Here is a 70,074-nt window from a genome sequence, read left to right as displayed (position 1 = left end):
ACTATGTGATCCTTTAACTATAGCTGTCTTGCGCCATCTTAATTTCAGCGTAGTCGCATTATATTTCTACCACGTTTCAAGTCACCTGAAGCCACGTGCGCGTCACCTGTCCTGTCCAATACCGGAAACAGGAACAGCGTAGCATCCGCGTGCATTAGTTTTTTTTGATGGCCGTCACTTGATTTCCGTTTCTTAATGCTCAAGTGTATTTGAAATAATCATAATTAATAATTATTAACTGAATTATTGGGATATATGAATAAACCAAATATATTTTTCAAAATTGATAATTTTAAAAGACAAAAATATTTAAATTAATTGGGTTTAAGTAATTTATATTAAATGGGGAATATAAAAACTGGTATTTGGTGTGAAACACCAACGTTTGCAGCTCCGGCCGCTCTTGTCTTTGGCTTTAAAAATGTTTGGCGCCACTGTACTGGAAAAATTGGAGCATGGTTTTGCATAAAGATAGCTTTGCGGGTTATTTTCCCTTTAATGACCGTACCAATATTGTGTTATTCTTTGCAAGTTGACTAGAAACAGCAGAGTTAATATATTTCCACGTGCTTCCTTGCATGGTGCAATATTGGTTATTGGAGAAACCATTAATTTCTCGCCATAATCTAATCGGATAGAAGAAAATGGAATGTCTTGACGTCAGAGCCCAAAGGCGAGAGCAACGACAATTTTTTCAACGAAATTGAAGTCGGTACGAAATCCACGTAAGTCGGAACTGCAGGTCGTCAGCACCAGCGCCATTTTTCGTTACATTGTCGTTGGTACCAGCAACGTGGGCGGTACCAGCAACAGTTGCTAAGACGCAAAACCGTCTTACGAAACTAAAAGTCAACTACACTGAAGCTTGGAATAGTGCGAGGGTTGTTCAAAATGCATTTTGAGTTAGAAAAAGAATTTTGCATATTACATTTTGCATTGAGTTTCTAGGAAACTTTTGCATTTTGCAATTTTAACTTTTTGGTCTTTATACGTGAAAAAACATTTTCAAAATGCTTTTTCATAATGTTGTTACCTTCATCGCAGCTCTTGTAAAGAAAGTTCATCTGCTTTTTTTTTCAAGTATTCATAGATGGCTAAAAACTATATACAGTTGTTAATTTTCCGGAAAAATAAAATGCGGAAAAATTTCAAAATGTTCCGGAAACTTTTCTGCAAATCGGAAAAATAAAAAATGTAACATAAATTACGTTTTCAGGGTTTTTAATGTTTTCTTCTTTTTATCGATCTAAAATTTCTAATAACAGTAAACATACTACAAAACATTAATAGTGTAAGTTTTTAAATTTCTTCAAATTTGTTTAGGGTTTAGCTTTTTTATGCCTCTTCATAATGGACTAATCTACTTATTCGCGAATTATATAATCCTTTGATCAGCTTAAACTAGTCTAGAGGTTTAGTTTTACTTTTAGATTCAAAAAAATGAGGCGAAAATGCCGCTTTATTTAAATTTGCAATTAATATATTAGACTAATCATGGAATGAAAACTTTTTTATTTTTTTCGGAAAAATACGGAAAGTTTTCTGGAAAAAACAACTTACAATACTACGAAAAACCATTATCATTTTGCATTTTACAATATGCATTTTGAGTTATGGAGAAAGTATTTTGCATTTTACAATTTGCATTTTGAGTTATGGAGAAAGTATTTTGCATTTCACAATTTGCATTTTGAGTTATGGAGAAAGTATTTTGCATTTTACAATTTGTATTTTGAGTTATGGAGAAAGTATTTTTCCATTTTACAACTTGTAGTAAGATTTATGTAGAAGGTATTTTACATTTTTGATATTGAAAAAAAAAAGCATTTTGAACAACCCTTCTGTCAACCAACCTTGGCTCGGAACATCAGCTGCTGTAAAATACATTTGGTCCCAAGAAGAACCTACCAGTGATGGAGGATGACTTTGATGATACCAGGCCTGATACTCATTTACACAGTAGAATTTAGTGAGTTAAGTGATTAAATTTTTTTAGAAAGTGACCGAAATGAAAAAAAAATTATGTTTTATTGCGGTTTTTTGACTAGTTACACAACCAAAAAAATAACTATATAACCATAGGAAGTTAAATCACTTCTTTTTTTAGAAAAAAAACAAATTATACTAGATTCTTTATTTGGCTAGCTATACGGAATACCCGCGAAATCAAACGAGCAGACGTAGTTTTTATTACACCCTCCTCTCTCGGAGCTTCTCAAGTACAGCAGCGCCAAAATGAGCAAATTATTAAAGTAACTGGCATACTTTTCGAAAATTAAAACAAAATTAAAAGCGAAAGGAGTTTGATTTTGTTTTATTATTTGTAAAAAAACGAATTATAAGACAGTTATCTCATGTTCAATGCAAAGGAAATCTAAAAATTCTAAAAAAGTGATAAATAGTAACTAATTTTAACAGATTTAAAAAAAAGTGATTTTAGGAGCAATAAACACAAGGATAACGCAGTCAGCCTTTAAACACGCTAACGAAGGGTTGTGTACGAATTTCATTGGACGAGCGTCACGAGCCTTTACGCTGAACGTTTTACGGGCGGGGGGAAGACAATTTCGAAATTTTCCCCTTCCGACGGCAGCAGGCGCTAAAGCGTCTAGCCAATGAAAAATGTACGCAAGAAAATCCACGACTTTTGACGGGTTGCGTTCTCCTTGTGTGGGGTGTTGACCGTGTTGTGTTTGTTGCTCCTAGGTGATACGATGGGTGGGCATCATGATCCATTTTCAATGGGGGGGGGGAGGAAAATCGTCACTGGCGTGCGCTTCAATCACCTCGGACAATGACAGTTTTTGGGAACCAAAGAGATAACGGCCGTATTTTGGGTTTTGTTTTGAAACTAGCTTATTCTTCGAGCGTGGGAGGATTGGAAGCAACGCTTTAAACAAAGAATATAAAGCCCCAGGAATGGAAAGTGTAGCTCCGTCTAGTGGATCTTTTACGCCTCTCGTTTTTAAAGAGAGACCGAGTTGCGTTAACCGTTTCCGGTTGCTCTGATTTGCTTTGCCGGAAGTTTCTAACGCAACCAAATCACGCGGCCAATAATATCAATCCTTCCATTCCTGGGGCTTTATATTCTTTGCTTTAAGTAGTCATTTACTTTAAATTGTTTTTAAAGCGTGATAAATAAGCGAGTATATTTATACATCAACCAATTACTTTTCCACACTTGAAATCTATATACCTAATTTAATTGAAATTAATTTTAATTGTACGTTATATAATTATCGGTGTTTGCACTGGGGCCCAAAATATAGTTGATATTTACATTGTGTGTTTCGAAAAACAAATAAATGTAACTTTATAAAATAAAATTAATACGTTTACCGTCTAATGACCGAGGTTTAGCGTCCAAATAGATTGAACCAAAGGAACTAAAAACACAAAAAGATACCACACATACATTATGTATATCAACAGTTTTTGTAGTAGATTTAGTATTTTCAAAGAGTTCATAGTAAACTTTTTTCGCCGGTGAAAGTAGATATCGCAACAACTTTTAATTCAGTGATAAAATTAAAAACGTTCTCTATGCAGCTACGATCAGTGGCGATGTTTTACGGGGTGTTTTGGTGTAATACCGAGTAGTATTTCAGGGAGTTTCTTTTTGGCTGCCACCGTTGTAAACAACATTCATAGTCTTTGCTGCCACTTGCATTAGATCCCTTTATTTTGACCAAAATTTGTGAGAGGTGCAATTTCAGACCGTTCTATAAAATCAGCTACAAGTGTTTTATCCCTCTGAAGTAGGAGGGGTGTGAAAGTTTGGCCAGAGATAAAATTATTTATCTGTCAAACCGGTTCTCGGTTTCGAAAAAAATGTCACTTTTTTTTAACAAAATTAAAAATTAATTAAAATTTTAATTTTAATTATCTCGTAACGTGAGTATCATTTGTGTGCTTCTTTTAGGAAAAGAAAATATAAATTATTCTCCCTTTAAAGATTTAATTTTCTAGAAATTAATTATAATTTTCAAAATAGTAATCAGGTGTACAAATCGTAGGTAATCACTGAAAATTAAAATGATATTGTTAGAAATCACTAGAAATCAAAATGATATTGTTAGAAATCACTAGAAATCAAAATGATATTGTTAGAAATCACTAGAAATCAAAATGATATTGTTAGAAATCACTAGAAATCAAAATGATATTGTTAGAAATCACTAGAAATCAAAATGATATTGTTAGAAATCACTAGAAATCAAAATGATATTGTTAGAAATCACTAGAAATCAAAATGATATTGTTAGAAATCACTAGAAATCAAAATGATATTGTTAGAAATCACTAGAAATCAAAATGATATTGTTAGAAATCACTAGAAATCAAAATGATATTGTTAGAAATCACTAGAAATCAAAATGATATTGTTAGAAATCACTAGAAATCAAAATGATATTGTTAGAAATCACTAGAAATCAAAATGATATTGTTAGAAATCACTAGAAATCAAAATGATATTGTTAGAAATCACTAGAAATCAAAATGATATTGTTAGAAATCACTAGAAATCAAAATGATATTGTTAGAAATCACTAGAAATCAAAATGATATTGTTAGAAATCACTAGAAATCAAAATGATATTGTTAGAAATCACTAGAAATCAAAATGATATTGTTAGAAATCACTAGAAATCAAAATGATATTGTTAGAAATCACTAGAAATCAAAATGATATTGTTAGAAATCACTAGAAATCAAAATGAAATTGTGAGAAACCCCTGAAAATCAAAATTAAATTGTGATAAATCACTGTAAATCAACGAATTATTTGAGAAAAATCAAAGTTAGGTGATCAGAGATTTTACAAGTGAATACACCCTCGTTTTACACTGTGATCAATGGTTTTTATCCAATTTTTAAATGAATATAACCTGGACAATGGCACAATGCTGTGCCGATTCTGCCGAACCTAGTTGGTTTTTAATAAACCACGCAATTAAAACGTGTTTTGTATGGAATTTTTCTATTATATGAGAGTAAGGCATTTCATTTAATTTAAATTAAACTTAAGCGAACAACTGAAAAAAAATTAGTTCACTTTATTTTTACTACACCAATCGAGAGAAAGTTAATTAAAAGAAGTGGGTTTTTTTTTATTGTTACTAAATGTTAAAATCTACGATTGGTAATAGTAAGTCCAGCTTATTTAAATACGAATGGCAATATTCGAATTTCTTTTCTACTCACCAATGTTCCAAATGGTAACAACGAACAAATCCAAATGAGTAAAACCCGTTAAATTAAATAGTTTAAATAATAACCCACAAAATCACTGCTGACTTGCTAAGGTATGTAAAAAAAATTACTTTTTAAACCAAAAGAAAAACAACCCTTATTGTAGCAGACGACTCTACTGGTGTCATTTGAAAAAAACGAGATAGAAATAAGCAAACGAAACTAGTCTAAACCTGATTATAATTTACCCATAGAGATAGAAAAGAAATACAGGGAAGATTACCGCGTTAAGGCACCCCTGTTTTTTAACGGGAAAATTCATCCCTCCCCCACGCATGTATGAAAGCGGAGATGGGCAGAATTTGCAACGCCATCTATCCTTCCTTTGTTTACATCATATGGCAGCTGATTTTCCCAAAGGCATTATGTATTTCATTTCACCGCGCGTCGATGGCGCCACGTCATCTGCCCATCTCATGGCTTCCTACATTGGCGAAAAGGGGGTCGGCACTCGCGGTCAACTTCGCCAGATACAATAGTGCCTCTATTTCTTTTCTATATCTATGAATTTACCAGTGTACAAGCACAATCTTCTGTTAGCGTTGCCAACCGTACTATAATTATAGTACATTTCGATAATTTTACCTTAAAAATTTTTCCGTACTATAATTTCAATCGCGTACTACATAGTACGCTTTTTGCGATAATTGTACTATATTTCCGATATGTGTGCGATAATTTAAGAAATTTTAGAAAGTTCCTTTCTGTTAACATAAGAACGGCGTTTCCTGTTTCTTATGTTACTCCTAGTAGGCTAAGAATTGAAATATTATACTACTTGGAGTGTTTGGTTTGTACTCGAAAATACGGCCGACTTGACTAATCAAGCGTGTTGTAGCCTAACGACAACGAAATATGTTAGTAACGGCCAACTATGATAAAGTGCTACCACGCTATAGGGAGTAATCAAAGTTGGCCGTACTTGTGTACTATAATATTCTAGAAAATTCGATAATTTTGGGGCTTCGATACTATAATTTCAGTTTTGGGACCTGACAACGGTAATCTGTAAGTTGTGTTGGAAACATAATTGAAATTTCAACGTCATTTCAGCGAACAAAGATTTAAAGGGGCAAATTAACACTAGAGAAGGGGCAGAGGATAATTTTAAGGGGGTAACTAGGGGCAAATCGATATTTAATTTGACGGGGCAGGATTTATTATTGAGGGGGCAATGCCTCCTAGTGTCCCCCGTGGCTACGTTACTGTTACGTATGATTTTAGAGATAAAATAAAATTTTTGTGATTTAATATCTTATAATTCCTTTATTCAAATAAGAGAAAATAAAACAGTTTTTTATAGGCTCCTTATACTGAAATTTCTAAATAGTAATCGCAACCAAGTAAATCATCAACCATTTAATTCTTGATATATTTGTATACAAACGTACATTGTAACTTAACCTTTTGAAATAATACTCACAAATATACAAACTTGTGTTAATGTTTTAATAGACTAAGTATTAGATTAACAATTTCGTAATTTCACTTAACATTAATGTCATTTACATTTAACAATTTTAAATTTTTACCGGCTTTCACGTTTCAACTGTCAGATATATTTACACTTTTTTTCATAAGATTTACAAGATTTTGGAAGCGGTGTATACGACTTTGAACTTTCCTGTAATCACAACCTGAATTTTTGGTTAAATAATATCGGTGTTTTTAAAATATTTTTTTAGTTGATAATGACATATGAGGTTTAAATCTGAAACAAATTAGAAAACATTTTGAGGAACAACACCCCTAAACAACAGTTTTGTTGTTCCGTTTTTTGTTAACAATACCGAATTGATATAACGTATTTCCACAAAGTTTCAAATATGTTGGAATTTGTTCAAAAGGTCAAATTGGACACCAGCTGTACATTGTTTTCATCGACATTATTCCTTCATTAATTAGTGGTGGGTTTGGGTTTGGGTTTGGGTTCAAAGCGTTCAGTCAATAAAGCCGCGTTCACACCAGACACTTTGGAAACGGAGTCAACTGTTTTAAAGGCATACTCTAAATACATTCGACACAACAATTTTACAAATTGATCATTCGAAAACGTTTTTAAAGTGTCTATTGTGAACGCGGCTTAATAGTAAATTTAGCAATCAGTAGATTAGCACATAAAACAATTGTTATAGAGGTTAAATTTACTTTTAATAATTACAAATTATTCTCCATGTAAGGTTAAATAAAAATTTATAACATTAGAAAAACAAAGGTTTCAACAAATTGGGTAACTATAAAAAATTCTTATTAATAATTATATAACACGGTGTACAAAGGGTCCATCCTTCACAAATATATTTCCTGAACATGAAAATGTCAATTTTAACCAGCAAAAAAGTGATTTCGACCCTCAAATTCTTAAATATAGAAATTTACAAACATTTTATAAAACATAGCGAGTAGAACTAAAATTTAAAATTCCATAACATAACGGGGACCAGATAAATTTTCGATATTGGTTTCATCACCGGCTCTTATTAAGCAGCAACATAAGATAAATCATCGAGAAATGATTACTTAGATAAAACTTCACTTTATACACATAAATACGATGTCCTCAGTTTCCGACCTTTTGATTTCTAACTACATAACTTATTGAGAAGAAAATATATATTTATACTCATGTAGAATGACAATGTCATAGTCATTCTTCATATATTGAAAATAATCCATTCTTGGTATTACTGAGGGAATAGAGTAAACAGTTATTTAGCAACCATGAAAACGCAGATAGTGATTCGCACAACTATTATAAATATAAAATTATTAAAAACATACAAAATTTAAATTTTAGGGAGAAACGTAGTTTTTTTTATAAATATATATGTATATATAAATAGTTTTTAAAATAATTATATTTCAATCATTTAATTTATAAGGTTCCTAAAAATAAAGATTGTAAACTCTACCACTGACTAAGAAATGTTCCACCCGGAGATATTCCTCGGTGCAGCCCACTAAGAACTGCGCCATTACCTATATAGAGTAGTAGCACTCCGTAACTTTTGCCATGGCCACCATTGTGGGCGCGAATTTTTTATAAATAGGAAAAAGCATGGGTGACGTCGTGTGACGTAGCACTGCCATTACTCTATATTATGAGTGGTTGCTGGAGCGATCTAACGTCCACCCAGCGGATCATGTGAGATCGTGTCGATGTTTTTTTTTATAAGAAGGCTTAAGATTTAAAAGGTATGAGAATACTTGTACCAAAGAATTGTACGGATTTTTCGAAGATTTTAAATGATTTTATCTCAAACACTGGTTATGTCAATGTATAGATAATTACCTCTGTAAAAGCTAATTTTAAAATGTAGAACTTACTTAAAATAGTAGGTTAATTCATGTGATTTCGAATAACGATTTAGAATAAGTGATATTGTAAAATTAGGCTTAAAAAGAACTTGCTTGCCGCTATGGTATTTTTTTTTTTGTTCTTTACGAAATTTTGTAACAAGTGGCGCCATCTAGTTGTGAGCCATACCACGGACCAAATTTTGTACCCCGGGATATCCTTGCGGAATATTTTTTAGTCTAGGTTTCTACTAATTAAAAAGTACCTATTTCGTAACTTGAAGGTTATTAAAATAATCTATCTAAGCACCGATTTAACGTAAAATTCGGTTAAACTTGTAATAGCAATTACAATCAATGTTAACCAATAATATAATTTTACATGTTAATAAAAACCTTATGGGTAAAATGGGTTTATAAATTTTCCAACTCACATTTTAGAAACTTAATACCATGACTTTGACTTGTACCATTTTATCACAAATAATTTAATAAGTAAGCTTTTATAACTTTATTTCAAAAACTGTTTTGTAAACATTTTCGGAAACTTTCCATTCTATAAAATTAATGGGTTAATGTTTCGTTTTATAAGACCAAAATTAGCGTTCGCCTCAAATTAATTTAAATCAAATTAGTTTTATATTTATCTTTGAGTATTATAACTGTTTGCCTTCTTAATTCAACTAATTTTGTAGAGCTAAGAAGTACACAAAATAATACGTTAAAAATATATGTAAACTGGGAAAATTAAACCATAACTATAGAAAACAAAAGAAAATAAATGTTTTAAATTAATTATGGTTTTAAAATTAGTATTTAAAGGTTATACCAATTTGCAGCAAGTTTTTGAACAATACGCTTACGCCGTCTCGAAAACTTCAAACTCTGATATAGATAAATTTAATCCCACTAGTAAATTGACCTAGCATAAAAAAACCAATATTACCATTACTTAAATAGGAACAAATTTTTTACACGTATCTAATTAGGAACGTAAATATTGAGCTATAGATTAGGAAAGATTAAACGTCCACTTCAATCTACAAGCTAAAAACAATTGAGCTAAAAATAGTAGCTATAAAAAACACACATAGGATTAAAATACTATCGGTTTTAAATTAGTTGTGAACTGAATTTTAAATGAGCGATATTATGAATAAGCATAGCGTAGAGCTACCATAGTTTTTAAGCAAATGTTTTTTGCGATAAAATGTTCTGTCACTTACAAATTGGTTTTATTAAAAATTTTAAAATGGCATCTTAAAATTACCTGTATCATAAAATGACTGATACAAAAACAAACAAATATTTAGGAAACTATTTCAGCAAAAAATTGGGATATTTCGTTTTCTAAGGGCATGTAAGTATTTTCTAAAACTTGTATATTTGAAAATTCTTTACAAGTATCGGACAAAATACGTTTGTAGATAATGACGGTTTTGATTCTGAAAATTTAGAAAGAATAAGATTTATAACTGATTTAAAAACCAATTTTATAAGAGCGTACAGAAACAACACTTGGATTAATTTCATTAAAAGTAACGAATAATGCTGTAATTCATAGTATAATATGTTCAAACGGGCGTGATAATGCCTCCTTTGGGATCTTAGTAGAGCCCGGCGAAACAGATAAATTAACCGCTAAAGTTTTGATTAACCATAAAAATTACGATTAACTGTTTATCCATGGATATTATCCACGACTATATAGCAATTTAACATGTAAAATAATCGTTTTTTCCCGGATAATTTTCGTTTGTGGATAAAAATAAATAAAGTGATTATTTCTTATCCAAACGCCGAGCTCTAGATCTTAGCGTGTTGAAAGGGGTTGTGCCTGCGCGGTTTAGCCCGAAAAGAGTGACGCTTCGATTTAGAGAAGAAAGAGTATGCGTGACTAATCTAGCTGGTGCCACATTGCGATCGACTTCCTCGGATTCGCCAGCATATCTTTCCAATGCGAAGCTTCCTTGGGTTTGTCTCTCCTCATGGCCAGAATCGAAGATCCCTGTTGGTTGTAGCTGCCGTGGCTGCCGGCCATAATGAACACGGAGAGCTGCCCATTACGGAGATCCTCCTCCGAAACATCGAAACTCAACGCTTCGTTCCAAACTGGGTTTTTTGTTCCTTTCTTCGTTGTGGTCTTTTTCTTCTTCGCCTTCTTCGATTCGTTTGTGCTCAAGGCGACTTTCACGTAAGAGTCTAGAAAATGGAGTTTCATTTAATGGGGGAAAAGTGTTAATAGCCGAACACGCGCTAGCTACTAATTCGAAGCGAGAATAAACGTGGCATTGATTTTCTCTTTTGTAGTTAATTGATTTACAAGTTGAAATTAACAATTTGGCGCTCTCTACTTATGTAGTGCATTTGTTAATTACCAGATAAAAGGTACTATTTTTAAGTAGTGGGGTGGTGGAGTTGTTAGCACTTTCGCCTCCCAGCAAGTGAAGCCCGGTTCGATCCGTGCTTAGGGCACTGGATAAAAACTCGGAACTACACCCGCGTAGAGCTTACAAGTTATATCCGCCATAACGCTTTCCCAATCCCATAAAAACGTCTAGAGATTGACGGTAATAGTGAGTGTAGGGAGCGTGACAGGGAGGGCCGGCCACCACCATCCCACTCAAATTAACCCAGTCACCTAATTTAAAGATTGATTGCCATGGCTAAAATTGTTGATGCAAAAGATTTGAACTGCCCGATTAAGACGTCACTTTCTTGAAGACCACTATTATCCTGTCACTCGATTTTCTGACTCACTGATATTCGATATGTATTTTCTATTCAAGAACAGTCTGTCAGTTAAGCTGTACACACTATCACTCCTCAAAAACTCGAGAAGTGCAGAAATTTAATATTAATAATAATAATAATCAGCTAGGCTAATACCCAAGGCCCCACCTTAGGCCCAAGTCATCTAGCGACTTATAAAGCCTTTAAACAGGTGGCCGGGTTACAATACGTAGGAGGGTGGTGGCAAGCCCTTCATGCCACGTGAGCCAACAGCTCCCTACACTCACTATTTTGGGGTAGTAACTGCTTTAAACGGAGATGTCATATCTAGGAATAATTTCTTTTTGCTATATAAAAGTCAAAAGTGCTCTACAAATACATAAATCAGATAGCCAAAGTCCATTTTGAGAAAGTAAACTTATTTATATTTCGAGTTATTTCTAATTGCAATCACAATCTTATAATAGAAATACTCTAAAAATAATCTTAAAATAATTTTTAAGTGATATTATAATATTTAGTGATAAGTCAGTATTATGTTAAAACACCCCAGAAATCTTATTCTGAATCACGACTTGATTGACTTTTGCTGTCAGGAAGCGATTACTTATATATGCGATATTGATTTAAAAATGTTATGGTTAAAATTAAATAAACAAAGAAAAAATAGACTATAATTCCAATATCCTGTTCAACGGAACAAGGGTAGCTTTAACTGCAGAAACTCGATTAGGAATTGCCGTCAACGTCTATTATGTTTAAACATGTTTTTAATATTCGTAAATAAAGAACCACATCCAGAGATTCTGGCATTTTAAATCCAATTAAAAAAGAAAGGCGAATAAAGTTAATATTAACCTCATTATTTGGAGAACATTAAGTACTGTAAAATTCGCTTTGAAAATCTATTTATCATTAAATTTAGTCCGTCCAGATATTGACTTATGTATGACTATACTATTCCTGCGTAAAATTTTAGTTAATCATTTGGACCCACACTTTTGGTTCTTCCGAAAGATCAAAGAAAAATGCGAATGACACAAACAGTCAGATTTATTCGCGCTTAACAACCAATGAGCATAAATCAATATTACAACATACAAACCTGGACAATCTTTTTCGTGAATTAGTGGCAAATTGGAGGCTTTCAAAACAACAACAGTCAGTCGACCCGCTGATGGCAAGTAACTTAAGGACAGCAGAATTTCCGGTTGATCTTGCCGTTTCTAAAACGATAAATATTTAAAAATCTGTAAGTACAGGTGCATGGAAGCCTCAGCCGTGGTCCAGCCTCGAAAGTTCTCCTAGTACACCAGAGTGCTGCGGATGGAACACTTCTACAGGCGCTGGTAGGCCAAAAATAGACCAATGGGAGAATTGGATGTCTCAGCCGTGGTCCAGCGTCGGTACTTTTCCTAGTATAAAAATATACCAATGGAAGAATTAGAAGCGCATCTTCAAATGCTTTTTCGGGTGATTGGACAAAGATGCGCTTCTAATTATGCCATTGGTCTATTTTTGGCCTACCAACGCCTGTAGAAGTGTTCGACCCGCAGCACTCTGGTGTACTAGGAGAAGTACCGAGGCTGGACCACGGCTGAAGCTTCCACCCTGTATATAGAGAAATGATGAATGAAAACCACTTTAATTTTTCACGCAACCCTTTTTTCGAATACACTTATTACGGCCAATTTTAACGTACACATGACACAGATAACGGCAAAGCTTTGAGAGTTTTTCTTTGTACCTTGTCAAGTTTGGTTATTTCACTCCATATTTCCAAGTCACTCGAAACGTCAATTTCGGATAAATTCACTCTCACTTCACCAATAACGTCATTTCTGGAAAATCTGTCGTATTCGTAAATTTGGAAGAGGAGATTTCTTTCTGATAGTTCTTCGAAACAGATGGGGAATTTGAACACTTCGTCGTAGAGAGGGTTAATAGAGTTCCTTCTGATTTCCGTTTGTCTCTGTTTCGCGTCCACTTCTGGAAGTAACGTCACTTTGACGTACGGGTCGTTTAGGTCGTTTTCCGCTTCACCCGCTCTGTTCAGTTCAACCGCTAAAATACAATATTACATCCTTATTTAAAGCCTTTATTTTAATCAGTTACTTAATTATTTAAAACAAATCTTTAGTATTAAGTAGAGCAGGGTTGTCTTATTAAAGGATATCGACTTACAAATGATAAACTCGAGAATAAAAAGTTTTGTCTAGAAAATATGCATACCCTTTTAATAAAAAATAACAATCTTGACAATCCAATTGATGATATTTTAAATTGGAAATATAGGAAACCCTGAAGTACGTTTTGTTATTTCTATTAAAATTCAATTCAATTTAGAGCTAGGGGAAACGGATAAATAAACCACAAAAATTTCCATTAATCATAAAATATTCGATTAACTGTTTATTTATGGATAATATTCACGATTATTATACGATTTAATATGCAACAAATACGTTTTTATTCTTATAATTTTCGGATATAGATATAAAAGAAATGAACGGATAATTTTCTATCCGGACGCCGAGCCCTAATGCGATTAAACACTGTGAAATATAAAAAATTACCTTCAATGACATGCACGACGAGGTCAGATCGGTTAAAATCATATTTGAGCCGAAAATGAAGTCGTCCTCCTTTAAGGTCGTTGCTCTTAGAAACATTTGACTGTAGGTACAACAACTCTTGCTTCTTGTAGAGATCTGGCTGTAATGCACCTAAATTGTTTAAAATAATGAAACCAAAAATAATATAGTACTCGGTACCCTGGATTCGAATTTTGAGAATTTTCTGATTGACGGTTTGGTAACGAAGCGGTTACCGACTTACAGCACGTGACCACAGAAAAATCGGCCTCTATCGGTCAATGTATTGTCCTATCACGGCCAACTTTGACTAAGCGCTGTTGCGCGAACAGCACGTCATCAAAGCTGGCCGTAGTCTTTTCTATATAGTTGGTTACCATGTTTACAATGGAGCTAATATTTTTGAAGTTACGACAAGAAGTGGGTTAACGGTATTGACAATGCGTGAGGCAGTTAATTCGTATCTAGGGTACGAGGTTACTATTAACTTTGATGAACATGAGGTTTAGGTTTTCAACATGGGCACCAAACGGAGTGGTAAAGGGATAGGTACTAATCCCCCATTGGATACGCTTATTCTATTGGAGTTGGCCTCACCTTAGATTTTGGTTCCCATTTCTATCATGTTATCTAGGGCCAAGTTAGTTTTGGACCACCTATAACGATGAGGTTAACGGTAATAGTTAGTGTAGGGAGCTGTATGGCTTGGTACCACCCTCTTAAGCATTGTAACTTAGCCACCAAGGTATTATCGTGGCACCTAGGAGCAAACAAACACAGCGCCCCACACAAGGAGAACGCAACCCGTCAAAAGTCATGCGTTTTGTTGTGTACATTTTTCCTTGTTTAGACGCATTGTCGCCCACTGCCGTCGGAAGGGGAAAATTCCGAAATAGTCTTCCCCCGCCCGTAAATCGTTCAGCGTAAATGCTCATCCAATGAAATTGGTACACAACCCTCCGTTAACGTTTTTACTGGCTAGCTGCTTTCTCCTTATGTTTGTTGCTCCTAGCTAGCACAAAGTCTTCGTTTTATAATTTTTTTAGTGTTTCATTTAGTCCTCTCGTTCAACAGATTAATCAGAGGTGAGTAAGGTGTCAAGGTCACGCCAACAGGATACTTAAGGACAGGGACTGGACACCTGTTGGTAGATTGGTGGTCGTCATCACTTTTCCCGTCACATTATCTGCCCCCCTATCCGACACATGGTATTACGCGACGAAGCCACTAGCCCCGGCCGCCAGATAAATTTACAACATATTTTACCGTCTGAGTTTTCTAATTGTTTTTTTATCATTTGCACCTAGAATTCCATATTTCTCTTTACCGAATACCTTATTAGTGTCATGCTTTAATTTTTAAAAGCCCTGAATGAATATCACTTTAACGACCCTATTAATTACAGCAAGTGGCGGCATGACGTGAAGTAGCTCATTTTTCAATAGATGTCACTAGCGTCGAAATCAAAAGGTGGTACTTATAGTTACATGTACCCCTCGCGTTCATTGGACCGTTGTAAATTGGTAAATAACATAGGTTACAGCAATTATAAAAAATATTTTTACATGGGATATGTAATTTATGTTAAAGCCCACCCATTAAATAGAGTATAACTATAATAACTATAATACTCTACCATGGTTCTCTGACGAAGTTATCATTTGGCTATTTTAAATTTTAGCTTCCTTTAAATAGATGGCACCACGCTCTCCTGTAAAGTCGCGTTTTTCGAGAAATCGGATAGGTTCATGGCCATCTCTAATAACAGAGGCCTTTTCATAATACAGGTTACAATGATAGAGCCGCCACTTGCTTAAACGATTATTTTTTGCTTACTGGAAAACTATAAAATGGACAGTTTCAGCAACTTTTTATCACCAAACGTTGGTTAGAGAGATATACGTTCTCATTTATTCATAATCATGAGTCTAATGATTCATCTATTTATATTCATGTAGAGAGAGACATACTTATGTGTTATACAATCTTTTGGAACAATAGATAGAAATCTCAAATATGTTGAAAACGTCCAGGGTAGATGTAAGTAGAATATCGTGAAACAATAGATAGAAGTCATAAATAATAAATATGTTATACACTTCCATGGTAGATATATATCGAGTAAAATGACATGGGGACCATGCCATGCCGGATTATTTTTTTAGATTGTAAATATGTATTTTAAAAAATGTTCCAAATGTAATAGTTGGTAAATGTTTAAAATTTACTTAAAAGGTTTTAAAATTTAAATTAAAAAATCTAAAATTCGATCTTTATTACAGTTCGGTAAAAGGTGAGGTTAAGGTTCAGTATGGTTACTGAAACTGAGGTTATATCGTGTCGTATTATTCTTAAACTCGAAAGTTTCTTTCAGTCGCGAGAGGAATTTTAGCCAATGAATATTGGGAGCCGTTGGTGTGTGCGTATGGGACATGCCACCATGTCGAATATGACCATAGTAAAGCTACATCTTAGACGCTACCTCGCCTCGGAAGAGCGTGGTTCCCCAGCGCCATCTAGAGTCGTTTCGGTCGCGAATGAACAGTCGATCGATGACTTAAGCCTAAAGCGGTTCTTAACGCATTAGCAAGTAGCAGATCCCTTGATTATTAGGACCCACTTGTATGATTTAATCATTATTAAATCTGAATCAAATCAACTCTGTATAAAGATGAAAAATCCTTCAATCACGAATAATAATTATTATAAAGACACCTTCTAAAAGAGTGACCTGCCCCTCGGATATAAGCCAATAATTATAAATTTAATTATTTTACAATTATTAATATTTACAAATAATTAAATCAATTAGCCTACATTTATTTACTTCATTTTAATGAAAAAATAATTATAATGAAAATAATAATTATAATGAAAAAATAATTAAAATGAAAAAAATAATTATTATGAAAAAATAATTATAATGAAAAAAATAATTAAAATGAAAAATAATTAAAATGAAAAAAATAATTATTATGAAAAAATAATTATAATGAAAAAAATAATTAAAATGATAAAAATAATTATAATAAAAAATAATTAAAATGAAAAAATAATTATAATGAAAAAAATTTTAATGAAAAAATAATTGTAATGAAAAAATAATTGTAATGAAAAATAATTGTAATGAAAATAATTATTAGAATGAAAATAATTATTAGAATTAACATAATTATTGGAATGAAAATAATTATTAGAATTAAAATAATTATTAGAATGAAAATAATTATTAGATCGAAAATAATTATTAGATCGAAATTAATTATTAGAACGCAAATAATTATTAATAATAATTATTAATAGTAATTAATTAAAATAATTTTAATGGAAAAAGTTTTAATAAAAGTAATAATTATAATGAAATAAAAATAATAACATTGAGATATCGGCCTAATTGGATTTTTTCGAGAGTGAGAGGGATTTGGAGAGACGCCAAAAATATTCTTAAAATTCACTCAAAGTAGAAAAAAAGAGATTCTTGGTATTATTATTGTTATTTCTCGAGAAAAAAAATCTTAATTAAACTTCAATTTCGTTTGGAATATTAAATGGGAAACTTCCTTAATACCTCCTGTTACTGACTGTATTGAGGGATTCGAGCGCTCTTCGTAATCAATAAGGAAAATGAGAATAGCTTACCAAAAGGACTTAGCGATCCTCCGTAATTGGAAACTGGTGGCCCGGTCGTGGACTCGCTGGATGACTGGTTGGAGTAGGCGGGGGAGAGGAGCGGCGAGAGCGACTTGGGCCGGCCAGTTCCGGGGGAAGTAGGACGCGCAGAACCATTCGAATCCAGGAAAAAAGGCGACAATGCTTCCGGCGAAGGTGTTCTACAATCATTATTATAGAATTGAATTTAATTATACACTATTATGTAACCGAAGTGAAGCGAACTCAAATAATTGTAGGTATAGTAGTAAACCGTTAAATTACGCGAAAAAGTAGAAAAGTACAAAATTAAAAGGGGTTAAAAAGCTAAACCCTTAAAATTTAAAGTGAAGATAAATACTCAAACCAATAGGTCTTCAGGAAGAATGGCACTCGGACCAAATAGATCTTCGAGTCAAAAATAAATTAAAATGGAATTATAAATAACCAGAATTTATAAATAGGGCGAAACCGATCTACCGCTGGAAATTCTTGATAATTAATTTGTTGTTTACTCAAAGATCTATTTGGTCCGAATTTTGCGTTTTAATTTTATCCTCGAAGGCCTATTGGTCCGAATATTTTGTAAGTTTTGCGTTATCTTTAAAATTGTTAGGATTTAGCTTTATTGCCGACTTTTTATTATGGACTTTTCTAATTTTTCGCGTTATTTAACTGCATTTTAGTCCATAGCTAGTTTTTATAAACTTTAACTTCTAGTAAATCACCCATTTGAATGAGATTTTCAAATGTAATTAGATCGAGCAGTCCGACATACAAAAATGATTTTAGACAGTTCAAATCAACTTGAAATACTTGTAATCTGGACGAGAATCAATTACAAAATCTCAAAATCCACCTTATAATCAGAACATAATAAAAAATATATAAAATCATAAAATCTCTATCTAATTTTTTTAATAACTTTCAGACTCAAAATCCCCCACGAAAAATATTTAAAAGGTAGACCCCTCGAACTAGATTAATCAGGAAATTATTTAGTCAATGGCCGCGTCCTGTGATAGACCATGTCCAACCTATTAATTTTAAAGGGAACACCAAATTCTTGCAAGAAAGTCCAAAAAAATGGTTACATAAGCGAAACCTTTTGAGAGGTTATATTTCTTAAAATTCAACCAAAAGGTTTACATTGAGCAAATAAATTTATCTTTTGACTATGTATCGTCATGATTTTCTACCTTTTGGAAATTATAAATGAGTAACTGACACAGATATTCTAGCACCAACACCGTGTATCTCCCAATTTTTACATTTCCGTCTGTGGTGTGAAATATTCGCCGTTGAAATTAATAACTTATAAAATAAACTGGAAAATAAAGGAAAATTTCTAGGGAATTTATATAAATACTTAAAGCGCGCTGATGAAAGAACTAAATTTTTAATTAAGGTTTAATGTGAAGCACATTTTAAATAAATAAAATAGATATATAACTAATTAATTAAAAACTTTCTAGAATTTTCACATTTCAGGGTTCATACAGCTATTGGCAAAACAATTTATCTGATATTTCCAGATGCAAGATATTGTCAATAAAAACTAGGTGTTTATCTTACTACGGTGCAATGTAATGTAACTCGACGTTATTGGTAAGTTGATTGATTGTTAAATTAAATTGGTTCCATATTTTAAAATTTAAGAGAAGTAATAATGAAAAATTATTAATACGAAAACGTATTTTTGAGAGCAAACATTTTGAACCTTTATAAATTTCCCGGATATCCCGGAATTTTCTGTCGACCATCTAACGCCCTGATATTTCTAGTTTTCGTATGTTTTCCAGGTATCTATAAACCCTGCATTTAAGTAAAAGTAGAATAAAATTTACAATGATAATCTGACCGATTTCGAGATTCTTACTTAGCCTTTCATCATAAGCGGATCTATATTCTATTAAAAGTAAAAATATAACAAGTTTTTATCAAATATTCCAAATAACCTTTGTCTATAATGATGAATATCAACAAAAATGGAAACACAAAAACTTGATCAATTTACTTCCGAGAAAAGACGCCAAAAATAAATAACGTTTACTCATTTTCAGGTTAAGAAAGGCAAAATATCTAGAACATTTTAACGTTACATTTCGTATATACTATTCTCCACCACCCTCCCCTTTTTGGTTTTCCGTTGCTATGCAACGCAACTCGTTTTGAAATTTTTAATATTTAGGCTTAGTTTCTCTATTCGGTGTTATAGTCGCGAGCCAGATTTCCCACACGGTACTGACGAGTCCCAAATAGGACGAAACCGGTCTACCGTTGGAATTTCTGGCTAATTTATTTAATTTAATTTAGTTTTGCACTCGAAGATCTATTTGGTCCGAGTCTCGCGTCTTTTGGTTTGCTCGAAGACCTATCGGTACGAGCTATTTGTAAGTTTTTAAATTTCTTCAAATTTGTTTAGGCTTAAGCTTTTTTAACCCTTTTCTTAATGGACTTATCTACTTATTCGCTAATTTTTTCATCCTTTGGAAAGAAACTAGGACGAATTTCCGGTGAATCGGCGATGGAATATTTCGAATTTCGACTGCTTACGCGTTATATAATTTTGGAAAATACTGTCTATCGCGTTATATTTCAAAGTGATTATTCATTAATTAACACAGATAAGAAAATAAATTACCTAGGAGTGTTACATGATATGTTTCCGTAGTTTTCAGCACTGGCGTTACTTTCGGATCTGTCTGATATTGAAAGTCTCGGTAAAGGCATAGCTCTGGCATCAACGGACCTTGATTTTAGAAAGAAAAGTTTTCATTAGATTAAATCCAAGGCTTTAATATATTTAATTTCCCTGACTAGTGTAATCGCGATTAAAATTGCCTGGCTTTTTTCCAAACTGAATATTGTATTAATCTTTATATTTCATGTTAACATAGTTTTACCTCTCCGAGGGGACTTTGTACCCTACGAGGGGTTATACAACCACCGTGTCAGTCTGTCTGTCTGTGGGTCTGTCTGTCAGGCCTGCGAACGCGTTCGTATTTTCGCGGCGTAAGCAGTTTCTTGGTTCACTGCGTTCGCAGTTTCTCGAAGGGTTGGCAAAACCACCGTGTGACGGTGAGCCTTAACGGATTGCTTTGCGGTCAACGCTCACCGTCGCGACAGTTGCAACTCAGTTTGATTGGATATTTCGTTATTGTAATGTTTATGTGTAGGTTGTGAATGATGAGTTCGTGTTGTGATGGTTGTGGGTGTTGAGTTTGTTGAGTTCGTGTTGTGAATGTTGTGGGTGTGGAGTTGGTTGTGTTATGAAGGTTGTGGATGTTGAATCTGTTGTGTTTGTATGGGCGTTTTCTCTCCAACTTCTTCTTAATAACTTTGGGACGGACCGAGTGCTGAGTGTTACGCAACCTCTCAACGTCCAATGGCAGGGTTTCGTCTTAGTATCAAGTTGCGATTTTTTGGTGCCAGCCGTGAATTGAACCCGGGTCTGCCTCGTGCGAGAGATGTACTCTAACCACTCAGCCACCAACGCTTGTTAATTTACGGTGTTTTTCTAAAAAACAGCTTTGGCGAATGTCCTTTACAAAGTTATAACGTTAGGTACTATAATTTATTCGACATCATTTTAAATATTTATAAATTAAATTAATCTTATATTTAATTAAATATTTATAAATTAAATTAATCTTATATTTAATTAAATATTTATAAATTATATTAATCTTATATTTAATTAAATATTTATAAATTATATTAATCTTATATTTAATTAAATATTTATAGATTATATTAATCTTATATTTAATTAAATATTTATAGATTATATTAATCTTTTATTTAATTAAATATTTATAGATTATATTAATCTTATATTTAATTAAATATTTTAGTATTTTAATGTAAAATTTGATCGTGATCAGGAATTGAACTCGGGTCGCATTGAAACAATGCGGATAGTTCACCGCCGAGCCATTGACTTCCTTAGGGAAAATATTAAAGTAAAGGAACAATTTTGATAAGGCGGGTTTTTTCTAAACGGATTAATACAATATCTGTATATATTGTTTATTGAACTTTATTTGTTTATTCTTTGGTACGGTTTTTTGTTTTGTTTTAAATTTTTGTTAAATTCTTAACAAAATTTTGTTAAAACACAAAAAGTAGTTCATTGTTACCTTTTAATATCGCTTAGAAAAAGGATAATTATTCAAAACTCCCGCGGAAACTATATCAAAGTAATAATATAGCATCACCGTGTGGAGAACTATCAATCAAACCGGGTAAAAAATACAATCTCTTCAATTTTTCGAACTTTAGTCAAATCTCGACGGGTAAAAAAACACAAAATAACAGTATATTAGGCCGTTGCCGTCAATATAGAAGATTTAGTCTTTCTTAGTTCTTGGCTGTCAGACGAACTACTTCAGGATGGGGTCCTGGTGTCGGTCAAAAGTTATGAGGTAACTTTGCGGTTTTAATTAGTTTGTTTGGTCTTCGGTCAAGAAAAGAGATAAATTGTGTTTCGCGTTTGGAACGTGAGTGAATGGACTTCAGTGTAAGAACAGTGCGTGTTTAAGACTGAAAGTGTTAAAGTAATTGTGAACTAACTCAAGTCAGCTGTAAGATAAAATTGATTGTTATTATTTTTTGAATTGGAATAACCTAATTATACCCTTGAAATTATCAATTCAACCTGAGAGGGTAATTAAGTAGATTGGAAGTAATTAGTAGCGAACAGCTCTCGGCTGTTAATTAAGACAGAGTTTATAGTTATGTAGTTTGAATTTAGTTAAAACTACTCAGTATAATTTATGATATTTACTTAAGAGTAAGTGTGTTTTGGTTTAATTTTCAATCACGATGAACTAAGACAAATCTAGTCTTAGACACTTGAGTACCAGTTCTGTACAATTACGTAGAAGGGATATATATTTTTGGGTTATTGATGAAAGTTAAATCTAGAACGTTCCATAGACTGTTCTGAATAAAAATAAACATTTATAATTTTGCATAATTCTGGTTGCCATTTTATTTTCTAATCACTCGCCCACAACATTACAGTTCTAGCAAAACCCGAATCAAATAAATTTTCGATATAACGGCGACGGGAAATTATTCTCGTAAATTTATCGAACAAAATTTCGATAATCTATCGTTTAATTAAAATCGGCCCGATTCCGTTAAAATTATAAACCAAAAAGCGAACGGTCGTTATAATACCCTCTGTAGATATTTCTTTCATTAAAATTGGCTGCGTATTATATTTAACTGATAAACTTGTTCTGTAAAAAGGGTTTAATTCAATTGTGCATTGTTATAGTACGTCTAACTCACGGTTGTAACTACTTAACTTATGATATTCTGAATAAATTAAATTTGGTCGTTTCGTCTCAATTATTTTAAATGAAATAAAATTTTTATACCGGGCGGGATTGAACCGGGATTAAGTTTTTAGTAAATAACTTTGAAATGCGGAAATATCTTTAAGGGTCGTCTCGAGAAATTAATACCACTAGGGACAATTCTTCCGAGGAGAGGTATATTTTTGCTTGCCAACTTGTTAACCTTACTATATAACTTTAGGCTTTATAAAAAGACCAGGCTATCAAATATTTTTATTTAGTCTTCTTTTAAAGGAAAAGGGTTAGCTTTAATTAAGCAACGAAATAACGTGGAATTCTGGTTTTAAATTACCTCTTACATCACCTTATTTCTTTATATTCTACGAACGAGAATGGCGTGTGCTAAGACTACTCTTTCTCATGAGGTAAGATAAACATATTACGTTTGGTTAATTCAGTTTAAAAAATCTTACCTTCGCTTACATAAAAGCCCGAGTAACGACATTTTAAAACTAAGGTAACGAATTTAACGATCTATACTTTTTTTTAAATTATTTTATATAAAAATATTATATTATTATTATATTGGTTAAATAAATTTTGTTTTGAATTAGAATATTCAATTTAAGCAGATTAAAAACAATTTAACTTTCATTTACCAAATTGTATCGAGTTAAAGTATTCCGTATTTTTCCTAAAAATCTTGTCTCATTATCAGTGTTGGCTTATTTAATACCAATTGATTTAAATCAACTGATTATGTTTGGGATCATCGATTTAATTAACAAAATATATGTAAATGTAGGAGTAACAATATATCACGGAAATTTTAGTACACACCAATTTAAATATACTTTAAATATTAAATTTAAATTTCATTTGTACATAAACTTAATAAACCAGGAGGAATTTTAGCGAAAATAATTTTTTGAGTTACCTGATTTTGGAAATAACGTAGTGAAACACTAACGTCTAAGTTTAAATAATTTTACCTCAAATTCAAATATCACAATAGTGCGTACGCGGGTTGTGGGTTTTCGTTTATTGGTCAGAAATCACCCTTCAAGTTAAAATTTCTTGCAACCCAAGTCGCAGTTCAGAAATGATCAGTACTAACTAAAACTATAAATTTCCACCAAGACCCTCTTAATTAAATAAAGCTTGTAGATTTTAAGGTGAAAATCGTGAAAAACCAGTAAATTGGGCCAAAACCGAACTTCTTAGGCATTATATGCTTTCGATTGACATATCACTGACACTTTTGCAAATCTAACAAGTTAGTACCCCGAAATTCCGTAGGGATTGTGTCTAAAAACAATTATAATATAAAGCAAATCTAAACTATTAAATAGTAATTAGACTAAATTAAAATTTAATTTTAGATTAAATATCTTATAGAAGATATTTCATCAATTTGACTTAAAAAGAACCAGTAATTGTTTAAAGATCAATAAGTTTAATAAAATTAAAAATTAAAATGAAATTTTTATAATGTTTAAAAAAAATATTGATTTGATTTTTATGAAAAAATTGTAAGAAAATCGAAAAATGATAGTCTTTCGAGGATTTAATTATAATTATTATTTATTGCGTACATTAAAGTTATACATAATTTATACAGGGTGTTTCCAAAAGTATGCCTGTTTTTTCCCCCTTTTTCCTACGATGAGTTAAAAGAGCGTCAGAGTAGGCTGCAACAAGCACAAAACCAAGCAACTGGGACTTTAAATATTGTTTAAGTTTATCTTTTTACGCTGGTTACCCCGATTTGTTTACTAAGTCTTTTTTACCTATTACACGAACCCAAACCTTAATGTTCGCATTTCCCTGCTGCTTGTTTTAGTGCTTGTTGCAGCCTACTTCCAGGAGCTAATAGGCCACACTTTGAAGCTCTCTGGCGCTCTTTTAGCTCATCGTAGGAAAATGAAAAAAAAACAGGCATACTTTTCAACTCCTACAACTCCTAATATTTGCATAACCTTTTGAAAGACCCTAATAATTATAATTAAATCCTTGAAAGACTATCATTTCTCGGTTCTCTTATATTTTTTTAATAAAAGTCAAATCAATATTTTTTTATTAAAATTTTATTAAAATTTCATTAGATTTTTTTTAATTTTATTGAACTTATTGATCCCTAAACATTAACTGGTTCGTTTCAAGTCAAATTGATGAACACGTTTCTTCTATGAGTTATTTAATATAAAATTAAATTTTAATCTAGTCTAATTACTATTTAATAGTTTAGTTTGCTTAGATTGGTTTTATATTCAAATTGTTTTTACACGGAATCACTATGGAATACCTTAATTTATATATATATAAATATATTTAAATGAATGTATTGAGTAGAGGGAACAATACCTGGCCCTGGTGACCGTCGGCGACCTACGTCTCACTCCGGGCAATGAGTAGCTCGATTGCGAAGGCGAAACCTTTTCTTCCGTGATATGAACATCCGGTAAAGACAGTCGAACGTGGACGGTGGTGTCCATGTTCGCGACGGTGACATTCGGAAGCGGGTTGTTGTTGTAGGGGGTAGCACCAGTTGACAGGACATTGGTGAGGGCGGAGTGGTGTTTCGTCGGTGGATCGCTTTGAGTTGGGAGGGAACTGGTTCGATGCGGTTGTTCTCGAAATATACTAAAATTCTAAAAATACATTTCAGGCAATAAAATATAAATAGGACAAAAGTGAAATTCATATTGGAATATGATCAAAAATCAGTTAATGTTTGAGGGATATTTTTCAATAAGAACAATGGTTTTACTAATACCATAAGTAACATAAGACCTTTAAGTATGACATAAGGATTTTTTTTACTACATTCTTTATTCACAGTGACGCCAAAACGATTTCTAAATACCGCCCCTCAGTAGCGGCGCCATGATCTAATCTAACCCAACTTCCGTTAACGTTAAATTCCGGGAATTTAGCGCACGGTTTTGAATACCGCCATTTTTACTCTAAATGCGTATTTAGCCACACTAAAGTCACGAAAGCTATGCATTTTCTAGAGAATATATGATTGGCTGCATTTAAACTCTGACTCGTTTTGGATAATCAATAGAAAAATTGAAATCACAAAGAGGGTTAAACCTAGGAGCAGCAAACACTGCACCCCACACAAGGAGAACGCAACCCGTCAGAAGTCGTTCATTTTCTTGTGTACAGTTTTTATTGGCTAAACGCTTTAGCGCCTGCTGCCGTCGGAAGGGGAAAAATCGGAAATTGTCTTCCCCCTTTCCTTAAAACATGCAGCGTACAGGTTCGTCCAATGAAATTTGTACACAACACCGCGTTAGCGTGTTTAAAGGCTAGCTGCGGTCTCCTTGTAACAAAAACTAACCAAAAAGAAAGAAGAAATGCGAGTTGGCACTCGAACTTCCCAATGGTCTAACCATCCGACATCGTCTCGGATACTTTTAGGTGTGGTCGTAACAAAACTTGACAATTGATATTAATTTCCCCTTAATATAATTATATAGATTCAAAGCATTCAAAGTCATGTTTGCAAAATTAGGAATTAAATTTTATTATTTTATACAGATATACTACATGACTGAAGATTTTAAAACGTTAACATGTGGCCTGAAAGCCGCCTGATGAAGAGCTACGGTTCAAAAGCTATAGCTGTAAAAAATTTAATAAGTTTTAATTAAACGTTTTTAAAACTTCAATCAGGTTGTACCGTGTCTATGCAAAAAAATAATTACCCTTAGAATAATTGGCCATCGACCGAAAATCCAATTGTTATACCAATTACATATTCAACTTTGAATAAAAACGTTACACCTTAAATATAATTATTTTTAAATAAGTTCGATAATAGCAAGGAAGTACTAAATCAAGTGTATGCCTTAGTCATCTTATTGGCTGATTTCATGTACAATCGTAGCGTTGCATTTCGTCACGTGGTCCCGGCTATCAAGTCATTTCCGTTCTTTGACTATTGATTTATATTTTACGTGTTCCATTTCGTGTTAAGCCGCTGACTATACTCAGTTGCAGGTTAAGAAAGGTGAAATATCTAGTAGAATTGGCGAAAGGAAACTAGGACTAATACCCAAGTCATCGAGCGACTATTAATGCCTTTAAACAATGCGCAGGAGGGTGGTGGCAAGCGTGTGATTTAAATAATCAAGTGGAATAATAATCAGCTAGTACCAAAAACACCACCTTAGGCCCAAGTCACCAAGCGACTTTTAAAGCCATTATTTCAGGTGGCCGGGTTAAAATGCGTAGGATGGTGGTGGCAAGCCCTTCATGCCACGCGAGCCAACAGCTCCTATACACTTACTATTAGGGGAAAACTCGCGTTACATAATTTTGGAAAATACCGCCTGTTGCGTTGTATTTCAAAGCGATAGTTAAATAATCAAATAATTAAATAATAGATAAAAATAAGATTTAAAAATAGTCGTAATATTATAAACATTTTCTTTTATGACCATGGTTGACTAAATTAATAATTCTTAAAAACAAAAAATCTGTTACTTCATGGTTTATTTTTATTAAAATCACTCGGGAGCTTTCGGACCGAGGTCCTTCTTCAGCCGCGTCTTAAAATTGATTAATTACAATTTTCAATTTCCTAACATTCCAAATAAGATTAACATTTTTTAAATTAATAATAATAAACAACCATTAAAAAACAACAATAAAAAGACAATAATAAGTACAACCAACGAACCCCTTTAAACCATAATGCTTCCATTCCCTAATCTCAAAATCTCCCCACCCTTTTACGTCTATTACACCCTTATCTAAATTCGAATGTCCCATTTTTTTATATACATAGCTTCTTTAAAAACTCTGTTAATCCAATTTGGTTGTAATAAATTATATTTAGTACAAGTGAAGCATATCGAAAAAAAACCGTTTGGTGAGTCCAGGGTAAGTATAGAACCGGTAATGCCTAGATTACCGCGTTAACTTACACAAACGTGTGATTTGATGATTGTTCCATAGTATAATACTAAAAATACACTATAATAAAGTTTAAAAATAATAATCTACATTAAATTTTTATTGATCATTTTGAAATTTACGCGATAGACATTCCTAAATTCAACATAAATTAGGTGACATTCGAAATTCCCGCCCCCGATTTACCGGATATCTACTAGATATTTTTTGAAAACTGAATATAATTGTGGTTTTTAATGTCGTAGACACTAAAAATTAAAACTTGGACCACGTGTCAATATGAGTCGATGTGATTGGGTCGTAAGATAACTTATTACAAGCTGTAGCTACATATATTTTCACAGAAGTGGTACTGGAATAGAGCATTGTATAAAATCGGTGTGGTGTGCTTTCCCCCTTTTGAGTTCGGAGGAGGTGATTGGTGAAGGTTTGGCCGGTTTTTTCGTGTTAGAGAAAAATATTTATCTGGAAGACCAGTAAGAAATCGAGAGCAGTCGATTTTTAGGAGTAGCGTAGTTGCTAGCCTAGGCGTCACTAATTTCCGGCTTTCCGCGCCCTTTTTCTTATTTTAAATGATTTTTGTAATAAATGTATGATAGTAAATAAGCAAAATATTAGTCCCAAATCCACGGGTTTAAAAAGAAACTTAGATCAAGAAAATATCCTTAACCCCAAACATACTTTAACACCTAGGGTGCCTCCTACAACTCCTTAAAGGTTCGTCTTAAAAATATTCATATAAAGACAGGACATTAGACGAATTCTCTTAAACCAAAGAATAACAAAAGTTGTTAGTCCTGCTGAACTAGCTCTATAGTCTGTATGAAACGTTTGTTTGGTTTTGGGTCGATTTTATAGAACACTCTATTTCACCATCCACGAAGTTTTTTTATCTCTCATTTTCAAGTCATAAATAAATGAATTCTTGGTGGAAGTCTGTTTTTAATTAGGAATAAACCATTTGTTAAAAAAGCGAGTCTGTAGTTGACAAATAGCAATTTTAAAACGAAAAACAAAATAGCTTTCGGTTTTCATCGAAATCACCACTCCCATTGCAATATATCAGACCATTATTTTTTACGCCAATTATAAAAAGCTTCGTTTAAGCGATTATCTGGTGGAAGGCACATTTTCCGGTGTAGGAATGTCGAGAAAATGTTATTCGTCGTCGAACTGTGAAATCGATTTAAGATTAGGTTACTATGACAACGCTCCGGAAATTTTCTATTATTAGAACTCCCGAAGCAGCTTCTCTGAGCAAACAATTTCCGAATATGCTCAGGAAGCAGAAGCCAAATTAAACTCCGAAACCATTTTTTGTACGCTTTTGCGAAACTTTTAACCATGCACCGAGACGATGGCAAAGTTTCGCGCAGGTCCCGGGCAAAATCAAATCTTTGGATGAAGGCAATTCTAATTTCAGAGATTCGACTTGTATAGTCTAAAAATATCCCTACCCTTAATGAAGAGTGGTATTTAATTTTCGCGGTTACTAGGCTATTATCAAACAGAGAAATTTCGTTAAATATGTCATAATTACTTAATTAAATTATTGAATTAAAAAGGTTAGAATTTTAATCAAATACTTTACGTAACTAGGCTAAAGTACTAATAATTGTCAGCTAAGCTCATACTCATGACACCACCTTTGTCAGCTAGCGATTTTTAATGCTTTCAAATTTAGGTAGCCGGGATACAATGCGTAGGAATGTGAGCCAACAGCTTCCTACTCTTACCATTACCTTTAACCCTAACAAGATTTGATTAAGGGGAACAGAAGAATTCTTTTAAAATTCACGAGTAACAATTGAAAAGACCACGTCCCCGAAATTACTCTACCCACATCAATTATAATTGCACCTTAAACCCTAAATTGATAAAATTTCTTTCGAAATGAACCACAATTTATTGTTTCACCTCAATCAAATAAACGATAGTACTGCGCTACATTTTTACATTCCAGAATTTTTCGAGTTTAAATAAATGATACTTTTAGAAGTAGTAGTTATTAATTTTCTTACGGAATACTCATGAGATAAATAACTGTATGTAATAAGGACTTAATTAAATCAATATAACAATACATTACTTTATTTACAACTTAAAAACAATAAAAGTTGGACACAACGTTTCGATACCGCTGATACTTTATTTCACCAATAAAGCTTAGTTTTCTCCCCCACTTCTTGGTCTCTTTACTTGTTCGCGTTTTTACTCAGGACTCACTCTCTTGACCATTGGTGGTTCTAGTGATTTTACTTTATTCATTACGCAATAATGGTCTTTTAATATTTTTAGACTTTGCTTTTTGTTAAATCTGTGACATTATTAAATATGGCATTTAAAGTTCACAAAATGACATGAAAAATTTTTAGCGTAGAAAAAAGCTCTTACTCCACGTTGCCAATCTCAGCCTGATTTGCTTCGAACATAGTCTAAAAACTGTGGTAAAAACCTGAGCTCCAATATTTTTGCTGCCGTTTGCAAAATGTGTCGGTTTTAGTTTATTTCGTTGGAGTTCATTCTTATTCAGTTGATAGGTTGATCAAAACGGTTCTGCCAAACGAAGTCGGCAAAATAAACCTGCTTAGGCCCAAACTATTTATAAAAAGAAAATTTCCGCGAGCTTTGAATTGATCAACAAGAGAATTTACATTTTTTTGTTTCTGCAATAGCAATAGCTTTGAAGTTATTGCATCGGTTTGTAGGCTCAACGTTTAACCATAAGTATATAAATATATGCAAATAGTGTGTCAGTTATTCGAAATAAATTCTGATAGGTGGTACGACATAGAATCGACGTCTTATTAAAATGGGTAAAGGTAAGAGCTTTTAACAGAAATCCATACCTCTACTTGGAATGTTATCCTGCCGTATATATGTTAAGATCAATCTGCCGGCTTCGAACCCCGCTTACGAGTTAAAAAATCCCTTTGCGCGCGCTCCCCTCTCACGTAGTTGTTTGTTAAGTTAACTTAGTAAAGTCAAAAAAAAACGTCAGCCACATCGAAACGAAAATCTGCCACGATAAGCATTCCAAGTAGAGATGTGGATTCCTGCCTTAAACAATAATGGCCAACGGCTTATGTTGTTAAGGTAGGGAATAATCTGAGGATTATTATATTACCCTCACTCAGCAATCTAATCTCAAATTGTATCTGATTAGATCAACAGTTATCGGACTTATAAGTTGTAAAAAAATTAAAATGAAATATACCGTAATTATAATATCAAAAGTAAACAGGGTATATGTACTATCGATAAATATGAGGTATTTAAAAAAACCATTCCAATATTGTAACCGTTGAAAACAGTCTGGGGTCTAGAGTAAATCTTAGATGGAAGGGACACCGTGATTGGTTTGCTTTAGATGCTAGTTCACGCATGCGCATTTTCAATTTTTGTGTTTTCATTTTTTTTTAACATGGCTGCCCTTCATAACATATTCACTATCGTATCTTAAGCCCAGTTCACATAATACAATTATTTATGCCACTATAACTGTATCCAACTAATTGTAAGCCAGAAAATTGTATAGTGTGAACAGACAAATTGTAACAATTGTTCCCACTTTTTCTGATCACACTATACAATTTTCTTGCTTACAATTAGTTGGATACATTTAAGTGGCTCACTTAATTGTATAGTGTGAATTGGGCTTTACACATTTGATCTCTTATATTATTTTGTTTGTAAACTTCAATCTTTTCAACCTTATATTCAGATTAGTTTCGGCTTTAAACAATCTGCTTTGCATTTTGATATACAGGGTCTTTTTTTTTGCTCGGAAAAGTGTTTTTTTTTCAAAAACTATTTATAGTATCGATTTCAAATTTGGAAGGTCAATTCTCTATACCGGGGGACATCAGTTTGAGAAATTTGAGCGTTTTCGGTAATGTTTTTCACCAATTTTGAAAAATTATTTTTCGACCACTAGGTGCGAGATAAAAAATTTCTATTATAAAAATGTAGGCCGTCATCGAAAACCCTTAAAAATTGTTCACTCGACGAAAAACAATTTATTTATCAGTGAAAATTCGAGCTTGAAAAATTTACAAGTTGGTGAAGCCAAATTACGATTGTTTGAAACGATAATTGAAACCGAATTACCTAATCCAGTTGAAACTTTGGTTAAAAAAACGACCGGATTTAAAACACACGAGGCTATAGGTCAATCCTAAACATGCATTGGGTATTTAAAGGAAAACTTTGGGAGATTATTATCAGTGTTTGATAATATTTCGAACAATGCCTCGTTATTCAGTAGCTGAGCGTACCGAGATAGTTGCCATTTACTATGGAGAAGCAGCGCAAAACCTTAGAAGAGTGACTGAAATCTTCGCAGAAAGACATCCAAATGGAGCACCATCTGTAAATACAGTAAGACGAGCAATTCACGATTTCAATCAATTTGGTCACTTGCAACCTAGGTTTTGCGGATTGGGTCAACCGGATTTAGACTTCGAGAACAATGTACTCGCGTACTTTGTGGCATATCCTCGTCACAGTTGCGCTAACGCCGCTGCTGATTTGGGTTGTTCTGCAAATCGTGTGTGGAAAATTCTTCGTAAGAATCGCTATCACCCATACAGAGCTACGCTCCACCAAGGACTAATTGACGGAGACCATCAAATACGTTATGAATTTAGCAACTGGTTACTAAATGCTGTCCAAGAAGATAGACAATTTTTGCGCCATGTTTTGTTCTCCGACGAAGCGTCATTTTCTAGAGATGGGCCCTTTAATCATCAAAACAGCCATCTTTGGTCTGACATCAACCCGCATTGGGGTTTTGAATATCATCACCAGGTTCAATTTGAACGGGTCAATGTTTGGGTTGGACTTGTTGGAAACCGTTTGATTGGTCCCTTTTTCCTGCCGACGAACCTCAACGGCCAAAGGTATTTACATTTTCTACAGAACGAACTGAGTGACGCAATCGACGACCTTCCATTGGCTGAAAGACGTCAGTTGTGGTTTCAGCAAGATGGCGCCCCTCCGCATTTTTCCCGGCAAGTAACTGAGCACCTCAACAACGAGTTTCCTGAAAGGTGGATAGGGAGAAATGGTCCAGTGCATTGGCCAGCAAGGTCACCTGACCTAACACCGCTGGATTATTTTCTCTGGGGATTCGTTAAAGCAAAGGTATACGCCACGCCCATTGAAACTAGGGAGGAACTCATTAGACGAATAATTAGTGCTTGCCGAGACGTCACACCAGAAATGGTAGAGAAAGTGTTTGAGAACTTAATTGTCCGCGCACAAACCTGTGTTGCAGCCAATGGTGATATTATTGAAAATGTTTTGTAAAAATTTATGTGAATAAAATATCTGCATTTAAAAACCAAACGTGTACATTTTTTCAAGTGTGAAAACTCTACTACGTTTGTATTAGACTTGTTCCATTTTCAATTATCGTTTCAAACAATCGTAATTTGGCTTCACCAACTTGTAAATTTTTCAAGCTCGAATTTTCACTGATAAATAAATTGTTTTTCGTCGAGTGAACAATTTTTAAGGGTTTTCGATGACGGCCTACAACTTTATAATAGAAATCTTTTATCTCGCACCTAGTGGTCGAAAAATAATTTTTCAGAATTGGTGAAAAACATTACCGAAAACGCTCAAATTTCTCAAACTGATGTCCCCCGGTATAGAGAATTGACCTTCCAAATTTGAAATCGGTACTATAAATAGTTTTTGAAAAAAAAACACTTTTCCGAGCCAAAAAAAAGACCCTGTATATCAACTGATCTGATACTATCTAAGCGTAAATGTAGATAAAATTGTATATTCCCATTTGGCCGAAATCCCAATCGACCGAAAGAATTTCAAAATATAGCCCATATGGCTGGTTTCGATTCATTGTGATTTTATATTGTAAATACATTTTTAAATAGTCTTTCTGTATAGAGATAATATTTAGGCTGGGTTAAGTTGGGTTAATATTATGTACGATATGGCTAGATACTGTCCTCTACGTCGCGTTGTACACGGCCCATCGTGATAGCAAGAATGAGGTTGAGGTGGCGCCAATACTTAGCGTACGATACCATTTTTATAAAGTAACTTATTCGATGTATTACAAAAAATAATAAAACATAAACATTAATTAATATGAATTTAAACCGCACAATTGGTTTATTTTCGATAGAATCGGACTCAATATTAATCGTTTTCGATCGACCGGGATTTTGGTCGAATTTAAGGGTTTTTCGCCATTTTTTTATCGGTTCAGATATCGCAATGTTTGTCTGAGAATCGGCTGCCGCCTGGAAGCTATATGTCTTTGAATTATCGGTACACTAACACGAACTTCATTTTATTAGTAAACATGAAATTTTGCAATTGGTATTCTAAAAATACTTTGAGTTAACTTTATAGCATAGATGAATAGGCGTGTATACTTTAGTTCTTTTTTCAAGTTAAATATTAGAGTACAATATTCTAACAGTTCCTTATTGATTTGTAGAATGGATAGGAGATTCGCTCTCTTAATTCAAAAACCAAGTAAATGGACTTAGGCGTATTCGGTTTTCAGCGTTTTTCCAAAGAGCATTAAAACAATACTAATATATCTTCAGAAACCTCATTTTTTATTTTTAAAAAGCGACACGAAATACTTTTATGAAATTTAACTTTTTGAGGCACCCAGTTTTAGAAATAAAGTAGCGAATTTTGAATTAAGAAAACGTTATATAAATATCATATTATTATTATTTGGTAAAAATTTAATACTATACGCGAAGTAATATATTATTAGACAAAAACTACCCTTTAAAATAAATATAAAAAACAAGCGAGTTTATTTACAATCCTTAAAATGCCGGTTAATGACGAATATTATAAACCCGTGAATGTTAATCGATTCTATCCCTCCCATTAAACTCTTAGACGATTTAATATCACTTCATTCTCATTGATTTTATTGGTGTTACTTTTAAATTATAAATTTCGCGCGGTTGAGCTCTGAAAGGAGCCGCTCTGTTCCAAATGAGTGTAGTTGCTACGGCAGCTAATTAACCTTTAAAAATGACGCGTTCTCGAAGAGATTTTCTACTACGCGCTTGCATAAATATTTCGTGATTAGTTTCAAAGACTAATATCATGGCAGAAGGTCCAGCTCCAGGATGTGTTGAAAAAAACTGAGGTTTTGTGTAGGAACATTTCAAAATTGAAGGAAGAATGGCTATTTGTCACTATTGTTAAGCATTATTCCCTATGCACTGGAGACGTAATTCTTAAGCGATCACCCCTTCAAAGACCCCTTTTTCAAATTTTCCGCGCTTCGTCGTTGCCAATGCTACGGTTTAGAACTGTTTTTATTACTTCGCGTGTATGTTTGGTTTTATATCTATATGCACGCGTGCTTTATACAGGGTTTTTCAAAAGATGATGCAAAAATTTTAAAGAGTTGTAGGGGGTGAGTTGAGAAGTATGCCTGTTTTTCTCCCATTTTCCTACGATGACTGAAAAGAGCGCCAGATAGCGTCAAAGTGTGGCAACCCGTGGTGTAAAACGAAAAATACGTTTGTAACGAACCAGTTGCGGAGAAGTTGAAGTAAAAAATTAAGTAACGTACCCTGAATGTGCCTGTATCTGGTAATCGACGATGGACATTGGTAAAAGTCCGTGAGACGGGGATGTGCCGGTTCGGGTACCTTTCCATACACGAAATGAATATCCGCCAGTTCTTCCGAAGTGAACTCCATTGCTACAGTTTGAAAGTGATGGGAAATCGTGGTCCATCACGACTTCAAATACTGTTTAAGGGCCCGGTGCAGAGACGTTTTTTCACTCTCGTAACTTTACAATCCTCGTAAATTTACGAGGAAGTGGGCGTGGCCAAAGAACTTACGATTTTTTTCGCGAAAATGGTGTGCAGAGACAATAGGCTCGTAACTTTACGAGTGACTTTCGCTCGTAAAGTTACGAGTGCTCTGGAGGTCTCGTAAAGACGTAAACGACGCGAAATATTGATAACAAAAATGGCGGAGTTTGTCACTCTGCTCGCGATGCGAAGAGTTGAGGAAATTAATCGAGGAATAAACGTTGTTGAACCAGTTGGAAATGAGTGTATTTATCACGAGAGACCAGACCCTTTGGTCAGACAGAGTTTTTAGCAAATTATCGACTTCCAAAAAGGGTATTCATTAAACTTTTGAAAGAGCCAAGGCCCGACCTTGACCATGAAGCATTGAGACCACTATCTGCAGCTTCCCAGGTAGGAATATATTTTTTATCACTATGTAATTTTTTTTTACTACTATTATGTGCTTTAACACCGGTTATTTATTTATTTATTTATTTATTTATTTATTTATTAACAGAAAAATATCTACCAAGCCAGCAAGGCTTTTGTGTAGATTTCAAATACATATGCGTGAAACAGATACAATAGGATAAACTATACAGAAGGTGAGATCATAACGCGCGGTTAAAATGCTCATTTAAAAGTGCACGGAATTTAGGGAGGGAGGGTTCGGATACAATAGATTGGGGAAGGGCATTCCAGTCATTGATTACAGAATTAGAGAATGAGTTTAAACGAACAGTTGTGCTTGCCCTGACAAACACTTCTGTTAACTCTTTGTACAACCTTTTGGAATACATATTTTAATCCTACTCTTTCATACTCAAAACTGATATTTATCTAGGCTTAGATTTTGAGTAGTAAATGAGTAAGAAAAGCGATTGGGCAAAGTTTGAAGAAAATATCTGGGAAGGAAGATACCTCACCCCTTTCGTGAGCTAGGGGTGCAAAACAAAACCAGAGAAAATTTGTGGTATAGGGTCAGTTTTTAGGAGATGTACCATCGGAGGATAAAAAATTTGCATAGGGAAAATAACCGAGTGTAAAACATTGTAAAATAATTTGATCTTTTAACATTTTCCTACCTTTTGTTGCTCTTTAATGCTCATATGTTGCCACTTCTAATCATTGTTATTTTCTATAGATACTTATTTGCTTCAATTTTTACGTGACTGGAAGTATACAGTGGGTGACGGCCACATGGGCGAGAGATACACAGTATCAAAGATCATGGAGTGATTAAGGAGGCAATTTGCTGTATGCCCCAGATTTAAGGTTTGAAAATTTGTATTCGCTTGTGTCATCTTGTACAATTTCTACCTTGACAAGGGTGTGGAAATGCCCGAGGCAATGGTAGAAGAACGAGATGGCACAAGCGAACAGGATCCCCCATGTCAACTCACTAATGCTCAATTACATGCTCGGGCTAATCAAATTTTAAATCAATTGGTGGAAAACTTGAATGGACAAAGAAATTTACATCAAGAATAATTTCAGTTTTCTACGATATGATTTGATTTTTAAAATTAAAACCGCCCTCTCCCATTATTAAATTTAATTTGGGGACATACTTGTAGAATAAATTTTCTTATAATGTAATCACGTGGTCAAGGATTCTAATTTTGGAACTAAAAACTCTAGTTTCTCTAATAACTCCAATGATTTTGTTCTCTTGTGATATTATTCTTTGTTATTTATTACTGGTTCAATAATATGTTATTCGTCGATTACTTTCAAATATTTTTTCAATGTAAATTAATTGCTCTTCGCCAATAAAAAAAATATATTAAAAGAAAAACATGGTAATTTATTTGAATAATTAAAAATTCAAAAAGGGCGCCTTTTATTTTGGGAAAAAAATCTGGTGGGTAGATGGAGGCTTCTTATTAGAAAAATAACAGCTGTGAAAAATGAAAGGGGTACATAATGAACAATGAGTTTATAGAGTGGTTTACAAAATATAAATAGATGGAAATAATGCATATGAAAGGATGATAATATATTTGAAAACATCAATCTTAGTGCTAAAGATAAGTAATTAATAATTTGCACCAGTTTTATTTTGAAAGATTAGACATATCAATGATTTTTTGTTTTAGGGTTAGGAAGTGGAATTGATGTAACACCAAGGTAAAGATTTTCAACAGGTACTTGAGTGTTGTGAATGCCAATAAGAATTCTATTTGCATTTTCAAAATGATTGGAAAATGCAATGCCAAGTTAGGCATCTTGTGACCGTTTGGCTACCATTTCGGAAAGTATTGAACCCAAAATTGCATTTAACCTTTCTTGATAATTCACAACTGACTGAGCTGTTTTTTCTAAGGTGTTAGCAGCTGCTAAAGAAGGCTTAGGTGCTGGGTGTCTGGTAGTTTGCCTTTTGTGACTTCTTTTTGAACTGTCAAGTGAGTTTATCAATATTTTCAAAAGTCTTTATCAACCACATTCCACGGTATAGCCACAATTATTATCGTTCAAATTAACTTGAGTTTTGTAGATTTTTCCCCTGAATATTTGACAAAAAATTACTTTATAATGTACTTACATTTTAACTTAAAAGTCTTTCCCACTAAAATTTAATACCCAATTTAAGTTTTTTTTTAAATTTTCAAATTGTTAAACTTGGTTCACTGGGATAAATTTTCTGTATTTTCTCATTTCCCACTCGGCCTTCTGTAGTGCTGTGGAACGCAAGAACACAGAGAAAATGGAAAAGCTGCTAACGTATGTGAACCAAGCTTTAAACCTGTGAAAATCATGTACTCAGATTGTTCTGGCAAAATGTGAACAACGATATCAGTATCAGATCTGCCTTTGAAACAAGAAACTGTGCCCTATAGGTTTCATTGTAGGCCTAGGTGGAGGAAATGGGTTTTCACTACCCATTGCTCTTGCATCTGTTTATGAGAGTACAAATAAGGTAAAGGACTGGTTAGTTTTTACGTGACCTTATTGAAATGTACCAATATCTGCGACCAACTCTTCCAAATTTCTAAACTTCTTTTCTCATGCAAGCTCATCAATTTGGGAAGCTAAACAAGATTATGTTTAACCAATGAAACTGTGATTCTACTTCTAAGCCCATTTTACCATGTCTCTTCAGTGAAAAATCTATAGCGTCACCACCCACACTTGCTGGCATATTGAGGGGAGTAACCCGAAATTGTCCAGAGTTAGGAGTGCCAATGAGTCGTGCTACACTGAAATATTTTCACTTGTTACAATGGAGGATTTTCTAGCTTTTCATTAAAATTTAATTAGACTATTGTGGTTTCATTTCAAAACACTAGCTTTGCACAAACAACCAACCTGGTGCCTGACTTGTGAACTATCAACTCCTCTAATCCCGTGCAACGCAGCTTCACTTATTAAACGGCAAACGGACACCTCCTTTTTTTAACGGTGCTTTTGTAATCAGTCCACTTAGCTCTTATTTTTACTGTCGCTCTTATGAGGCCCATACCCATATATACAGGCAATTTCTGCCCAGGCCTTCTCCACATCTTCACTACTTTTGTAGGTTTTCAATAAATCAGGCCTAGCTTCCAAACAATTAATAATTGCTTGAAGTTCTCTTGTACTAAAGTTTGGTTGTCTCTCTTCACCTGGTTTCATTTTCCCCATATTCTTTCTCAAAAAAATACTTTCAGCTAACTTGTTTTCTTAAAATGTGTAAAATCACAAAAAAATAAGTAACTTTTAAAATGTTTAAATTTTTGCGTCAAAATAACGCTTTCTCATTGGTCAATAAGTGGGCGGAGCCTAAACAAAAACAGATTCCCAAATACCAGACTCGTCATTTACGAGAGCCCGAAAAATTGTCTCTGCACCGCGATTTCGATTTACAAAATCGTAACTTTACGACTTCGTAAATCCGCTCTCGTAACTTTACAATCCTCGTAAAGTTACGATAATTTTTAAATCGTCTCTGCACCGGGCCCTAAGTTTACTTTTTTACGCTGGTTACCTCGATTTAATTGCCTATCACACGAACCCAAACCTTAATGTTCGCATTTCCCTGCTGCTTGGTTTTACGCTTGTTGCAGCCTACTTCCAGGGGCTAGTAGGCTACACTTTGAAGCTCTCTGGCACTCTTTTAACTCATCGTAGGATATGGGGAAAAACAGGCATACTTCTCTACTCACCTCCTACAACTCCTTCAAATTTTTGTATAACCCTTTGAAACACCTGTTTAACGAAATTTGCCGCGACTTTAGTGGTCTCTGATTATGTCTGTTGAACAATCGAATTAAAATCCATTGTAAAAGGTAGCTCGTGAGTTTTGGTTTTTTGTCTTAACGTCCCGCACGTATAGTCTACCGAAATGTTATCCCCCACGCTAATGCTTGACCAGCAGACTTCGGGCTAAAAACTCAATGATAGTGTCACAGTACCCACAATTCCCTTGTTAAATTTCTCATAAAAATAGGCACTTCTGACCAGGGTTGTTGTTTAGCTTCGTTTTAAGTTTTTAACTAGCTTTTGATGTTTTACATAATAAAAACAATGATTCCCGTAGTTCAAGAAATTTCTCTCTATATGTGAGAAATCATGTTAGTTATTTAATTGAATTTTACGCACTGTGCAAAGGCTGGTCTGTGTCTGCAGCGCAGCAGCTATGAGAACAGCGTTTCTCTGGAGGTGCTCTTGAATATTCTACCGCTTCATCTTTATATAGAGGAGGTTGCAATTATGAGTGCCTATCGGTTACTACATAATGGTTGGTCGAGTCCTGCTAATTGGGAGTGCAGCCACACCAAATTGTTTCGGTAATATTCTGGTCGCTTACCGATCTTATTGATGCGCTCTGACAACATGGTTGCAAAGTTACACTTTGAAAAGCAGTTTAGTGTCTACTTTACAAGTCGTCTAGACTGGTCTGACGACACAGTCTTTGAAACCAAGGGATAAATTGTTTGGTTCACGGATGGCTCTAAGACTCACTCAGGGGTGGGTGCTGGAGTTTATTGATAGACTAAGAAGTTTGGCTACAATAAGTATGACACTTCCTATTGCTTTAATGCTAATTTTCTAACCGAACCTTTTTTCGGCACTGATACTCTTCTTCAAGCTGTGAAGTGGACTCGAGACTTACCGTTTCTTATGACTACTTTTTGTTAAAAATTTAAGCCTAATATCGGAGAACACGTTCTGGAGTCGCGAGGGCTTTTGCTTTGTTTTGAAGCCCACGTGCGAATCATGCGTGATAAAAAAAAACATGAGCTCGTGGCGCCGAGTAAAACATTTTTAATTTTTATCATTTTAGCCTAATAATCCACCAGATATTTCAGCTTAGCGGAAGTCTTGCGTATTTTAGACACTAGAGGGCTCTATGCTGATAAAACATCTTGATTACGCAATAACTATGAAAATAAGTTTGGTTGTAAATCTCGTTAATTGTCATACTTATGTATTATGTTACTTATGATACTATTTATAACCACCAGCAAATAATAATGCCCAGATCATGTCAAAAAGCCTGGTCGTGCAGAAGTAGAACTGGCGATTCAAATGGGGCCCGGCTCAAATATCAATACTCTGGGGCTCAGACTCGACTCAAAGAAATATAGCCCATACGGGCCAAATTTTATCGGGGCACGATTTTAGTGCAACGCGATACTTTTTAAAGAATAATTTAATTGTTTTTGGAAAAGCGCAAAAAATAAAAAATCTGGATTGGGGCATTTTTTAAGGAAGTGGGAAACGGGTCGAAGGCAATGGGAAATAGGAAGTACGCAATGGGAAGTGGGCCATGGGTCGCGGGAAATGGGTCGCAGGCAATGGGAAGTAAGCAATGCGTCGCGGGCAATGGGAAGTAGACAATGGGATGTGGGCAATGAGAAGTGGGCAATGGGAAGTAAGCAATGAGAAGTGGGAAATGGGTCTAGGGAAATGGGAAGTGGGCAATGGGTCTCAAGCAATAGGAAGTGGGCAATCGGTCACGAACAATGGGAAGTTGGCAATGGGTATAGGGAAATGGATAATTGGTTATGGGAAGTGGGCAATGGGTAGGGCATGACTGCTTGAGATTCCGTTAATAAAATTATTTTTATGGTGCAACCTCAATTTAAGTTAACGTTCTATCACTTCACGGTTAAAATTTGTTTTCAAATAGTAGTTTTTTGCAACTGTGACGACTGTTTATTTGTATCTAACCGTTAGTCGGTCGACGAGTCCGTATAACTACTCAAAATCCGATTTTAAAAACACAACATAATATTATTTAACTGCAGTTTAATATAATGATAGTTATTAGTTGTTAAATATATATTTCAAAGAATTATCTCTCAAAACATTATCTTTTCTATATCAAAAGAATATATAAACGATGAAAGTTAACATTTTAGCGGTTAATCATAGTTAACGGTTTATTTAATCTGATGAGATTAGATCAGTTGATTAAAAAAGTAAATCAAAAACAATTTAATTAAAATTAAATCTGAACTGACTAACTGATTATCTTTAGTTATCTCATCTGAAAATTAAATTCTAATTTACCAAATCAGTTAACCGTTGGAAGCGTCATTACTCGAAAATCTTAAATGTTTAAAACACGTACTTCGGAATTGGAGCAAAAAGTCATGTTGTTATTTGGATAATCCTGGGTAAAGTACTAAATGTATTATCCTTGACGCAAGTTAATTACCGACAAGAAATTGGTAGATTCGTAATTTCGTGGTAAGATTCTAGCGAAATAAATCGTAATTTTACGTTCTTCTTTAAACCTATATACTGTTATTTTTTAAATTCATTTCAAGGCTTTGGCGAGTGGGCGAGTTTCTTTGAAGTCTAGTCATGCAAATCATTAGAAAACCTCACAGCCGTCTTTATATCGAAATCCATAAGCCGTTTCTTTGGAAAGAAGTAACTTCGAAAAACCAGTGAGATGTTCTTTGTGTATATTGGCTTTGCTTGTATAGATTTCGAAATTTATTCCAAATTAATTCACCATCGTCCATCCATGCAATGGAAGAGATGAATGTTTAAACCTGTTTATTTGCACCCAAACGTTTGCCACTTTTTCGAATATTTCTACGTGGGATTTAATAAAATTATTTTTTACAACTAACAGAAAGTGGTAAATGTAAACAAAGGTAACCTATACAAAATCTAATAATATTTTGAAGGTAAATAAACTACTTCCTTGAGACCCTCGAAATACTTTTTATTTGATAAAACGCTTGGACGATTTTAATCAGTTACTGTTTAGTGATCTATTTCTAAGACATTACACAAGTGATAAAGTGTGATGAACTTTTGGCTTTAGAGGAACTTTAAGTAAATAGTTTCTTATTTCCAGCTCGTTATCAATTACATTTCGTAAGAAAAACTTGATTAAATGTTATTAAAAATAAGAATTCCGAAGCTCAATTTAAAGGGTGATTCTCAATACTTTTAAGATTATCTCCTAACTCAATTACACTGATGTTATTAAAAACCATTTTTGTAAATAAATCTTAGTTTCAGTTTACTAGGAATTATTTTATTAAAGTAAGGAATTTTACAGAAGGTAATTATTTCAAAATCATATAGCATCATAAATTGTATCGCGTCTTTTGTCGTAAGATTAAAAAAAATAAACTTATTTAGAAAATGTTTCTAAAATCTAAATCGATTTGTGATGTTAGGCGTGCCAGGGCGCCAAATTCAATATTAAAACTGTAACCCCTAATTCCAAAACATTGCAGCGTGCTTTACAAAAGACTGCCCTACACAACCCATCAATAACCGAACGAGGAAAACTGAAATCGACAGATAAAGCGCCCGAAGAAAGTTAAAACAGGATTTAGCGCTCCGTTTTTATGAAACATCCGGATAAGACGGGTAATTTTCCGTATACGACGCAAAAGTCTATAGGAAATGGCCAAGGCTTACCCGTAGCACCACTTCTTTCCACTTTCCCAGAGCCGAATGATCGGCGAAAGACATTTTACCAGCGAAAACACACGCCGTCTTTGCCAAAAGTGTCAGCGAAGGATTCCAAGTTTGCCTTTTCAAAACGCGTTAGCATCGACGAGGGACGTCTTCGGTTCCCATTTTACCGAAAATATCCGACGAGGACGCCTATTTCTCGCCTTAAGCGTGCACGTTCTTTCTCGGCGACCGCCAGGGCACTGTCCGCCATCTCACCGTAGAGGTGCAGGGAGGGAAAACGTAAGACACCCCCCCCCCTTGTGGGGTTCTCAGAAAGAAGCGAGTAACGTAATACGTGTGGGCTCGGAATTGGAGCAACCTGTGCGATCCCGGAAACACGAACTGGGGCTAAAAACGATATTGCTTCGCGCTGATATTAAAAAAAGAAGCAATCATATTTCATATTGGTAAACCGACTGTTTACAACTTTCAGCAGCGATGCTAAAGCCGAATTTAATCGCTAGATCGCGCTTTGCTACTAAATGAACCAAAAAATCTGACGCATCTCCGAGGAACGTGGTGATATTTATCTCATGCAAAATAGTCGATCAATAGTATTATTCGCTGCAGACGTATCAATAGACTGCTCTACAACACTGTACGTCCGATATTCCAGGCTGTTCGGTGTGGCTTATTACCGGCGTGTACTTCAACGTCTCTTAAAATCGATCTCTAGAAAAGGGTAATTCAAGGAAATGCCAACAGTTTGTAGGTATTTCGGTTACTAGAAGTAGAAAATCGAATAACTATCCCAACTATTACTTATAATTTTATTGAAGTAGTTAAATTATATAGTACAAAAATAATAATAATAAAAAAACACACACCCACACGAACTTAGAGCAGGGAGTACAAACAATCACCGAGGGAGGCGCCCGGAGGGAAAGTGTTTAGTACTGAGGCCGCATTATTACTTATTTCGGCTACTCATGAGCTATACCGTCCTTAGGTATTAAGGTAAATGCCGTAACAGGTCAAATTAACCAATTACCTTTACTCTCTTTAGGAGATGGGGTCTTCTATGACCAATGTTCAGAAAGTTGCGGAGCGGAATATAGCTAAATACGTATCGTTTTAGAAAGTGTCCCAATCCAAACTTACATTGATTGACTTAACGAAGGGATCTGAGAATAAGGAAAATAAAAAATAACCCATTAAGTGGCTGAAATTATAAGCATGGCCTCTTACACCATTTTATGAGAACTTAAGGATAATCAAATTGCAGGCATTGACTAGTTTTATCATCTGGTTTCAATTTTTAATTCCTTAAGTTTTTAATACATTTATCCTTGCAATTTAGAGTTTTATATCGAACAGAAAGATGTTGGGGTAATAACATTAGTCAGTGAAATATTTAAGAAGGGCACTCCTTCTACCATGAAACAGATTTGATGTTATGAATAATCTTTTAGTTTGGACTCATTTTCACCATTTCACCCGTTGCTGGGATTCATCAAATAATTTGGTTTAATATTAATAGGTGATTATGAAAAAGAATTGCGCGCAGAGGCTCACGGGAGTTGGTTATTTTTTGACAAAGCGTCGGCTGCTTAAATTCGTCTGCACCTACCGAGGCCCGCGGTCGTCCGCGTTTAGTGAAAAGCACCAACCATGGATTGATTGTTTGAAAAGTTAGTATTTTTCTAAAATTATTAAAAATACATAAAGTTAACAAATTTATTATATATTTTTTTTATTTCTTATAGTTCTAGACCAAGTATTGATAAAGAAACAAGCCCAATTTTAATAGAAGACACAAGGTTATATTTACATACATGTTTCCATTATTCCTGAAAATGAATTAAAATCTATATGGATAGAATTTAAAAATATTTCATTTAATAAATCAATTACCTTAATTTAACGACTTTGCAAACTTCTCTCAAAACGAAAAACGAAAAATCCTTTCGATTGAACAATGAAATAATAGAAATCTCGCTAACCCTTGCCCAACTAGCCAGACGAATTTACAATAAGGGCCAATTTTGATACTTTCAACTTGGTAGTACTTAACCAAATCACGTGACCACCGATATTTTTCATAATCACCTATTTCCCCGAAAGCGTTTTCCGTATATTTCGATTGCTTATCCTTTTTAGTTGATTCTTTACTCGTAAGTAACAGTGGCGGCGCCAGGAATTTTCGCGAGGGTAGGCAAACCAAATAAATGGGCCCCCGACCCGGGAACCCCCTTTTCTCAACGAAATCCTACATTAAAATAAAGTAGTGATGTACATGACCAACAAAAAAGGTCTAACAACAGTAAAACGAGCCCAAATATAACAGAACTGGTTTTATTTACTAGGATATACCTCCAAAATTTCTAAATACATTATTGACATTTGTTTCATTGTTATTTATAAATAATTTTACCTCTTGGGACAATTTTGAGACCCTTTCTAGATCAATTTGGGGCCCCTTATAGGGTGATTTTGGGGCCCCTCGAAATTTTAAGGTAGGCAGTGGCCTACCTGGCCTACCCCTAGCGCCACCACTGGTAAGTAAACTAATGCACCCTTGCCTTGAGAGTATTATGGACAGCGAATATCATTTATTATAAATTATGTATTCCCAAAATCAGTTTAGAAAATGCCGATTACCATGAAACGTTATTTACGTCTGAACAGAAATGGTTTTTGAATGAGCAATGTGGGCAGTAGCGTTGTTCAAATCCCGTACACTAAAGACAAATGATTTTAGTTATTTTGAAATCAGTTCCAAAAATCTCAAAATCAGTCCAAAAAAAACCAGGACTAAACAAGAAAATTGTGCTCTGAAATCTCAAAATCCACTACTGATTTCTGAAATCAATTTGAGATTTAAAATCCCGAACGCAAAATTTACAAATGTCGAGCCCCTTTCTTGGAGGTGATGACCTTATCATTAATATAAAATTTATTTTCCCTTTTTAAAAAGTGCAAAAATTCATTTGGTTGGTAAGTTTTTAATTTTTGTTTCTAGTTATATTTTTTTTTTTCCTTTTTAAGAAACCAAATGTTTGTCACTATTTAAATACATAAAAAATATTTATCAGCTAGGCTAATACCCTTGGCACCACCTTAGGCCTAAGTCATCAAGCGACTTTTGAAGCCTTTAATTCAGGTGGCCTGGTTACAATGCGTAGGAGAGTCAGGGCCGGATTAACCAATAGGTGAATAGGCCTGGGCCTAGGGCACCAAGCCTACAAGGGGCACCAAGAGGGTCGAAAAAAATAAAAGTACAAAACTTTAATCCTTTGCTTTCCACAAAATATTTTCCGGAGTATTTTTAGTAAATGCGTCCGCCCCTATGAAGTTATGAACGAAAAACGTTTGATTGTCACATTCTCGGACGGACTGCCATCCAGCCCCTGACGACACATTAAATCTGGCAGCAAAATGAATTTTCCTTCCATTTCTCAATTATAAATTGAGGAAGCGCCTAGCTCGCTTTTGAAAGGGGGCACCAAAATTAACTTGGGCCTAGGGCCCCATAAAGTCTTAATCCGGCCCTGAGGAGGGTGGTGGCAAGCCCTGCATGCCACGCGATCGAGCTAACAGCTCCCTACACTCACTATTTCTCGAGTTTTATTGCCTTAAGTTGCGATAGTGACTATTTATGAAACTTGGTGGAATGATAATTATGTTTCAAGGGGTTGACACAGCCTTCAATAAAGACACTGTATGTGGTCTTTTCGTCTCAACGTGTAATATAATTAAACATGTGGTATAATAATCAGCTAGGGCTATTATACCCGAGGCCCCACCTTAGGCCCAAGTCATCTAGCGACTTTAAATGCCATAAACAGGTGGACGGGTTAAAATGCGTATTATGGTGGTGGCAAGCCCTTCATGCCACGTGAGCCAACAACTCCCTACGCTAACTATTACCGTTAAAGGCCTAGGATTCCTTCTCCCACAGTTTTCCTGTAAGTTTTCTTCTTGATAGGCCTCCGCTGGTGTGGTTTTTTGATTTACCGGTACAGCGGGCTATAAATTCTGACAACATGTAAGTTTTCTTCCCGCCGCGCAAATATCCTGGTGGTAGGCCAGCCGCAGAACACGATGGCCTACCACCAGGATATTTGCGAGGCGGGAAGAAAACTTACAGGAAAACTGGCAGAAGAAATCCTAGGCCTTTAACCTCTACAAGTTTTAATATTATAATAATAAGAATTACATCCAACTTGCTCTAACCAATAAAGTAGTTAATATTTAAGGTGCGTTAAGACTATCCAACCTTGTTCAGTAAATTGGTAGTAAATTAACCAGTGTGAACAGTAAACGTTGACACACTTAATTGTTGACAAACTTTTTTCGGTTACGTGACCGATTTTTGGGTGAACAATTTGTTTGAGATATACTTTTTGATATTCAACCATCGGAGTTAAGCTATTCCGTTACGTCACTGACGCGAGAACATTCAAGCCTTTGATCCATTGTCGTCCACTTACTATTTTATTATCGAAAGAGCGGACATAAATAATTTTGACAAGCTACACCAAATTTCTTCATACAAGAAACAGTTAAGTAGACGATAATAAAAATAATACACCATTGCAGGTAGCCAGTCGTTAGCCAACGCGTGAACAATTGTCTTGTTATTGCGACCAACATAAATTTAATAAAGGATGATAAAATTGGCGAATAAGTAGATAAGTCCATAATGAAAAGAGATAATAAAGCTAAACCCTAAACAAATTTGAAGACATTTAAAAACTTACTAATAGCTCGTATTTAATTATTCACTCGAAGATCTATTTGGTCCGAGTTTCGCGTTTTTGTTTGCTCGAAGACCTATCGGTACGAGCTATTAGTAAGTTTTTAAATTTCTTCAAATTTGTTTAGGGTTTAGCTTTATTATCCCTTTTCATTATGGACTTATCTACTTATTCGCCAATTTTATCATCCTTTATAATGCAGTCCATAGGTGGTTCCTTTTAACTTAAATTTAATATAAACTTATTGTTTGGTAGAACAGCGTGGGGATATGAACAAATAATTGGGCACCAATAAATTGCACACTTAATGGTATTTAAGCACGTCCCGCCTAAAAATATCAAATCAGGCGGGTATCTCTTTTGTGCCTCGAGCTAAGTTTAACAAATATCGCCAGCGAGATATTTTGAGGATTTCAATAACGAGATCGCTCGCTACGGAGACCAAATGCCATTTATCTAATTATAACGTTCTCCAACGAAGCCGAATGCAAAGCGGAAGCGCCTTCGTTTTCTCGTTTGCAACCTGACAAGCTTAATGGACCTTCACGGAGAGACTTCATAGGCGCTGCTCCCGAGGATCGATCTGGGATCGTGTTTCCATGACTACCCCCGACGTCTCGAAGGGAGTATTTCTATTAGCGCGCGCGCTCGGCACAGAATAGAGAACGAACTCCGGACGCTCGTCTCTTACCCGCTATTGACAGATAGCGAACTCTCAGAGCCCTCGCTTTTCAAGGAACGAAGACTGCCCAATTCCCAGGAAAAAGATACCCTCCTCCCAACTGCGTGCCCCAAAACGTTATTGCTTTTTCCAACGCGCTTTTGTAATGTGGATTTTCTTCCTAGGGCAACTTTGTACCTTTCTATCAGCTTCTCTAGTTCAAATATATTATACAGACTAATATAAAAATATGTTTCACTTTAAGTACGGGTAAAAGTAACGTGAAGCCGCTGACAAGGTTTTATACAAAATGAACGCGAGTTAATATCGCTAGAAATATTATGAAAAAATAACGCGAATATTAGAAAAGGTTTTGTTGTTGTTAATATGAAATATTGTCCAATTTTGAATTATTATCTAGTAACTAAATCCCTTTAATTCTTCTACGGTGCAGCTATAGAGCTAAGATGTCGCAGAAAAACGCTTCGAGGAATAGATTAACAAAATGAAGACAAATTTTGTCTAAGAATTTTATTTTATTATGGGAAAAGCATGACTAGCCTCACCCCACAGAATCCTTATACTGACTCAAAATGGTGGGCCCTACGGCGCCAATCTAAATCTTGAAAATAAGGTCGTAGAGCATTCATTCTACATAATGCAACCGATTATCAGATAAATATGCGATATCTCATCCGATGAAATAATTGAGATAATCTGCATTTAAGTCCTGATATTATCAGATCAGTTGATATGGCCAAAACGCAAAGCAGATTATTAAATAAGCTAACTCAGTCTGGTGAGCGCAGATTTCGGGGAGAGGGAATTATATAAATAACCCCGATCTGAATAACTAATTAATTAAAGATATATGGTAATTATAACCTGAATAAGCTGAACAGATAACCTTTAGAAAGCACTAAAATTGACAAACTAGCACAGGATTGCATATGGAAATCTGAAAATCAAAATGTTTTATGTAGAATAGAAAGACTACCCTACCTATTTTTTCCATTCTACCATCTTACAATTTTTTTTAAAGGGAAAATTGGAACTCATCCGAAAATAAACTTCAAATCTAAAAATTTGTAAAGCCTCTTCTACAAAATCTATGTTGAAAATTTCTTAGTATTTCAAGCACAAGTTCTTCAGTAATGGCATCGTAAACATTTTATTGAAAATAATGCTTTTTTAATAGAAATGTGTCTTCAATTTCAATAAATATTAAATTAGCAATTTATAAAAGTATAAGAGATATTGTAGTTCTTTTTAATTACTTTCTTTATATTGAAACCTTTTAAGGATTCTACCAGAAAAAAATATATATATTTTTATTACCTTTGTTACATATTTTTATACGTCTTCTCTTTAAGAGACCTTATCCAAATAGCGCAAGGCACGAACGGAGGAGTGGCTTCGAAATCTTATTAGAGGAGGGGTTACTGAAATATTTAACGACATATGTTATAATTCTATACCTGAAACTAAACTCTCATTTATTTAAAGGTACTTTTGTTTTTCTTGTTTATATTAGTATGATTAGTTTGCTAGATGTAAATCAATAAAAAATTAAACTTTATTTTGATTGTTATTTAGTAGTCTATAGATTTGTAGTAATATTTTTTTCTTTGAGTCCGAGTATTTGTAACGTAATTAAAAGCAAGTTGGCAAGCCAAAATATACCTCTCCTCGGAAGAGTTTTTAATTTTCAGTGAAGCGTAACTGTATCCGTGGTTCTGTGGTAGAACGCTCACCTGTGGTGCTACATGGCTCGGGTCCGAATCCCGGCCGATTAAAAGATTATACTACACCCAATGACAAAAAGAGGGCGCTTTTGGAAAAACCTTTTCCCTGATTCTAAGAAACTGGGTACGCAGTGATTACCTTTTGCCTCGAAAATGCGAACGCGTTCGCAGGCCTGACAGACAGACCCATCCACAGACAGACAGACAGACATTGTGGTTGTATAACCCCTCCTAGGGTACAAAGTCCCCTCGGAGAGGTAATAATATAAGGGGTCTTTTAAATTGTAAGGAGCTCGTCGATTCTTACGTTACGTAAGAACTTGGAACTACAGCTTTTACAAGCTTTCAGCTCAGATCGTTTGTTGTTATGCCGACGCCCCACCCCATTCCAGCTCCATTTTAATTTTAGGTCTATCGCTCCTTCTCTTGAAATAAATGCGATAAGTTATTCAAAAATATTTTTATATTAGAAAAATATTTTTTTTTTATAAATTCGTTATTATATACGTTAAATTCGTATTAATTTGTGATTTTATATAATATACAATTTAATTTTACTCACAAGGAGAGTACCCGAGGTGTTTATTGCGTAATTATGTAAACCTATATGAGATATGAAATTTCCCAAAAGGAGATGTTACACTACCCATTCAATTAACCATGGCAACCGAAAATGTTTTTGACCACTTAAAACGCAAAAAAACTCCATTTAAAAAAGCATGAGATTTTCTCGGTTTCACCTACGAAAATTAAAAAAAAATTAAAATGACTAAATGGGTAATTTTGACCACATTTAGGTAAATTTCATCAAATTTGGGTAAATTGGAACATTTAAAGGGTAAAATTGTAAAAATTTTTGGGTAAAATAAGGAAAAAATCTAATTTTTGATTTAAGTGGTCAAAACGATTTTCGGTTGCCATGGCAAATCGAATGGGTAGTGCAACGTCTCCTTTTGGGAATTTTCATATCTTATATAGGACTACATTACGCCCAGCTTTGAACAAAATCGGCAATAAACACCTCGGGTGCTCTCCTTGTCAGTAATAGTTTATATTATAAAAATTACTAATTTTAGTTTTAATATTCCCGTTACCGTAATAACCAAAACTATTGTCAGAAATTAAGAAAATTAGGTATTTGTGAAAATTACCATTATTAATTCTTCCAATTTTGGTCAAAGATAACTGAATCTGAGTTTTACATGGCAATGAATAACTTGTCGGTTCTAGATTTTCCCTTTGCGCTGTCGGTCCCTGAAATATTATATTATTTATAGCTTTGTGACCTAAGTACAATTTTTACACCTTTACATGATATAAATTTCTCTTAAATAGCGCGTACTTGATACAAGTAAATTCAACAGAAATTTTTACATGGTTTTGCAAGATAGGAATTTCTCTAAAAGAGCGCCTGCTTGATTCTCTGGAATGCGAGAATCAGTTTGGGTTATGACCTCGATCCCTAGAATAAATCAATATATCGCTGAAAGGCGTTTCAAAATGTTATGTTTTGGGAGTTCAAAGACCCAACTTATTTTTGAATACAAATACAAGAGGAGATTAAAGGTTTTCTTAATAACCCATCACCTGGAACGTCAAAAATCCATAACGCATCTCAACCTATCGCTTTTACAGGTTGAATATGAAATTTCATTTGCATACACATTTCATAAATAATTGAAAATCAAATGACTTGATCATCTAGAATCTGTCTAAGCGTTGGTTGCAAAATTGACGTGAATAATTTCAGATATATTCGTTTGGTTTAAAGCAATTTGATGTTCAAACGACTTAATATTGAATTGATATAAATAAGTTACTACAGAAATATATTATACAAACGGAATTGCCTGACCGTAAAATTTTTGCATGATTTAATTTCATTAAATAATGCAAATATTTAAAAAGGTAAAACATTTATGAAATTGAAATCTTTGCGGGTCAAAGACCTGGAGAAACAGACATTCCTCGAAATCCTATTCATTCCGCAGAAATAAGATTTTACATATCCCGAATTTAATTTAGAAATCCTAAAATCAAGACAAAAATAGGTCCCTAAAATCGTAAAAATCCATTTTCATAATGTGCAAAACCTGTTTCATAAACAATACGCGCAATAATATTGACGGACCCTCCTCCCATCAAATTTCTAACAAATGAGCGGGAATTAAGACGTCCATCGCGAAATGGGAGCCTACGTCACTTGCAATTTGCGGAGAACGGCGTCAGTTAGCCCGTTCAATCCGGCTCTAAATCTTTGGGCAACGAAATAATGTCGAAATAACGGAAGAAGACAGACAATAAAGAACACTTTAGGAAAAGAGGATGTGCAAAGAGAGAAAGAATGTGCACGGCGTGAAACGAGGGAGCGAGACGTTCATAAATCAAGGGAGCGGGCTAACTCACTCACCTGTTGCGGTGGGCTCGCCATTACTTGTGTCGCCGAATCGGCCAGAACTACGAGTTTCCCGCCACCGCCGCCGCCTCGCGCCTGTTGCGGATATCTGGAGGCTGCGACGACACCATCCGTCGCCTCTCCTCCTTCTTTGGCCCTTCCACGTTGCTCTTCCCCATCTACCTTTCCACCCCTGAGACTGGCGGCTTCCTTGCGCTCCCGGTAGGCGGCGAAGTACGCGTCTTCGGCGGCCTGTTTACGATCCCGGGCGTAGTAGCGGTAAATGACGAGAGAGATGCCTATGAGCAAAGCCATTCCAACTCCGGTGGCGGCGCCCAGCACCGAGGGCGAAACCATCTGCGAATAGAGATAAACGAGCCTGTACCAGCAGCCAGCGAAACTCGAACTGATTTCGTATAATTGGCTTTGGAATAAAAAATGGATTTTATCCGGAGGGATTTATCTCAAAGTTCACGAAGATTCTCGGAATGAATTATTAATTTTAAATCCCAAACGTATCCCCGTATAAAACAGAACTAAAAAAATACCCTTCATTTATTTGGCAATAAATGTTTCGCGAAATAAATTGAAAACAGCAGGAATACAGAGTGTCATGCTTTAGAGATTTTAGTAGTAAAGTACAAGTTATATAATCGCCTATTGTTTTAATGCTTACAGAACCTTTTTTCTGTACTGAAACCCCCGTTCATGTCCGAATTGGAATAACAACGAAAATTAGTTGGGTCAAACTTATTGTTATTTTATGAAACATCGCAAAATTTTAAAAATTTGAAATTCCTCGAGACTTTAGCACGCGCTCGTAGACTTGAAAAAGTAAGAGACAGTGACGTAAAAGCTCTATTGAAACAAGACGGCTACGTTACTACAAACATTCCATTAGCATTATTACGAATTTTTAGTCACTCGTAAAAATGATGTTATCTTGATTACGGGTTATCAGTTTTCCACTAATTTCTAACTTTGTTTTGTGATTTTCCGAGGGGCATACTTAATCAGATTTAATCGGATTAAATGTACTAAATCGTGCTAAACGCGATTAAAGTTTGAATTCGATTTAATTACAATTTAATCTTTTTATCTTGATTTAATCTTCTTAATCTTGATTTAATCTTTTAATCTTAATTTAATCTATTTAATCTTCATTTAATCTTTTTAATCTTTATTTTATCTTGTGACCTTGATTTAATCTTTTAATCTTAATTTAACATTTTTAATCTTTTTAATCTCGACTTCATCTTTTAATTATCGATTTAATCATTTTAATCTCGAATTAATCTTTTTAATCTCCATTTAATTTTTTTAATCTTGATTTAATCTTTTTTTATCTTGATTTAATCTTTTTTTTATCTTGATTTAATCTTTTTTTATCTTGATTTAATCAATTTAATCTCGATTTTATCTTTATAATCTCGATTTTATCTTTTAAATCTTGATTTAATCTTTTTATTCTCGATTTAATCGTTTTAGTCTTAAGTTAATCTTTTTTAACTTGATTTAATCACAAGCTACTTTGTTTAATCACGATCAAATTGTGATTAAATGTTAGATCGTGATTAATGAATTTAATAACGATGTAATTTTTGTAATATGTTTATTTTCAATCGTGTTTAATCAGCTTAATTTTGATAAAATAATGTTAATCGTGATTTAAACGTCTTAATCGAGATTTAATCGGGTTAATCATGAACATTTTTTAATCCTCTTAATCGACTTGATCACAAACTTTATATAAAAGGGATTTAATCGTGATTAAATGGTGATATAATCATCGTAATCTTGATATAATCGGATTTAATCGACCATGGTTGCAAACTTAATCATCGAAATGAGCTGCCCCTCATGATATTCTTTGATTTCTCAAAATGTTTTGGAAATTTCCAATTACTTAATTACTATCATTTATTCACCTGATTACGTAAGTGACTACGATCTCGCAATATAATCAGACAAGAAAATTTTTAGAAAACTCAGAATTGTTTTTTCTTATTTTTGGGAAAAGAGAAACCTCGAAGTATATTATTTTTTTCCAAAAAATTTATGAAAACGGAAAATGAAAATTTTCTGTAGCTATGAATAAATCAAACCAGCATTTTCCAGAATAGAAATGTACTTTTACTTGTTTCTGAAATCACTGTAGCTTTGATGTTACTGTTTGGGTTCGTATTCTCAAGGCTTAAGCATAAAGCCTAGTTCCCACTTAGCGAAAAAAAAACAATTTTCGCGCTGAATATTAACGCTCGCGAATAAAATTTGCGATTTTTTTCCAATTCGCCGCTAAAGTCGGGTCTCCGCGGTATCTAGCGAATGTTCTATTTTTTGACGTCCACACCTTGGCGATAAAAAGCTTCAGCCAATCATAAAACGCGTTCCCTCGATCTATTCCGCTCGCGTCCGTCACTTATTAAGCCTAGGTCTTTAGAAAAGCGGCTCAGCCAACTTGATCAAGATACTGAAGTAAAGGTGATTATCTCACGAATAGAATCGTTTATTTATTGAAATTATCAACATGAACATCCATTTGGTTCATTTTGAACTGATGTTATATGTTAGGCCTAAAACATTACTAAAAACCCGCACGAGTTGTTTTCAGCGTTTTTAAATTTTCGCGCTATAGTGAGAACCGCTTCCCCAGTGACCGAAAAAACGCGTCTTTTTTCGTTGCGTGAAAATTTTATTCGTCTCGAAAATTCGCCAAGTGGGAACTTAATTAGTGACGGACGCGAGCGGAATAGATCGAGGGAACGCGTTTTCTGATTGGCTGAAGCTTTTTATCGCCAAGGTGTGGACGTCAAAAAATATAAAAATTGCTAGATACCGTGGAGACGCGACTTTAGCGGCGAATTTGAAAAAAATCGCAAATTTTATTCGCCAGCGTCAATTTTCAGCGCGAAAATTGGTTTTTTCGCTAAGTGGGAACTAGGCTTTAAACTATCGGATTTGCAACAGATCAGATAAAATCTGGGCGTAAATGCGGATAATCTGATAATATGAATTTTAATTATTATTTACTTAACGTTATCTGGGAATTGATTGAAAGCTCTCAGTCTGATTATTTAGTTTGAATTACTACAAAATGTGTTGACATTCTAGAAATGGCTCATAGTAAAAATGTAACACTTATCTGACAACCAATTTTATATTTACATTTTCGGCCTAACTAACTATGATTGTACAATGTTTCAACCTAAACTTGTCAGCTTAAGCCTTAGCCTCGTTTGCCTAATCGTTAATACGCTCCTAAACCTTTATAACTTTAATAATGCAAACAGTGTTTAGTCTAGAAGTAGACAGTAGACTTAAACATATCAAGACATTTCGATCCTAACGGAAAGATGTTTAATAGGACACTTATTTGAAATGTTCAATATTAATTTAAACGCTGATTCTTTTCATCTAAGCAAAACCATCACAAAAATTTTAATTTACCTGTTATATACTTTATTTGCAATTTATCTGTGACGTTTTAAAGTATTTTGGGAAATCTATCCATAGAAATCTATTTTCGTTAAACACATTCGAAACGGATGAGTTTGGCCAAAAATGTCCAAAGTAGTCAAACTTCGTTAAAGTCTGACTATAAATGTCAATGTTCGTTAGAATCTGTCCGTAGTAAACATAGTCCGTTAAAGAAAGGTCTTTAAACAGATTTCGGGCAACACTTGCTAATAATGTACATAGTTTTTATTGATTGAAATAAGACTTTGAAATAGTGTATAACGTTTTGCGCGCCATCTTCGTTAGTACGCTATTAATCGATTAAAATAGTTTATTAATAAAAGAATTATATAAATAAATTACAATTTAAACTAAGCCCAATATCTTGGATTCCTTTGGGACTTATATCATATTGCTGCTGAAATGAATTTTAATAATCCAATTCTTTTTGTAAGTTTTAATCGTATAAACATAAATTTAATTAAAAAGCAGCTTTTAAATGCAAAAACAACAGCCGGAACTTACCAATTTCATATTAAAATTTGATCGTTTATGCCAAATTCCCAAGCTGAAAAAAAGAAAAAATTGCTTAAGAATGAAGTTAATAAAGAATATATGGTAATCGGTACAAGTATACAGGAATGTATTCTGTAATTCGAATGAAAACATTATCTTACACGAGACCACGTTCCAACGGGTGGTTTACCTTAAAATAACATTGGAAAACGATAAGCGTTACTCATTGGAACGGGTTTGAATAATGATCCCTATTTCTGATCATAATTTTAGGATGAGCGTGAAAATCATATTGGGATAGTTTAAACGAATATACAACCTTGGTGTTCAGAGTGGAATCACGGGAGGTTTATTCAGTAGGAAACCACTTTAAAGGGTTAAATGTCAAGTTTTTTTCAGCTATTATTCTTACTGGCCTTTTGAAGTAAAATCATTCTAAGAATCCGCAGCACTATTATCTCTCGAAGTGTTACTTCCTGCTAAAACGAAAACAGTTGCGAAGTGTTAAGAGAACATGATACCGCGCAATCGCAATTGATTCTACTTTAAGGGAGTCCTGAGGGTTTGTAATATCCCTTGGCTGTTTTCTCCCATACTGTCCACAAGGCTGAATATCCCTTTTAATAAAAACGGTAGCAGGGTGGATAAAAACCGTGTAACAACACAACAGATAAGAGGATTCCACAAAACAAAATATCAAGGTGATAGTTCGTAGAACAAAGTAGATATTAAAATTTAGTAACATATTATTGTAACATATGTTTAAAGTTTTAAATCTCTTTTTAGGTTTAAGCCGTCAGCTAGTGGGGACATTTTATCTCTACGATGCCTTGTTCGCCCGCGGCTAACAAAACTCAGTTAAAAAATTTCTTAATGTAGCACGTTAAAGAACATAACAGATACTGTGAAACAAATTTCAACTTTTAGAACGGATTGTTGAAATTTTTACAATCAACATTTCAAATCGAAATTGAAATATTACATCGCGTATGATTTTTCAAAAACGATTTTAACTAAGTTCTACAACTTTTAATTAACTCAGATTTTGGTGTCACATTGAAAATCTTTCGGGAATTAATTTCATATTTTCGTTTTAATTAGACCCACGATCAATAGGTAATTTCAGATATAATTATAAAGCACCTAATTTATTGAAAAATAACGAATTGTACTCACTTGATTAATTTGGAAGGAAACTGAAATGCTGGGGAAACAGATGGGCTCCTTTTCAAATGTCTCTTTCTGGGAATAGTCTTGCGAGGAATACGGACAGTTTCTATGTCGCTACACCAGAGTAGGAGGAGGCAGATTGACTGAGTCGCACGTGTACTTATCGGCGTCCTTTCTCAAATAGAAGCTAGAGGTTACCATGGCTACCGTCACGTGGTCCGAGAAGATGAACCCAAAAAGAGATAAATATCTGATGAAAAACAGCGAGCGATGTGCCATTGAAAGGCTATTAATATGTCAATCATTTGCGCGCAAAATATAAGACGCGAGCTTAAGACATTTCCTTAAATACAAAAGAAAATAGCACATGATGGAGATTGAGCTCTGATTTTAATGTTTTAGAATAGTTTATTAATTTTTATTCCCTCATGCTCGAAGAGTAAGCTTGTTTTCCAAAAAAAAATAAAAAAATTCTGGTATCTCATTGGTTTCCTGAAACGAAGGTCTTCCTACGCCAATGACGTTTCTCCTTCTCTCCTGCTCGTGCTGGGGGCAATTCGACCGGGAAGCTCGTGGGTCGTCATTTTCCCTAAATATAATTATAATAACCAGCTAGGCTAATACCCTAGTCATCTAGCGACTTTTATTGCCTTTAAATCAAATGGCCGGGTTACAATGCGTAGGAGGGTGGTAGCAAGCCCTTCGTGCCACGCGAGCCAACAACTCCTTACACTCAACAAGTTTTTATTGAAAGGGAAACCAGAATAACTATGGGGAACACCCCTTTAACCGGAGGGGGGAGAACTTGCAAAACTCAACGCAGAAGGTATTTTTCCAAGTTTCACCCAGTTCCACAAGCTATGATGAAACCCGGCTCCTCTTGCTGCGAGGCGAAAGTGCTAACCACCCCATTTCATAAACAGATACATGTACATGTTTGATTTTATGTATAATGTATAATAAAACGTGGTATTATTTGTTATATAATAATTAAGTTATCTGAGCAGTATCAACGGATGTTATTAATTTTAAAACCAAACAATGACAGGAAAGAAAAGGATCTATAATAGAAACGTTTCTTATAATCAAAACTATTATTATTTTTCTAAAGAAACGATCAATTGATCCGAATGAATCTTATTTCCACACTTAAGCATCTGGAACACGGTGGGGATCGCTTTCAATTTAATCATAAGGAGCCTCATTATTTCATTTCAAATTATCCAAAGTTTCTATAAATTCTGATAAAAGACCACATTAGCTTTTGACTTACGAAAGTAGGACTTGAATTATTAAAAATAATGATTGGTTGTACCTGAAATTCTGAACGAATTTTCTAAATGGTTTTTTATAAGAATATTGTTTGTACGAGTGACTTCTGGTTCTCAATATATTAGAATTGTTTTATCTCTTAAAGATGATTCTGTTAGCTTTAATGATCATGATTAATCTGTGTTCAACCTACATGGATCAAAATCGAACCATCAACCTTAGTGTTAGCGTTCCCACACCACTAATTATGGTCTATAGAGGCCTCGAATTAGGATAGTAAAAAAATACTCTTTTGAAAATACGCCTTCCTAGAATAGGGTTAATAATCTTTCGGGGGGTCAACCTAGCTAAGTTTTCAAATCGTTATTGCGCGAAAGCATCATCAAGGTAACCTATTTAAAGAATTTGTTTTTATATTAAATAACAAAAGTATAATTTTCATTAAATTTTTACTGAAAATTTTTATTTACTAAATATAAATAAATTTAATTTAATTATTTAAAAAATGTATTATTACTTATTTCTTCAAAAGCTTCTTTTTAATTTTTATAACATTTTTTGTAAATTAATAAATTCCAACATCCAAAATGTTGAATAAGAATGTAATATAATGCTAGAACCTCTGTTGGGATTCCAAAGATTAAATTATCTATTCTGTAGATTCAATTTCAGAAAGCCTCAAAGTGTTCCACTTTCTTTACTTCACACTGTTGAAATACGGTCTATCAAGATGTCAAAGGCTTACAGCTATTCAACTCAATATTTCTTTACATTATAGATATAAAAGCTATCTCAATATTGCTCTAATCGTTGTTCTCTGGTATTAATTTGAGAGCGTCCAGCTGATTTCAAATACCCTAATAACTTCAGTTGGAAACAAAGTTTGCGTAAATACATAAAAATTTCCGTATTTAGCCGGTAAACAATTGCGTTTGTTTTAATCCTAGAAAATGAAGTTAGCTTTTCATTTAGTCAGAAAAAGTGACAACTTTACTCGTTAATTAGGCGGGATTAAGGTAAAGGAACAGTGGATCTTTAAGGAGACTACTCAAACTCTTTTAATGGTTGTTTGTTACTAAGCAGGATATTTTCTCTGTATATACGAAAGGAAAACCCATATATTTAAAAATAGGGATAATGGAGATGGTAAGATGATCCGCGGGAAGGAAAAACTTAATTGGTAATTAGGTACAACGCCAAAACCGTCTCTACATAGTCATTTTAGTTAAATATAAATAAATAAATTCTAGATTTAGTGTGTTCTAAAAAGGCAACCGGAATATATATTCTGTGGCACTGGCCGAAAGCTCGGAACCACTCCTTATACGTTGAGTTTGTAAGTTACCTACCCACTGGTTAAATGGGGCTTGCCTTTTCCATAAAAACTTGTCGAGGAGTGTTGAATAAAGAGATAACAAACTATAAATTAAATATAACTAAATATGACCTTAAAAATATAACTTAAAATAATGTTATATAATTCAAAATGTTTAAAATCTGTTTTTGATTCCCTCATAGAGCACGGGGAAACTTATAAAATAATCGCCAAAATTTCAATTAACCATACAAAATTCGACTATTATACGATATAATATGCAACAAATAAGTTTTCATTCGGATAATTTTCGGATATGGATATAAAAGAAATGAACAGAAAATTTCCGATCCGAACGCCGAGCACTATTCCTGCAAAAGTAAGGAAAATATCTATTCTATTGTTACATAAAAAAAATAGAAGACCACACTGCTAGAAGATAAATACAGAGAGTTTTTAGTATAGAGAGACGTCTCTCTTTCAAAAAGCCATTATAATTTTTCTAGCGGGAAAAGGCCGACAGTATCGCAAGCTAATAGCGCGCGTTGAGGACGACGCAAAAACCAGTTTGGATTGATATTTTGAAAATTTATTTAATTTGTAAAATTGTTTAAATATGTCTGGATTGTTTTGTTCAGCCAGAAATTGTTCAGCAGATAAAAAACAAAACACTCCTTTTTCTTTTTTCAAGTTTCTAAAGGATAGATCGGTGAATACGCGTTTTTACACAAAATACTATGGGGTTTGTGTGTATTAGTTTCACGTACAGTGTAGCCGATGCCAATGCCGCCGATGCCGCCGTGTCGACCATATCTCTTCAACAGTTAGGTCTTGAAAGTCAATGATATCTCGGCATCAATAGCCTTTCATATATTTTAGGGGTGTGCAAAATATTTGTTAAGACCAAATAATTCGATCGAATACCAAATCGAATATTCGAAAAGATAGGAAAAACGTATTTGGTATTTTCAAATAGTTTGCAAACTGGTCGACAAACCAAACTAGTGCTTATTTCTGGCACCTCTCTTTAGGCCACAGCGGCAAGAACCATATAAAGAGTAACTTGCACGTCCATTATTCATACCGTGTGTATTAAAACGTCTTAGCGAAAGGCAGAAGCTTCTTATTCTAACGCCTATTGGCTAGATTATTCGCGTGTTCTTTGTTATGGAATTTTCTAGAATAGCAAAGTAAAACTAAAACGTAAACCAAGTCCAAAACAAAACTAATAACTGGGAGAAAGGTTGAAGTAAGTAACTTTTTGGATTTTTCGGTTTTTAATTTTTGAGTTAACTAAATTATTGGTTTAAAATTATTATAAAATTAAATATTATTTTTTTATTTGCAATAAAAGATCTGCTCCTTCTGGTTTTACATATATTTAAAAACTCGAGATTTTAAGTCTTTACAAAGCATGAAAAATATAGCAGATCCTTTTAATTGTAGGTAGTAGTTACTAAAAAATAAAAGTCGTTAGCTGACTTGGACCAGGGGTAGTTAAACTTTGAAAATGTGTATTATAAATTTTTTTTGTGAAAATTTTCTTTGAAAAACTTTTGTATTATAGTTTAAATTTATTAAATAAAATAAAATATAAATTATACATTTGGTTTAGTATTTTACTATTGCAAGTAAAATGAACAGTGATTTCATTTACTTTTTTATTTTTTTGACAAATATGCAAACTATTTGGTTATTTCAAAACCAAATACGTCGAATTATTTGGTATTCGAAATACTATTTGGTATTTGATCAGTTAACTGGCTTAAAATTTTACTCTAAAAATATTCGACCAAATTATTTGACGTTATAAATATTCGATTTGGTATTTGATATGCCTTAAAAAATATTTGATATTCGATCCAGCTTTAAATTTCAAGGAGAGTGAAATTGGTGACCTTGACTAATCTCACTCTTTGGGGAAGTGTGCACTCGGCGAGTGACGAAAAGCGAAAGTGGGAAAAAGTGAAGATTTTTATTAAGTTTCACTCTCACTCTTAGTTGAGACTGAGTCTCTAAATATGACTAGCAAGTTTGTACATGTCGGATTGACTGTAGTCAATTGAGTAGTCTAGTAACGTGTATTTCTCTGTTGACAGTTTTAACGATATCTACATATTTAGTTACGAAGAAACGGTGTTCAATTCTACCTCCGTAATAACTTTTTTTACTTTTCACTTGGTCATACATGTTCAATTATTAAGATCTTGTTATGTGAGAACAGGAAAACGAAGTAAGTTCTTTCGGAGTGGCAAGCAAACAGCAGAGGATCTCTCGCGCATGGAAATTAGTTTCGCCAGTTTGCACTTCAGCTGGTCGGACAACGCGGTTATTGATCCTTGTTTCGACGGCGGGTTGTTCCTTACTGTCTTATACTCCGCTACTTTCGTTCGGTTATTTGTTGAAAATAGCAACAACAGGAATCCATACCTCTGCTTGGAATGCTTATCGCGGCAGATTTTCGTCTCGATGTGGCTGACGGTGTCTTTTTACGTCACTATGTTAACTTAACAATCAACTACGTGAGAGGGGAGCGCGCTCAAAGGGGTTTTTTCTCTCGTAGGCGCGGCCAAAGCCGTCAGATTGATCTAACCATCCGCGATACGGCAGGAAAAGCATTCCAAGTAGAGGTATGGATTCCTGGCAACACATTTAAGCTACAGAATGAGCTCTTTATTAAATCACAGGTAGACACAACTATCAAAGTATTCCCGAAGAGAGAAGTTTCAATCAATGAACAATGACAATGGATTCGAAAAAATTTAATTTTGTGTTAATTGATTAAACTAGATTAAAACTCCTGGGGTCGACTTAACTACTTTACTGAAGAGCGTGGGGCCATATATTAATGGCAAAGGAAGCAAAATTTCCAAATAACGTAACGATAACGATCTACTAAGTGGACTTTAACCTAAACTATATATATCTCATATAAAATATATTGTTGAAAATTACTGTTTTTTAAAGTTATTGTCGAATTTAAAAACGACCCAGTCAAAACGAGGGATACTTTTATGTCCCGCCTTTTGGGTTAAAATGTTGCTTAAGTATATGTTGAAAAAAGAGCTACTATTCGTCGAGCCGAAACTTGCTTTAAGATCAAGAGGGCTTAAATTTTACATTAGATCCTTAATACATTTTTATAAAGAATTACAAAAGGCCCATTTAAACCACTTCGACTCTTAGAATACTTGTTATGTTCAAATATTTTTCTTACCACTTTCAATACTAAACATGAACCGATCACCTTTTTTCAATTCACTCTCTTTGAGATGGAGATTTGAATTATATAAAATTTAAGGTGTTGGTATTGTACAAGCTCTGGTAGGAAAGAAAAAAATACATCATAATACGATAACACAGCGGGATTTCTTATTAAATATTTTTTCACAGAGATGACATTGAGAATTGACGACGATGACAGGAACGTTCACGTCGGTGAAATATCAATCAGAAACAAAGAACCTTTCAAAGAATTCGAAGCGGGGGACGAATGCTGTCTCAATAGTTGCAGAAATTTAACTTTCAATCCGTATTGCATCACTTCCGCAAACGAGTTATCTTCCGGTTTATACAATTGGTCGAATAAACTATTTTGTTTAAGAATAATATACAAAATGAAACAATTTTTGATGTAATTGCTTAAACGGAGCTATCATAAGAATTTTCCAAAATTGTTGTAGTTGATTTTAAAGAAATATAAAATACTACTTAATTGTTATAGTTATAGTAACTCAAGTAATAATTTACAACGACAGTTAAATTTACCATTCCAAAAATTGTTATCTTAAACTATCATTATACAAAGTGTTATACAGTGGATCAGGGGTGCCCGAAGTTTTAATTTTAACTTTTTTATAGTAGTTATCGAGATGTAATCGCTAAAAGATTTTATTTATTACTAAATTAGCCAAGAACGTTTTATCCAGCTTTAATATTCAATAAAAATATATCTCAAATGTGTAATACAATTTCCTTATAATATCTCTAAAATATAAAATTGCATTACGTTTAGTATCCTGAAATCAAACCTGATAGATATAGAAGTTCCACAATGGTCGATGAACTATTATGCACATAAGAGCTAGTTATCCACTGTCTAATGATAATACATGATCATTTAACAAAATAGTACTGACCCAAATTTAATATGTTTATGTGATAGGTATAATATTGGAAACATACCAACATTCGTTATCTTTATTTATCTCGGCATCCGTGGTCGAGTTAAATAAATTAAATTATATATTATATGGCAACCATTTAAACAAAATGGCGCCGATGACAGCGTCTGGTTACTAACATTCACGTGTATATCTTAAACTTGTTGATGAACTCCAAATTTTGTTTTGTGAGTTCAAGATAAAATGTTATAATTTTTGGGACGAATACCCTGAATGTTGGAAATAGTAAGCGTTATAGATACACATTTACAAAATGTTTATCAAACGAGGTGATAGTAGATGAACAATTTTTTAATAGTAAGGAGTAATTTTCTTCTACTGTTTTACTAAAAATCACCGTATAACTTATCATCTGGGAATAAAATTAAAATTTTCCAAGCTGATATTATTAATGTAATACGAAAAAGATTCTAACGGGGTTATCTTTCTATAAACGCTCTTAAACCTCTTCTAAAAGCGGTCAGAGCAAGAGAGAAAGTACAGAAGTAGGTAATGAGTAATAACAATAATGGGAAGAATAGTTGATGATGGTTGTACAGCCGTTGAGGAGGACTAGTGTAGTTTCGGGTGGAGATGTTCCCGGATGAGACGACGGGCGGATCGGCGTGACGTACAGGTGAGTTCTTCTTTAGGTAGGGAGTTCCAGTGGTCGACGGTGTGGTATGCAAAATGCCATTGCCGTAGGGTGGTCCGGACGCGTGGCTTAAGGATCTTAGCAATATGACCACCAGTGCGACGGAGAGCGTCAAATCTAAAGAGGGCGTCCGGATTCATGGCAGAGGCGTGACCTGGAGAACCACCGAGAGCTTCCTGTCAGTGATGAAGTCTGTGAACCACCTAAGTGCCATACCATCCACCCCGGCATCACGGAGCGCCACAATAAGACGTTGGTGTAGAATAACGCCTTACTAAAGTCAAGGTAGACGACATCGACTGACTTGCCATCGTCGAGCCACGATATCCAATCACTGGTGGACGTAAGGAGGTTACAGGTACACGAATGTCGTTGGCGGAATCTGTGTTGGGAAGGGTGGAGGAAGCCCGTTTCGTCCAGGAACTGGCGAAAAGGAGCGTTGGCTAGGCGTTGGCGATAGGGCGGTAGTTGGAGGGTGGGTGTGAACCCCAGCTTTGTGTATCGGCGTAATCGAGGCTTGTTTCCATGCCTTGGGAACAGATCCAGCGCTGTAGCTCAGGCTTATGATAGTGGCAAGCGGAGCCGCAACAGACGACGCCTGACATTTAAGGAGGTTAGGGTGGAGACCATCGGGTTCCACTGCTTTATTGTGGGTGAGGGCTCGGAGCTGCCTGAAAACATCCTTAGTTGTACAGCTGAAACCAGTGAGGCTGTTTCTGCCAGCAAAGTTGCACGAAAGGGAAGCAGCCCAAGAACCAGATTGGGTGCAATGCAATGAAACGGCACTGAAATGAGTTTTGAGGGCATCGGCCACTATGTCAGGATCAGATGAGATGCTGCCATTGGGAAGTTTCATTTCCTTGATAGTAAATTTCGTCTTACGGAGACTGTTAATGTGGCTGAAGAATACTTTGGGTTGGACGCTATTTGAGTTGTGAGGTCGTGCTCAAATTCTCGTTTGCGTTTTCTAGAGGCGTTGGTGACGGCGTTACGGGCCTGCTTCTACTTTTCGTGCGCATCTTCGACTTGGGCGGATGGATAATGATGGGTCATGGCCTTGGCGAAGCTACACCACGCTGAGGTCTTAAACTGGTGGGATTTGGTAAATCGGACGTCGAGGTGAGAATGGCGAGAGACTCGATGCCGGCGAATGAGAATGAAGTGATCGATGCCAAAGTGCAGAACGCCAGTGAAAGCAGCCCAGCAGGATTCCCCGTTACTGAGATCCAGTTCTTCAACCCAAATTATGCGTAAAAGGTAACAAATGAAGCTGTCGTAATCACTCTTAAAAAAGTCTCGGCACAGATGGGTGGGGTGCGAAGAGGTAGGGCGTGCAATGCGGAAAGTTATTACATTGTGATCGCTTTTACCGAGAGGCGCATGTTGGAGAACATCATAGACCATGTGGGCATCAGCGGTGAAGTACAGATCGAGGACGCTAGGCCTTTGGAAGACACGACCAACCCTAGTGAAGTCGTGTACTGATTGAACAAGGTGGTGGTTTAGGACAGCGTCTAGGAAGTTCCGGGTGGGTTCGTCTGCAGAAGGGAGCAGGAGACCTGATGCCCAAGAGATTTTCCGGTAGTTTGTGTGCTGTTATTGTTTGTTTCCACTTATGTGGTCCTTTTGTACTTGATATTTCTTCAAACATTATGCTTCGTATTATTTTTATCAACGTTAGTAGTAGAAATGGAAAACGCATGCTTTTTGAGAGGCGAATTTTAGAATAGAGCTGATGGTGGAAAACCGTAGTGTCATAATATGGGCGAATATTTCTCTAACATCGTAATTATATCAAATAACTAATTGTTTCCGGTAACAGTCATTCGGTTCCTCATTTTGTTATGTCTCCAAACTCCTATATTCTATACATATTTATTCTAAGAAGCATGGTTGTAAAAATCATTATATTTATTTTGGGATTATTAATTAGGGCACTCTGGGATTATTATATTAAAGTTGTAGCTTTGGCTACAAACATCAAATATGTTAAGATTGTAATTTAAAAGAGTGACCTCATCCTCTAAAATTTTTGTTTCTCAAACTTGTAGAAGATATATCAGAGCTACTCCAATAATTGGAGGCCCGGACGAAGGGATTTAAGAGTTCTTTAGTCGGTGTACATGGGAGGTTTTTACGCATTTTGAGTTCTTACAGAACTACGAATCTGAACAGGCTGTTGAATTGTTTGACGTAGTTGAATCAATTAACTTATCTAAACGAACTAGTACTACCACTCGCTGCATTGTAGGCGTTTAATACTTAAACTGACGATCCATCCAGTTGTATGTGTTCCTTAACTTGAAGTCAATGGTGCTTGAAAATTCGTAACATTTGCCACGCTCGTGTGATTTTGCCAAACTTATAGGACAGTAGTAAAATACATTTCAAGTTGATGGATGTGTATTCTTGCAACCCCATTCAAACCTACTAGCTCGAAAACATTAAGTGTAGCTTATTTCATAATGACAAATTTTACCCACCTTAAGAGAAAACGCTTCCAAAATATGATCTTAGACCAAGAAATTGTGTGAAGATACTTGACGTTGGTAAATCATTTGATTTCCGAGACCGTGGCCAGTGCTCTACTCAAAATGGTAGAGGGGCTCTTCAGTAATCAAAAGGACAGTTTGTCAATTCGTGATTCTAATGACCAATAGTGGAGATTTTTGTAAGCCTTCGTGGACTTGCTCAACCAATTTTGAGGTAGTATTGAATGTTAGGAAAATTAATTTTGATACAAAGGCAACAATTTTAAACAGATATCGTCCTATAACTACTCCCATAGAGTCGATGCTTACGCCAGCCTCAAGGTATGTTTTTATGTCATGATTTGTAGCTTCTTTTTACAATTCAAGCGTTGACGTGCTGTACGTTACACAAAGACGTCACTTGGTTGTCTTACCACGCGCTTCAGTAGTTGATGACTTATCTAAATTTAGTAATGCTTTGTTAACTCTGTCTGTGAAGTCCAAACGCAGACAATAAACCTTGGTGTGTTGTTTGATGTTGAACGAACTACATGGCCTGATTTACTTGGTCACACCCAATCTCCTTTGTATTAAATCAAGCAGCTTAACTATAAAAACTATTTAATTTTAAACTAACAATTTTACAATTTTCTTATTATTTTGCTCCTATACTCGTTAAGGTTCTGCTAACTCTTCCTGCTCAGCCACGAGGAATCTGATAATTAACAAAATAATTCCTACTCCACGCTATTAGTGGTGGCGTTTCTGAACTGGTAGACACAAAAACTAATTATATTCCTGAATAGATCTTTTAACTAAAAGAAAAAAATGATTCTCAAAAGATAAAGTTTACTTTTGTGAACTATTTTTACGTATCATTTCGTATTTACAAAGACTGATTAACACAAAATAGAAATAAATATGAAAATACTTAAGCTCAACGCAAAAAACGTAACACACACCTAAAACTGACGAATGGTTTGTTCAACAAAACCAGGCGTGTTACGAATAGTAGCACAACATTTCATAATGTGTGGTTGCAAGTCCTCAACAATAAATAAATAAATCTTATAGATTAACCCAGGGGATAAAAATATCATGGAGGTAGGGCCGGCTTCATAAGTGCTCCTCGTTGATCTATCTAACTCAAAGTCCTAATGATATATCTGTGTTATTATTTTTAATTAAAAGTCGCATGGTGTAGGGCATTAAATATTAAAGCATTGTGTTTTTCATAGCCAATCATTTCGAACGGCGTCTATACCTTTAGGTACCGCCTATGAGGATATGCAAAATGTTGAGGGAAAACATTAACGCGGCATAGTGAAGCCTGAAATTTTATTCGCAGAGCTCCAACAAATATTCTTTATCAAATTTTGTTTTCTAGAGTACAAAATCCTTTTGGGAAACAATTTTTAAAACGTATTAAAAAGAAGAACATTTAACTTGATGTGTATTAAAATTTTCAGAACTGGCAAAAATTACTTATTTATTACAGTTATAGAGATTATTTGTTTTTCAATGAATGCTAGTAAGTTACTTTTTCAATTACCGTAAAATTTGCATACTAAAAGTGAATTACCGCGCTAATAGTGTCATGGCCGGAAAATTTGTTGATTGAACGTAAAATATACTACTTCCTTAGATGGACATTGAAATGTATTGTCTTATGTTTTAAAAAACAGGTGAGCTTTATTTATATGTTTATTTTGATATGTTTGGGCTTGCGAGGATATGTAACTTAACTTAATAATTTAAACATGATTTAATCATTAAACCACGATTTAATCATTTAAACGTGATTTAATCATTTAAACGTGATTTAATCATTAAACCACGATTTAATCATTAAACCACGATTTAATCATTAAACCACGATTGAATTATTAAACCACAATTTAATCATAAACCACGATTGAATCATTAAACCACGATTTAATCCGAGGGATCGAACACTTGCCATTATTTTGAACGGGATTTTGGGATTTCGTAGAGATTTTGGCGATTTTATCATTACTTTTTGAAGTGATTTTGGGATTTCAATGTTAATTTACGTTAGCGAGAG

General features: G+C 34.4%; 1 protein-coding gene and 1 long non-coding RNA gene across 2 annotated transcripts; one reads left to right on the top strand and one right to left on the bottom strand.

Annotated features, from left to right (window-relative positions):
• Nucleotides 1-9,896: 9,896 nt before the first annotated feature.
• Nucleotides 9,897-58,212, bottom strand: LOC149958994 (uncharacterized). The gene is made up of 10 exons (XM_090165114.1): nucleotides 58,140-58,212; nucleotides 56,973-57,015; nucleotides 53,007-53,348; nucleotides 25,199-25,485; nucleotides 20,170-20,277; nucleotides 17,517-17,707; nucleotides 13,860-14,009; nucleotides 13,031-13,347; nucleotides 12,389-12,509; nucleotides 9,897-10,752 (listed from the first exon to the last, which is right to left on the bottom strand). The coding sequence occupies exons 2-10, from the start codon at nucleotides 56,979-56,981 to the stop codon at nucleotides 10,448-10,450; spliced, it is 1,830 nt and encodes a 609-aa protein (XP_090021240.1). The 5' UTR covers nucleotides 56,982-57,015; nucleotides 58,140-58,212; the 3' UTR covers nucleotides 9,897-10,447.
• LOC149958995 (uncharacterized) lies at nucleotides 37,918-38,724 on the top strand. Its single transcript, XR_016478357.1, has 3 exons — nucleotides 37,918-37,981; nucleotides 38,256-38,496; nucleotides 38,592-38,724. It is a non-coding gene; the product is annotated as an uncharacterized LOC149958995 (long non-coding RNA).
• Nucleotides 58,213-70,074: the final 11,862 nt, after the last annotated feature.

The sequence above is a fragment of the Leiobunum rupestre genome, chromosome 2, assembly GCF_980474605.1.
Source record: "Leiobunum rupestre chromosome 2, qqLeiRupe1.1.hap1, whole genome shotgun sequence".
NCBI lineage: Eukaryota > Metazoa > Arthropoda > Arachnida > Opiliones > Sclerosomatidae > Leiobunum > Leiobunum rupestre.
This window is presented reverse-complemented; position numbering and strand designations above follow the sequence as displayed.

Bases quoted from the DNA above. Each gene is read 5' to 3' on its own strand.
- LOC149958994 (XM_090165114.1), bottom strand. The intron at 17,708-20,169 runs GTAATTTATTTT...TAATGATTGTAG, and splicing joins ATATCATGTAACACTCCTAG to AACACCTTCGCCGGAAGCAT. The intron at 13,348-13,859 runs GTAATTTTTTAT...ATTGTATTTTAG, and splicing joins CGTCGTGCATGTCATTGAAG to CGGTTGAACTGAACAGAGCG.